General features: G+C 37.5%; 2 protein-coding genes across 5 annotated transcripts; one reads left to right on the top strand and one right to left on the bottom strand.

Annotated features, from left to right (window-relative positions):
• Positions 1 to 22416: 22416 nt before the first annotated feature.
• Positions 22417 to 52816, bottom strand: AASDHPPT (aminoadipate-semialdehyde dehydrogenase-phosphopantetheinyl transferase). Of its 3 annotated transcripts, XM_018908447.3 has the most exons (7): positions 52655 to 52816; positions 51639 to 51864; positions 38450 to 38571; positions 37574 to 37735; positions 30888 to 30965; positions 29763 to 29851; positions 22417 to 26407 (listed from the first exon to the last, which is right to left on the bottom strand). In XM_018908447.3, exons 1-7 carry the CDS (start codon positions 52796 to 52798, stop codon positions 26365 to 26367), a joined length of 864 nt encoding a protein of 287 aa, XP_018763992.1. In that variant the 5' UTR covers positions 52799 to 52816; the 3' UTR covers positions 22417 to 26364. The 3 variants fall into 3 exon arrangements, with proteins under 3 accessions (XP_018763992.1, XP_009101039.1, XP_050833066.1); XM_009102791.4 differs by lacking the exon at positions 29763 to 29851; XM_050977109.1 differs by lacking the exon at positions 29763 to 29851 and having other exon boundaries at positions 52555 to 52693.
• Positions 52817 to 52986: 170 nt separating this feature from the next.
• KBTBD3 (kelch repeat and BTB domain containing 3) lies at positions 52987 to 70381 on the top strand. Of its 2 annotated transcripts, XM_018908446.3 has the most exons (4): positions 52987 to 53194; positions 60385 to 60517; positions 61828 to 62069; positions 64863 to 70381. In XM_018908446.3, the coding sequence occupies exons 3-4, from the start codon at positions 61846 to 61848 to the stop codon at positions 66481 to 66483; spliced, it is 1845 nt and encodes a 614-aa protein (XP_018763991.1). In that variant the 5' UTR covers positions 52987 to 53194; positions 60385 to 60517; positions 61828 to 61845; the 3' UTR covers positions 66484 to 70381. The 2 variants fall into 2 exon arrangements, with proteins under 2 accessions (XP_018763991.1, XP_009101038.1); XM_009102790.4 differs by lacking the exon at positions 60385 to 60517.
• The last annotated feature ends 1708 nt before the right edge of the window (positions 70382 to 72089 follow it).

Here is a 72089-nt window from a genome sequence, read left to right as displayed (position 1 = left end):
TTTTTGACATACATTCCTAAAAGTCTAACACTTGAGCTAGCTTCACACCAAAGAAGACCAGATGCAAGTCACACTTTGCAATGGTATTTAAATGTTTGCACTCACCACAAGCAGAAAGTTACTGACAGTCATTTTGTTGGACTCATTGGAACAGAATCTGTTTTCTGAAACATTCAACCATCCTTCTCCTGTCAGAACTGAAAGTAGACCATGCTGGCAGACTAAGGCATGTCTTCACTGTTTTGGGGATCTATGAGTAAAAAGGCAGTGGCTAATCAAGGTGCGGAAGGTTAATCTGAATGTAAGCACATTAGGATGTTGTTGTAAAGATGTTGTTGACTTTCCATTTTTTTTTTCAACTATTTGTTAGGTATTGCCAAAACTGTTTGTTTTGACTAAACAGCTCTGCAGAGCTTTTTGGTTTTGTGAAATTCTGCTTTTGTTTCTCTGAAGCATCAGTGAGAAAAAGCAGGTCTGTGGATCCTGTGCAGCTCAGATAGCTCTTAGATTTGCTAAATAGCACATTAGAACATGTTTGTAGTTGTTATTTCTTCACTAAAACCTAGATGCACTGGTTATCCAAATGTTTTCCACTTCTGTCATATCCTGGAGTATGACTTACTCTACCAGAATATTCCAATGTTCAAAACCTACCAACAGAGGGGTACCAGAAAATTATTTGACTCATAGCATTTTCTTAATAGGGCAGTAACCACAGGTTGGCAAGGATCTTTGAAAGTGTCCAGGTCTCTCAAAGTTTGTAAGTTCTGTTAGCCCAGGACTTCAACTGTGTTACCCAAAGGTGAGCAGTGTCAGACTGCACTAAGAGGCTCTGCAAGTCCTTCCCCTCTCCCGTGGATTTGGCTGCCCTGATACAGCATGGCTGGGTAACCTTGGCTCAGACATGCAGCACAAGAGCTGGAAGACTTTGGGCCTTGCTTCTTCACTGTTAATAACTCAATCCTTGCCTGAGCTTCATTGCAGGGCTTCCTGCACCCAGCACTGTCCCACACTTCCCGCGCCCCAGCCTGGCAGGGAATTCAGGACCTGAATTCCTGGCTTGGTCGTGGTCCTGCCTTGCCACTGCAGACCTGTCTGGCAATCACTGGCTGTGGTTATGGACACAGCATCTGCTCTGTCCTTGCTGTCTGGGTGCCATGGGTCCTGGAACCTTGGCAGAATGGGGACAGCCATGCCACTGTAGCTGTCACCCTAGGTTCCCAAACTTCCTTCTTCCATGAAGCAGCCTGCAGCTGCTGCTCTCTGACAAGCAGATGGTCCAAACAATTTCAAAGTCTGTAGAGGATTTTTAATTTCAAGTACATAAAGCATTCAGAAATTAGTCTTTCTATTGTTCCTGCATTTTCTTTCTAAAACTGAAAAATGAGCATTATTCCATGAGCTGCCAGTATCATATTTGCCTTTCAAGATTGTTTATCAGCTTGATGCAAAGATTTGCATCAAATCCATTTTTGTCTGAATTAGGTCTAATAAGCAGACACACATTTTCTTCATGACTGTTCTACATGCCAAAACAGCTCAAGGTTTAAATCAATATTCCATTATTCTGCACCTGTGACAATATGGCTAGTAGCTTGTTTCCCTGCTTTTCCACCTGCACATGAAATCCTATTCAATCCAACACCTCTCTGGTTGGAATTTAAGCTTGTTGTTTTGGGACCTGTCAATTTAAAACATACCCATATCACTCTGTCCAAAGGTTGCTTGGCACCCAAATGACACCATGACAACCAAGGCTGCTCCTGTGTGGGAGTACCTTCCTAAGAGGAATGGCAATTCTGAGCAGTTTTGACAAACTGGAACTAAGCATTGAAATCCAGCTGTTGAAGAGTAAAATTCAACATCAGGAGATCATACTTTTTAGCATTTTCAAAACTTACTGTTAGTAATGTTAGACATTTTGTGACTCTTTTCTGAACTGGAGCTGGTAGAAAGGTCTACTGATACTTTGTGGATGTGTTTAATCCATATTTGGGAAGTCTTAGAACAGGTTCATAGACCTCTTGTTCTCAAAATTATGAACAAGTCCAGTCTTTTTTTTTCTGTTATTACTAATTTTACATGCCTATAGTAAGAGGGTAACTCTAATGTAAACACCAATTACAAATTTTTTTGATCAGTGTTAGGAAATAGCTGTTGCCCCAGATGCAATATTTCTAAGTGGTATGATTTCAGAACTCAGAAGAAAAATAAATAATGAATATCTATGTCAAAAAGTATGTCTTTATACAAATGTTAAAAAACACCTTGAACTGCTGGAGCAAAAATATTGTACTTTGCTTTTCCAAGACAGCATCACAAGAAATTTGAAAACAGAAAAAAGAGTGTTTGAATGAAAGAATATGATGAGCAAGGTCACCTTGTGGTGACTTCATGCCTAAACTGCTTGTGGTGTATAAGCATGCCTCTTAGACACTCACAGGAATCAAAATAAAGACCACCAATTTTGAATGTTTTCATCCATAATCTCAGAGGAGGTATCAGATGTCCAGCAGGCAACACATGCAGATGAGGAATGGTGAAGCCTGATGTGAGCAATGATGTGAGCAATAATGAAATCACACATACCATGAAAAATGTGATATGAACACAGCTATTAATAAGGCACATGAGAAGGTGGGGGTTTTTCCACCATTTGGGGTCCTCAGCTGAAGATTTCTACTGCCCTCAGGTGAAGATATTGATGTGTTTTGGGGAAATATGCTATAGCCAAGCAAATAATGTTTTGCTCAAATGTACAGTTATGTGATGAAAACAAGCACATTTTTTTGCCATTTTGTTACAAACCAGAGAAAATCAGACACTCAATTAGATTATAATTGGAAAATGGATGGCTATCTGTCAAACTCCTTTGTAAAAAGCCTTTTCTAAATCTGGCTGACTGGTGTTGTCATACTTGATTTTTTCCTGTAAGGAAAACAGATTGCTCGCTTCTTTATGGTAAATTGTACTCAGAACATCCCTTAATGGTGGTATAACCTAGTTAGATGCACTGTATTATCAAAATTTTCATTTCTGCATAAATTTATTGGGCGACTGGACTGTGGTAGTTTTAGAGTACCTGCCCACCTCATGTCGACTTATTATATTACAGATGCTGCTTCTTTAATTTTCTTATGTGCTTCTCTGGAGTCCATAGTGTTCCAATGAATTTGTACTTGATGTTGTAAGAGTGCAGATTGTATTAGCTGAGCAGAATGGTTGTGCATCACTCCTATTGTTTGTTTTTCAATGAAAAATGCACATCCAAGCTCTGTTTTCCAGAGAACTCAACAGTGACTGTACAGATGTGTAATGGTGTTGTACTAGGAGAGGATTCTTACTCTGACCACTGGAGTTAAAACTGAAATGTACAGAAGAAAATCTGAAGCATATCATGCTGGGATTGGGGTCTAGGCAATTACAATGGCTTCTCCTTAAAATTAAGGGCAAATTTGAGAAAGTTCCTATTAAATATAATTTTTAAATGATCACTGACTGTATTTCATGTCTGATTTAGTTATACCTACAACTCTCAGACAACAAATTGGAAGCCAGAAAGCACTATAAAAAACAAAATAATTCAGAAGTGGTAAAGCAAAGCATCACTGAAGAAATGTTTTATTTGTCACCTTCAAAACCAACAAGTTTCTTTTTAAAGTAAAACCAAAGCTTGTTTCAAAGCAGAATTGTGTCACAATTGACTACACATTTCAGCCTTACTGAGGCAGCCCTTTCCAACAGGGAACTGTTTAACCAGAAAACCCTTGAGGGTCTCTGACATCGGGAGAGTGGATCCACCTGCCCAGAGATGCTGACCTGCTTGAGCAGGACAGCAGGACATTTGTGGCTGGGATACATCAGGACCTTCCCACCTCACTGCGGCATGTTTGGAGAAGCTCTGCTCAGCTTTTGTGTCAGCTGTGCCTTTAATGCAATGCTCTCCTTTATTTTTGTGGTCTGCTTCTCCTAACTTGATGTTCCCACAGTCCCTTAACGCATAATTGTGTTCAGGGAACTGAGGCAACCTGCCCTTTCTGAGGCTATTTTCCATGATAAACAAAATAGCAACGTGTAAAAGCTGCTAATAAATAGCACATCCCTCAGGAGAGAAGGTATTACCTCAGTATTATCCCATTTTCTGCTCATTCAAAGACTCTCAAGGTCAAAGAGACCGAGCCCTCCCTCGAGGCAATGCTAATACCAGACTGGCTGTGCATGCCAAGCTGCCAGCCCAAAGGTTGTGTGCTACAGGCTTTGACTGTCAATATTACTATTCTGCTGCTTTTCTTTCCTATTTACCATTCCCCTGCACTGCACCAATTTTATGTCAGGCTTTTAAAAAGTCTCTTTTTCTCTTATCACCTGAAATTTTTGAAACAGTAGGTGAAGAGGCAGGCTATATATAAATACTTACATACATTATGCACAAAAAAAGATAGGTTGAAGGAACTATCTCAGGAGGACAAAGCACTTGAATTCTAGAATTAAGAAGAGTAGGACTATCTGTGTAGTTTTAATTTATTCTCCATCCCTCCTTATACAAAATTGAAGTGCTGAACTGAGTTATCTTATCTCAAGAGACTTGTAATTTATTCTTTTTCTTTTTTTAAGCTCAGACTGAACCACATTTCTGATAACCTAATGCAAACAAATACTCTGTGCTGCAGTGTTCCTTCCAAGAATGGGTGTGATTATGCACTGCTACAGAAACTGATAAGCAAGCAAAAATATTACAAAGAAATCAAACCTGCATGCTTTGTATGACACACTAAAAAAAAAAATCTTCAATTAAAACATGGTCTTAAAAGAAACCTGTCATCCAGGCTGCTGTGCAACACACTGACAAAAGCAAATTCAGGTTGGCAGATCCATTCCAATCTCCTTTTTAAATTTTCAACCTATTATATTCAAAAGGACTTGTGAATGTGTTTGCATTAGGAAAGGCACATATAAGGTGCTGTCATAAAAGCTGTCTGTGTTCATCAGTAGGGAGAGAATTCTTGGGACAGGGATTTTCTTTCTCATCTGTCTACCCTGCGTGTAAGGGCAGCATCAGGTTGCTAAGGGCAGAGAAAGAGGGTGTGCTACGTTCCCTGGCTGCCTGCTGGGTCCGAAGAGAAGGGGAACTGGGAGAGAAATGAAAGGAGAATTCCTGTACCTCGTGACTGGCTCGTGAATTCTGCTGTTAGTGGAATCAGAAAATCAACATTTTGCAGTGTTGCCAATGGGCTCCCTTATGGGCTGTGCCACAGCAGACAGACCCGAGGGTGAAGACCTTTCCTAGGGTGGAAAGAAGATGACAATTCAGACCCAACATGGTTTTTTTTTAACACCTACTGTACACAGTAACAGTCTCCACCCCAACTTAAAATAAAAATTTGAGTTTCAGAGAAAATATTGATAGAAGGGACTGGATGATCATTCTTCCCTTGTGAGACAAAACTAAAAGGCTTTGCATGAGGCCTTAGAACTGAGACACCATCAAACTTGTATGAGGTGCTGGAGAGGTTGTGCTCCTGAGGCTGGTACAAACAGTTTGCATCACTCCGTATCCCAGAGGGAACTGCAAGCTGGACAACCTTTCACTGACCCAGCATCTTTAAATGTGTCTTTGCAGAATTCAACTCTGTTGCAATTATATTTTTTATTCTCCCTCTGTTCAAACATTGCATATTCTGGTCACAGGGTCGGATCACTTTAAAAAAACACGATTTTCAGTCAGTGCCCAGTCCATTCAAAGAATTTCAGCTTCAAAGTTTGCACAGCTGCCTCTGCTCTAATTCTCTGAGCAAATGTTGCAGGCTGCAAATGTCGCAGGCTGCAAATGTCTGTGTTTGTGTCAGAGATGTTTACAACTCTGTACATGGAGAGAACTTCCCTAACAGGGAATTGACTGCTTTCAAGTCTAAGAAATATCTATTTCCTGTCTTTCTTGAAAATCCATTGCAAAATCTGCCCAAGTTCTTCTGTTCCGAAGAACAGAAGTTTCAATAGTTTTCAACTAAACATTGTGGAAAACTTAAGGAAACTGTTAAGATATGCATAGAACATTAACTGTAGCTCATGATTTCATAAAGAAAATTTTAAAATATTTAAACTAGGTTTGCTAAAGTGGATTTCTTCAAATTCATGGTTTTATCCCTTCTGCTAATTTTGCATGAAAATCAGCTATTTTTATAATTATATTTTGTAGTGACATTTCAGCTATTGCTTAATTACTGTTCACAGCAGCCTTGAATGGAAATGGAAATTAGAATAAACCAGTAGATATAAAAATCTTTCATACAAATAGTCACTATTTGTTCAGATTTTAATCTTCAAAAATCAGCAATTAAGGATAAGGGGATGAGACAGCACATCACATCCAACAAAGCGGACTGAAAACTAATTCTGCAGATACAGATCTCCTCAGGACTCCAGCAGACAAATATTGCCTTTCCCAAAGGATATTTGGGACTTTCACCAAATGGGTGGAAGGCTGACCACACAGCTGAGTGACTGTCACTAGTGTGACCTTAGTACAAACCAGAGACATTCCAAAACGGGGAAACTCCATGCATGGTCCCCACACCTGCAACTGCATTTAAAACTTACATCTGCAAAGTGTTGCTAGAGGGAATTGTTTGCTTGTATGTAGTTTCTGGAAGGTTTAGTTCCTGCTTTAACCAAATGGATTTCCTTGGAAATGTTAGTTGTGAGAAGAACCTGTAAGAGAATTCATAGACTGTTGAATGGAAGGTAGTTCACAAAATATCTATGATAACACACAGAGGTCGCTTCATCTATGCTATTTACTGTTATTCTAAGATATGCAATTATTTCCTCAGGGTCTTAGGAGAAAAAAAGCATATGGGCAAAACCCAAAAAATACTAATCCTTCATTCAGGCTTAAAGTCTTTGGGATTTGCTGATGTTGCCACCAAGTAGAAATCACATATTCTGATGTTAAAAACGACAATTAAAAAAAAAAAAGATACAAAGGTTTTACTTTACTCCCTTTGTTACTGCAACTGCTGCAGGTCATCCAGCCTCACTTGAAAACTTCCTCCCTGAGTTAGGCCTCTTACAGAGCATTTCTGAGGACCAGAAGCAGCTGCCTGGGAACAGTTGGTACAGATTTACTAAGGATGAACTCTGCCTGACCAGTTTGATGGCCTTTGGCTATAACATGACCAGATTTTTCAAGAGGAGAGAAGTTCAGGGTTTTTCAAGGAGAGCACCACACAGAGGTCTCCACTGGGACCTGTCTGCTTAATAACTTTGTCATAAGCTGGAGGATCTGACTGAGTGCACTCTGGTTGTGCTTGCACAAACCAGCACGGATTTATGAAGGTGAAATCCTGCCTGGCCAGACTGACTAACCATCTGCAGTGAAAAGACAGGCTTGGTAGCTATGGGGAGAGTGGTGGAGTGTTTTTTCAAGCTCTGGATAAAAGAGAACTTAACCATAACATTATCCTAGAGGTGATTGCTTGCAAATTAGGTGATTGATAACAAATTAAAATTGTTTTGCACTTATTTCCCTCATACAAATGTAAATTTTGTTCTTAAAACCAAATATTACCTCATTCTGTGCCATGGTGCTGCTTGGAATTAATTACTGTTGGGAGTATGATATTGGCAAAGGAGCTGTCAAAAAAAAAAAAAATGAAAAGGAGAGATGAGTCACTGCTAAAGACAGTGAAAGTCACAAAGACACCCTCTCCCCATTCCCATCTCTCTGTAACTGCACTGGGGCACCCTGGAGAGGGGGAAAGGTGAAGTGACATTTGTCTCAGGTGACATTGACAGCAAAAGGGAGCTTCATGAAGTGAAAAATACTTTATAGGCTGAGTCTTTGAGAATAGTGTTGCTGTCAAAATAATCTCCTTGTGGAAACAAAGAGACAGTGTCAGTGGCTGCAAGACTATCCTGTTTAAGTGGGCAGCTCCATGGGGAAAATCACTTATTCCTTTGTCCCTGCTTTCCCACCCAGTGATTCAATAAGTATTCAACCTCTTATTTCATTCTGCAGTGCTTTTCCCAGGCGGTGACTGGGGCCCCTCTCAGCAGCCAAGGGATGAGCTGGTCAGTACTGAGGAGCTGGAGCCTGGACACTAGCCCTGGGTGAAGAGCCATCAACACACAAAGGGTTCATCTTTTCTTATTTTTTCCCTTGGAAACTTCAAAGTGAGACCATGCATTTGCTGTGATGATGTTCCTATTAGAAACTGATGAATGAATTAGAAAAAAATCTTAATTTCCATCCCTTTGCCCTTTTCCACTTTCTGTGTTTGGCTCAATGCTGGATCATAGGTGTTTCTTCAGAGAGGTGGTCTTTTTTCTCTATGTGTTTATGGTATTCATTTTAATATTTACATTAATTAGTATAAACAGCCTTTTTCATGAAAAGTTGCAAAACCTTTGCAACCTGGATGCTGCCCTTGGGTCACTTGTTCACTTTCAGATGGCCCCTGAACTCAAAGCAACAGCCAGATTGCATCCTCTGGTTTGTCTTTTAAGCATCATCTCACTATTGACAGTCATTCTTCTCCAGACAGGAAAATTCACATCCAAGTGCAAAACATTTTTATACTGGGGATTTAGTTTGGATAGGTAATTTCCTTTCTTTTTTCTACAATTTTGAAATGCTGCAGAGATAATGAGCAGTCTGTCCCATTTCAGATCTGGCATGAAGTGCTGCAGAATTTCCATGCTGCTTCAAGGGGCACAGCCATTCATTGGTCAGACAGCCAGCTGGAGAAGTTGATTATAATTCAGCAAATTCAGTTGGTTTCCACCCTATGCTATTTTCCAAAAGATTTCACACCTGATTTTAATTTCTTTTTAAAATTCTCTTTTTGCAATATCTCATACTTTTTGAAGGGACCTTTTCTTGCAAAGAGGAGAGCAGTTATTTCTGAGAAACACGTTAATCTCCGGACTGTCTTCATCCTTCTTTTTTGGCTTCTGCTGCTGACTCTCTCAAAATTTTCTTTTTTGGACCACTTTTTAGAACTTGTCAATAATGTTCAAGAAATGGAAAACTCATAGTGCAAACAGTAACTGTTATATTTTTGATGGTTCCCATTGTAGCTAATAGCTTCCATATAACTACTGAGAAACAATTTTTTCAGAAGCTCTATCTTAGCAGCACATATTAACCTCTGCAATTTCACCTACAAATGCTGAATTGAAGTGGTTTACTAAAAATTCCTCCTCTTCTATCAGAAAGAAAAAATCACCCCTTATCTACTCTGTATGTTCTTATTTGGTTTTATTCAAACAGGTTTGGCTGTATAAGGCTTGAACAGCGAAAAGCAATGAGTTCCAAAGCTCTCTCTGTACATTGCATCTTGAAAATTGAAGTAATCACAGATGATTGTTTAAACATGAATGGAAAACAGCCTAAGCAAGGTTTTTAAGAAATGCTTTTTCCTCAGCAACACTTGGTCATGGGGCTTAATAGTGACTTACAGTGGCTACAGCTATTTAGTCAAGCAGCTTTGCAGGAAAAATTAGTAATTACTAGTCTCGTATTTCTCTTCTCCTGGAGAGTGCCAGTCTAAGACAAGTCAAGTTATGCTATGTTCTGCTTTCTGCCATTTTTAGATAAACTTCTGAAATAGGTTAGAGACACAAAGAAAATACTATATCTTCTATGAGGAAGACTCCTCAGTTGCAGACACCTCAGACCAGCAGTGCAGGAGGCATTCCTGCCTCCTAAAGCTATCTGCACAGGGGACAGACTGCAAAATAAACACCTGCTCCCAGCACCAGTGCTGACTCCACCTTAGGCTGGATTTAATTTGCCATTCTCACTGAAGTCAGTACACACTCGCCAAAACAATTGTCTGACACAAATGAAATTGCATTCTTCAAGTATTTCTCTCAGCTGTCACCAATGCAGCATTGTGCAAAGCACAAAGCATAATAATGCTTCTTAAAATTACAATGATGATACAGTAACCTTACATCTGTTGTGTTTCTTAGGGGGGGGTTTAATCACATATAATACAATATGATAGATTTTAATGTACTGCAAGTCACTTAAATACTTTAATTTAAAAATCATTTTGAAATTACTGTTTTCCTAATTTGTTGCTGATGTTAAGGCTTTTACACATTCCACATCTTGTGCAAGCTCTTAATCATTAACTGCTCAGAAGGCACCACCTTGTTTAGGTAAGTCACCATTAAATTTTTTAACCAGGAGGGTGCATGAAGACTCCCAAAGCCAAGAACAATAGTATTCACCTTTCACTCAGAGTAAAACTGAGAAGCAGCTAAGTACCTTCAGGAAATGAGAGAAGCCTTTGCCCAAAAAGCACATTGCACATTAATGTGGTTAGAAACTGACCTGCATGAAAGGCAGAGTAACCTGGGAGCTGGTGCTGCTGATCAACAGCTGAGTGCTGAGAGAGGAGTGTGTGATTTTTGGGGTGGGGAGTGGTAGATGGGGAATGGGAGATACTCAGAAGGAGCTCCCAAAAATTGCTTGTACCCTGAGGAAACATAACTTGGAACATCTCTTTGGGAAATGAATCAAGTCATATGATAAATTCATAGAGCCCCAAATACCAATGAATCTGGCCGAATATTTAGCCTTCTTTCACCATCTATGAGGAAAGCAGGCAGCAATTTACAGCCACTCTTCTCATGTTGGACAGCACAAATTACAGCATTTAAAGCCCAACAGAGCACTTAGGCCCCCAGTGCTGGGCACCAACAGACTCCATTTAATGATGTATGTTTGTCTCTAAAGATACTCTTGTGCTCAGCACTGCTGAAGGTGAAGGCACCTCACTGACCTTTCAAACTTTCCTCCTCTCTAGAGTCTGTGCTCCAGCACCAAATCCACTGCTAGAAAAGTACCTTGTAAAAGGTGAAGCATGGGCTTAATCCCCCAGTTGTAGCTGGCTGTTCCCTACAAGCCACAGAGCAGGCTGAGGGCACTGCAGTCACCACCCACTCCTGGGCTGAGCAGGTACACAGACTCTGCTCTCCATAAGGAGCATCCCCACACCAGAATTCAGGCAAAATTTGTCATCCATGTGGAGAGCAAGACATCAGCTCCAGCCCACCAATAATTGTGGGGCTTCAACATGAGCCCTTGGTCTCCACCAGTATTATTTTTACAACATGAAAAGATGTAAGTGCTGATGTAAGAGGCAGGGACATCTCTCCACTGTTTCACGCTGAAAAAAATGCTGACCTTTAAAAATGGGCCTTTCTGTCATTTGGAAGCCTACACAAGAAAAATGAAGAAGCAGTTGGAGACTGTGATTGAGAATGTTCCATATGCCCTGTCCTGTCCCACCCAGCCTCCCCTCCCAGGTACCAGGGCTGAAGCCATGATGGAGGGAACTGAGCTGGCTGAAAACTGTGCCCTCAGAAGTCCATGTGCTCCTCTAGAAGACACCTGCAGAACACATGCTTTGTGTTTGACTTGTGTTGCCAAGCTGCACCTTTTAGAGGTAGCATCTCATTGCACTTCAGCTCCTCAGCACTGTGACAAATTCAACCTTTTGCCTGATGGATTGCAGTAGTGAAAAGGGGACAGTAGCCTAAGCATGTGAATCACGAATCGGATGAAGGAGGTCTTTTACAGCAAAGAGAGGCAAACCGGATGAACATCTATTGATTTAGCTTTATTTATTATTTTGCAATATACCAAGGTACAGGACCTGTTCTAAACACCTAAAACAGAAAACATTTATGTAAAACTACAGCTGTTTTTTAAGGCAAAGAGTTATAATTTAAAAAAAACTCTGCATCTGTTTCTTGCACCAACCAAAGTTTTATTTTAGAAAGTTGTAAGAATTCTTTTCAGAAAGCTTATTAAAGCTCTTTTCCTGACAAACTGAGACAAAATGACTAACACAGATATGATCAGCAGTGTTCTCATTTGCATTTAGATAAACATTATAAACACAGCTTAAGTAGTAGCAATTCTGAGGATATTTAAATGGCTTCTAGCTGTAAATGCTATGCTCCACTTAGCTGAAATAGTTACTTTCTATTTATCATTAGATTTGCATTAGACACCCTGTACTTCTACATTCAAACCAAGGCCAGCCTTGAAAACATCAGGCAGGGTGTGGATTTTGAATGGGATCATTATTTCCAGAATATTGGGCCAAACTATAATCTGGTGGAAATAGGCTGGAGGATTTTGAAACAATTGTACAAAAGATGTGACTTGAAAATAAATTTGAAACAAAAAGTTAAATACAGCACACACGTAACTAGAGTGAGTGGATACAGCCCCTGCTCTTCCTAGGGACAACCCTCATCCTTTGGAAATTCAAATTTTTTTAAAATTTGTGAAATTTGAAACAAAAAAGATTCCACTGGGAGCCTTTGAGCCTGACACACCTCAGTGGCAGAGAGGTCTGCCCACATATTTGCCTTTGCTGATTCAGGGTAAATTCATCCTCAATTATATCCATCAAAAGCTGTCTGGTAACAGCACCAGAAATGTGTTCTCCTGCAATAACTTAAATAATAATTATATTATAGAAATAATTTAAAGGGAAATATAAATTGGCTGTTCAGCCAAGGCTGATTTATATGAACAGTTCTTCTTATTCCTTCATCATATTCTGTAAGTTGTTTCAAATTCAAGAATAAAATATGTGATATTGAAGTAAGAAAAGTTAGAGAAGAGACTTGGTCTGATCAAACTTATAGGACGCAATTTTTATAAACAAAAAAAAAATCCTGGATAAAAACCAAAAACCAAATTTAAAAGTTATCAGAAGCCTAGTATATGGAATAGAGAAGAGAAACCAGGAAAGGCTTTTCTCCAGAAAGCATTCCTAAACACTATTTGAACTTCTCTACATTTTTATGATTACATCTAACTTGAGGGAGAGGATAAGCCTGTGAGTTCCAACCAAAAACTAGAGCAAAAGCCTAAGTAAAATTTTGAAATGCTTTCTTCTTTTTGCAACTGCTGAGACAAGTCACAGAGAGGGTAAAGGAAAAAGCTGAGGGCTGAACTTTGCTTTTTGATTCTTTCTGGAGAATTCCAGTGCCTGGAATCAAGGAGGAGAAAGTCTCATTTGCTCCCATATGGCAGTGCAGCTCACACAGGGGTCTGACTCTCTCCTGGCCCATCTCTCAGTCCCTGCCTGCAGGAAAATCCCCCATAGGCATCAGCTGCAAACACTCTTGTTTCACATTGCTCTGCTGGCTCTAGTACTCTCCTCTGCTGCATCCAGGTAGGGCTACCTACAGGCTAAGCTGGATGCTGATCCTGTAAATGTGGGACAGAAGGGAACCTGCAGAAAAGGTCCAGCATCAATAGCCAACACAAGATTTTGATCCCATGCATCAAGTTTTCCTGGCTGCAGCACTGCTCAGTCATCACACAAGTCCCAGCTGCCTTCAGGCAGAGGCAGGAATTCAGCTGCCATTGCCAACAAAGAGGCAGGGGTAGGCACCACTTCTGTGTGACTCCATCTAAGGACCTCCACAGTCCCAGTGACAGCTGGGCCACCCTGCTGCATACCCAGCTCAGTCCTCGCCCAGTGACTGTCCATGGGCCACCCCTGAAATAGAGGGAGAATGTGGCATTTTCAGGGTCCCTGCGGCAGGAAGGAAATGATGAATCTGACTCCATGTTCTTAGAAGGCTAATTTATTATGATATGATATGATATGATATGATATGATATGATATGATATGATATGATATAAGGCTATACTAAACCTATACTAAAGAATTGAGAAAGGATACTTACAGAAGGCTTAACAGGATACTAATGAAAAGCTCGTGACTCTCCAGAGTCCTGACACAGCTGAACCACGATTGGTCATGAGGTCAAAACAATTCACATGAAACCAATCAAACAATGACCAGTTGGTAAACAATCTCCAGACCGCATTCCAAAGCAGCCAAACATGGGAGAAGCAAGTGAGATAATATTGTTTTCCTTTTTATCTGAGGCTTCTCAGCTTCCCAGGAGAAGAATCCTGGGCAAGGGGATTTTTCCAAAAAATATGACAGTGACAGGAGAAGGTCACAATAGAGGAATGTTTTTTCATTAGACATAGAGCAGAATAAATGGAGGGAAGCACAGGGTAACCACATTCTCATCATCTCATCTTCTCTGCATGGAAATGATATATTTTCTAGCCCAGCCAATGCATTCTCATTATTTTGTTTTCATCCTCTTTGTGGCAAAATTTGATTTTGCCTCCATTGCTATACAGGGCTGTACCTTGCAAGGAGTCTGAGGTCTGTTTCTCATGAGTTACCACTGTATGGCACCACCCAGCTCTTACCAGACTTCAATAAGTCAGAGCTTATTACATCTTCCTTCCCTAGTCAGACATAATATTAAGAATTTAAAAATTAGCATAATACTAAATTTACATAATACAGAATTTCAAACCCATCGTCCTGTAACCTGTAACAGTTTATCAAATTCAGTGGGTGCCCAGAGGGGCACGGGATGTTCTGTCTTGCCTCTACTGCTCTCATTTCTCAAATGGCTGTGGGCATAAAAGGTCTGGGGTCTCTATCTCTTGGGCTCTGTCACCTGCAATGATGGAATTCCATCTCATACATTGACCTGTTGTCTGTCCTCCAGGAATCAGAAGATATTGCTTCCTCTTTCACAGTTTGTATACATCTGGGTCCAAATTCAAACCTCAAAAGTATCTTTTCTAGATTGCTTCATGCTATTCCCCCAATGACAATTTTAATTTCTTATGACTTATATATGAAGAGAAGCAGCAAACTAGTTATATGTCAAGTTTAAATGCTGCTTTGATTACAGCTTTGTTCACTGTCCAACCCAAGTCAGCAGCCATAAGGAGAATGCCCAGATACACAGGTCTCTATCACAGATGACATAATGACTGATTTGGACCTCATAAGTCTGTTGGACAAAGACTGAAGAGAAGCAATGGCTCAGTTTGTATTTATTGGAAAATATATTCAAATATACTGAAATATTTATATTTCTCTCATGGGGAAACAATAGAAAACTTATTATGTACTGCAGAAAATAATAAACTCATAAGCACTTTACTTTTTATGCATAATTAAGCTAGTCACTGTTTCTCTTCCTGTGGTGTGCAACATAAATCATTGATAAGCAATTATAATATAAAACAAGCTTTTGAAAACATTAAGCTAACATAAAATTATTCACTTGTCACATTAAATGAACATTTATCCAATTCCTACAGCTTAGCTGTGTGACCTCCAGCTACATTTTGATACCTCTGAGAAATAACTTTATCCTTACAAACTTCTAAATACCCTAAGACTTAAAATGAAACTTTATATGCCCTTTATGCAAATGATCTCATCAAAGATTGCAGTTGTATTCAGACTGCTCACACAAACCACAGGAAACCAATGTTCTTTTTTGACGTGTTGCACTGTTGGGGTCCTTCTTTTTTGAAGTCTTTTGGTGAGGTTATCTGCTTTTTGCAGTCTTTTGACTAGTATCAGCCACCTCAGTGAGGAGACTTAACTATTTTGTGTGTGATTTCATCCTTTCCATCAAACCGATAATTTGAACATTTTTGGTTTAATTGACTCGATGCCAGACTGGACCAGCCTGGGAGGTGCAAAGAAGCAGCAGTGGCTCAGTGCATCTCAGAGGGCTCACAGTGGCTGTGTACTTGGCTTCTTTGGCTCTGCCTGCACTGCTAGAGGTAAGGAAAGCAGTAGGCTGCCACCTAAACCCATTCAGGTATAGTCTAAAACTTAACTCTATTCTACTGGTAGTGTGGATGCACTCAGGAGCCTTCACAGTGGATTATGCTGATTTCTGCTTGAACACAGAAAAGCCTCTAAAATCCATTGATGTCTTTCCAAAACCTATAGACCCAACCAGAATAACAATTTTTTAGGACATTTTCATCTCTTTGAAAGCTTGAATCCAAGGGCTCTGAGGCACTAAACAAATCAAACCACTGGGTAATAGAAATGTATCAGCCCATTTTATGTGTGAGGAAGCAAATGCATTGATAACTTGATGCAGGTCCCAAGTAAAGAGGAAAACAATGCCAGTGAGACCCATGTGGCACAAACCCACACACCTTCCTTGCCTCATTATAAATTCAGGTCCTGCCCCAAAAAGATAAAATAAAAAATATTAAATCAACATAACCCTAGTCTGACTGCTGCTCAAAAAGAGTAAACATCATCTATGCCAGAATCTGGAAGACTCTGCTCCTGCCTGAAAACAGTGTCACAGGGCAGATTGAGTCAGTCTAACTCAATGCACCTTCCCCACCTCTGTAGCCAGCACACAGCAGTGTGAGATCTTCAGGCTGTCAAGAGGGAGAAAACTGGGAAATAAAATGTGGATATGTTCTATGAGAAAAAATAGAAGAGGCTTTAGATTGAAGAAGAAGAAAACATATCCAGAGACAAAAAAGGAACTAAGAAAGAAAAAAGGGAAATTATGAAAGTGGGAGAGAAAATATCCAGACTCACACTGCAGGTATTCAATTTCACTTGTACAAAATGAGAGTCTATTGCTCAGAACGCCTTTGCAGTCAAGGGAAAGAAAATCTCTGCAAGGAGGGACTCAGGCGCAGTTCCCCATAGAGGGAAATTAAACTGAAATGGGTAAAAGAATAGGAGCAGGAGGAAGAGAGTGCTGGTAATGTGCTGTGATTTCTGGCTTGGGATGTAAGCAGCATCACAAAAGAGACCTTGGCCAGCAGAAGATAAAAATATCCTGTCCAAGAAGTTGTAGGTTAAGCAGGAAAGCCTGACAAGCAGAGGCCATACACCCTAAGCACAACTGAATTATCTTTTTGTTCATACATACACTCACATTTAATTAAGTTATGATATTGTCAAGCCTTTGGCATACTGCCTGCTGTATAAACATTACTGGCACAGATATTCTATAATTCCATTACAGATTTACTAATTCAAATGGAGGAGCAGGCAGGCATGAAACCAGCTGGAAATTTCATCTGAAACCCACCTCTGGTTCAGACAGAGAAATGCAATGTGCCAGGGTGGCAGCAATGTTTTCACTCACAGGAGCCACCCAAGGCTCTGCTCATCTCTTTAGTGTATTAGCAGACAAACATCAAGTCATTCTTGTATCAGCACAGCAGCTCAGGATGATCCCCACACACAAAGACATCATCTGAGCTCGAAGGAGCTGCTCTTGGATTATTAGGTTTGCTATGGGTGGGATTCAATTATTCCTGCAATATTTATGCAAGAGTAATGCAAAGGGGCTCCAGCTGGGACCAAGTCTCCATTTTACTGGGAGATGGTTTTCTTCTCAAAAGGGGCTTGCAGTTTCAGCTGATGATACACAGACAGAGGGAAAACAGAGGCAACAAGAAGAGATTTTATTATGGTTGCACAGAAATACAGGCAGCAAGCAGACACTAATTCTTAAATGACACTTTTATATTAGCAGACATCCAGTTAAAATATAACCACATACCCTTCAATAGTTAGAAGAAAGGCAATTTTAGACCAATAAAATAAACAAAAAGTCATATATCATAATAAGAAGAAAATATGTTAGACATGCAGAAATATTGCACTTTGGAAGCTAAAGGAATGGAGGAATTTTACCAGCAGAATTGGAAGACTCCTTTAAAAATATTTTATCACTGGAATTGGAAGCTCCTTAATTCTTATCTCCCTGTTGTGCTATTGTCCTGTACTATTCGTAATTGAAAGTCCATGCTTTGACATACATAAATGAAAAACTGACAGACTGGGGCTCTTATCTTAGATTCTATAAATCCTAGAACAGTAGTTTTCACCACAAATAGCACACCAGAGATTCCAGTTTTAGCTGCTTTTGTACTTACCTTAAGAATTAAAGCTTCTTCTTCCAAAGACTTATTTGATGTCAGCTCAGGTGCTAGACTGGTTTGCAGTGATTGGATTGATTAATTTTTCTCACCAAATTTCCCCACCTTATGTGAGTTCTCAGAGACCCCCCTGGGTCCAGGAGGGAAGCCCTGCAAGCTGTAATAGACAGATATCTGACTCAGTGTCCTATGGTAGAAATGGGATACTTTAGAGCTGGGGAATCATCACACATAAAAGATAACAGATGTCCATTCTCAGAAGCTCAGAATTGAAGAATTCACAAGAGTTGAGATTCAGACTTCCATTAACACTTATGCTCTTTTACCAATAACACTTACTCACTCTTTTACCAATAATGTTATTTTGCAGACACTAAGAGCATGTTTGTCTAAGTCCTAAGGATCTGTACTGAACAAAAAAATGTAGGCAGCATTTCTGATACCCTGCCTTACACCAGCACCATGAAACCATCTCTTCAAAGCAGGACACTGTAGTTATTTCACTGTGATGTGCCCACCAGTTTTTTTAATTAACAGGTGTTTTTCTACCTGCCAAGCCACCACGAGCTTCTCTTTCTCAGAAGCATTCGTTTTCTGAAACAGTTGCATCTGGTCTCTCCTTTTCAAAAATATTGCAAGCATGCACTGTAAAGGTACCATGGATTTTTCCTGTGTCCCACTGACTGTTGAACTGGGAAAGCCCTTAAAAGCAATGGACTAAAGCAAAATAAATCCAGTGCAGTTTCTTCAGTTCCAGTTGACTTCCTTCATACAAAATACCAATCATTAAATGATTAAGAAATTAGATATTTACCTACTATATTCACTCGTTTTCACAGTATTTTAACTCATGTATTTTTAATAAAAGCTTCCAACAGATATAATTTTTTTATCTTAATCTTCTATTTTTTATCTTTATCTTCTATTTGTTCCAGGCACTGTTTTTTATTTCTCAGCTGCTGGATCTTAAATTTTCTCTTGCATCAGCCCAAGTTATTTGTACCATTTGTATTACCCACTCTTGGAGCACTTCTCCGACACTTCCTGGTTACAGAGTTAATAAATCTGGGGTTGGTTTCTAGTTCTTGTAAGGCTGATTATGTCTGTCTATATATATATGCATAAGTATATGTGTGCACTCTACATATCTGTATCAATGTAGCAAACAGATATTTGCATCAACACATTTAAATTCTAATGCAATTGAATTTTCATTTGCCTTTTAAAAGCCTGTTTATACAAACTAAAGAACTCAATCCAATCAATGCTGCACTCCAACTGCTGTGGCTCAAAAATAAACCCCAACAAAACCAAACCCACAATCATTCTATTAGAAGACTTCTGAAGTCTCCAAATTGGCATAAATAAATCATATGTGTTTTAGAATTCCTACCACATTCAGGAGGTCTTCACTCTTTCAGCAGTCCTTTAGGAGAAATTATTGCCCTCATCTGACATTCCTTCCTTCCTTCTTTAACTGAAGGCTCACCTCAGAGAATAAAAGTATTTTATGATTTTTTAAAGGCATTTACACAAGCAGTGCTATATAGCCCTATGGCCAACACATCTGACTTAATCCAATCCAACTGAAACTAATGTGCTTCTACTGCAATCAGCAATCTGTTATTTTCTGGTTTTATCCCAAAAGGTGACCAAGAGATAACAATGACTTCTGCCAGTCCAACAGGAGTTGTTGGACTGGTAGAGTTGAAATGCAAATAAATATCCTACTGCACTCTAGGGAAAACATTCTAAATTAGCAAAGCAAATAATCTAAAGATCCTAACAAGCAATTAGGTAGAAACAATGATATCAGAAAGATCAGTCTCTTTGTAATACACAATTTTCACTCACATGAGAACAGTAATTGTGGTATGTGGAAATACAAAACCAGAGTACAACCTCTACCCACACAGTTTTACTACACAAAATTAATCTAATACATTTTCCTAATGTTGTACAGGCAGCTAATTAATTGTATACCACATAACCATCACAAGATTAACAAAATACTTTTATGCAGGTAGTAAACACTGCTTGCTGAGAATATTATTCTATTCAGTAAACAGTGTTTGAACTTAATAACTGTAGGAAAATTCCATTTCTCTAACAGAGACCAGTGACCCCACTGAATAAGCAGCTCACTGTGTCTTTCACAAAAGCTCTCAGCTAGGATGAGGAGCACATTGTACAACAGATATAAGGATTGAGAATCCACTCACCTGATGGCAGCTGTGATAAATTACTGAAAACTTTGCTACTGAAGCTGAGAAAACACAGTGTATTCATTTTAAAGAGAAAATATTTTCAAGGCATTTTTTATTTTTGCTCCTGTGCTGTTTTAAATGCAAACCCAAAGTAATTTCAATAGGGAATCACTTAAATATATCAAAACACCCCTATGATGAAAAATAACAAATGAGTATTTCAATTATTTATAGATAATTGTGTAGTTACTTATTTGCAGAGGAAAACAGACCTGTGCTTAATTGAAAGATAAGCACGGTGTGCATATATATATAGAAGTCCACATTTATAAATTTATAACACATTTATTAAATTATTATTGTAAATTATTACATTTACAGCTTAGTACATATAATATGCAATGATACATATAAAATCTGTAATAACTTTTTAAAGATTATTAATATTTTTGCTGTTCTTACTGCATTTCCCTTCTGCACTAGTTAATAAGATGGCTATCTATGATACCTTAAAGCCAAAACCAGCAGTTTATTGATATAAAGGCAAAACCTGAAAACAGTGGTGAAAACAGGTGGTAGCAAATTCATGGGGCAGAATGTTTAACTCCAACACTGCAAAAACAAAAAATCAAAACAGTCACGTCATGGAGATTTGATATATTACTCAGCTGAGCCAGGTAATTCCAGAAACCAGGAGGCAGCTTTAGAGCCCCTGCAGCAGGAGCACATCCTCTCCTCCTCTGAGCAAACAGTGTCACACCCAACAGCTGAGAAACCACTGCCTGCTCAAGCAGCACCAGGCTGCTGAAGCAGGGCACACCAAGCTCCTGATTTCTGTCTCTGGACAAAGATTCTCAGGGATTAAGTGGATGTGACTGCCTACTTGGGTGAACTTCAGACTATTTCATGATTAAAGGAAAGCAATTTTTTAGAGCACTGAACCAAGTCTGGAAACATTAAGCTACAGGGACAAGAGAAACTCACAATTGGGAAATCTTAACCGGGACTTTGAAGTTGTAACACAGATGCTATTTAACCTTGAGGGGGAAAAACCCCACAAACCCAAGTAATAGGATTGAAGCAAGTTCAGCTGCTTTGAGAACTTAGAACACAGCAAAACTAAGAACTTCTGTGAGTTAAAAGCTAGCATTAGTATACCTTTTATTTCAAATTTACTTTTCATTATTTGCATTACAGCATGGAAGGCTTTACATGCAATTTCTTTACTCGTATTTTCCATTATTCTACTAGAATTTGGTAATGGTACCAATACATTTTCTTCTCAACTCAAATACAACTTTGCAGCAGGAATTGTCAGCATGCTGGACTAGCCCCACTGAAAGTTGTAGCAGCAAAAGTACCTCAGGTGGGTGCAAGGGCACAGCAAGGAGGCACACCAACACACACAGAAACAGGACAGGAATGAGGCACCTACTCAGGTGTTTTAACAAAAAAGGGGCAAGTTTGCAATGAAAATCTCAGTGCTCTTGTGGAATATGACTAGACTTAAATGCCTATGTTTATGAGGTAATTACCAAGTCAAAAGCGAGACATTTATGCAACTTTAAAAGTATGAACCTGAAGGAAACTCTTATACAACTCCTTCAGAGCTTTGCCATTTATAAGTATAGCATTACCATTTACCAGAGCTCTTAAAGTCCTTCCAAGTTCTGGCACTGCCTATTGGTCTGGCATTGCATCTTGGTTATGCTGGGAATCTTGGTATTCCTGCTCCAAATGTCAAAAGGCATCACTAAATCCTTAAGACATTTCTGACAAGCATCCTGGCAAACCTTTGAAGTACTCTAAGAGGTGTTGGAAAACAAAAGATGCATTTCAACTGAAAAACCCATTTCCTTACTGTTTAACTCACTTATAAATTCAAAACAGGTTTTCACATGTTTTAGAGAAAGTCTTGTGCAAGTAAAAGAGCTTTTTTTCTGTGTGAAGAAGCTCTTACTACAGCCTAAAAAACCTTTTTGTTCCATGTCCTAATTAAAAAAAAAATCTTCAGAAATTTAATTTTAAAAGCAACACTGGGCAGCACTGTAGTCTTGTATTTGAAAATGGGCTTCTTCCTAAGAGTGTTAAACTTCACACTATGCCAGTTTCAACCACAAGATGAGAAACACTCCAGCACAGAATGCACCAATATTACACCCTATTAGTCAGAAACTGGGTTGCATGTTATAAAATTAAAACTGGAAGAAGCTAAGTAGTGGAGAACTGGTCCAGACCTTAGCTTCATGATTCTTCCAAAGGATGTCATTAAGAGTGTACAGATTCATGGCCCCATAATTTGTTTCCAAAATAGCAAAGGAGTGCTAGACAAGTGTTACAACAATCTTACCTGTCTCTATCTAAGTAATAGCAAGGTAAAATAATAACCACAAATAGACAACACAAACACAAAATAGTCCACATTTTATTGCAGTAAAGAAATTATACCTAATCTTAGAAGAAACAACATTCATAATAATAATTTGCCTGTGCACAGCAAGAAAATAACATATTGCAAAAAATGACTTTTTGAAAGAAACAAACCTTATTTCAAATGCTGTCTCCCTTGAAAATTCAGAATTTATTTTCATGCTTACATTTTCTACAAAGTAATCAAAACTAACTGAATTCTGGAGGATAATGAAGCACACCTGCAGAATTAGGCAGCAATTAAGGCTGACAGTCTCAATTGCTGTTTTAGACATGGTTTCAATTTTGCCAAGAACCACTTATCTTCTTTGTAGAATGTAGCACTGTAATCCTGTAAGGCTCCAACAAAGGGAGCTTTACAGGATTTAGTGCTGACTTGCACTACTTGCTTTTCAACTTTTTCACAAATCATCTCCTTGTTGCAGTGTCTTGGGTAAAGATGGTTGTTTAAAGTTGAGCTGTTGCCTGGATGTTTCCCAGAGCACATGTATAACAACCATATATACATTTCTTCTGTTGGTGGAGACCTCTGATTTCTTGTCTAAGATGAACATACTTGATGAACATCAGTGGGCTTGATCCCATAAGATAGTAACAATCGACATCTTGTGTAAGTTTACAGACTCTGTAAAAGGCTGACTGAACTCACATGATCCATTTTTCAGTTACAGATTTTCACATCAAATGGCACCAGTCTCTTGTCACACAGTTGCTAACTGCCTTGAACCCAGTTTTACCCCCTGAAGATCCTAATCCACTTGACCATTTTTGATGTAAAATACAAAAAAGTTTTGAAGAAGTCCAAACTAACTAGATTTTGACAATCTTTTCACTGAAGACCAAAACTTTTAAAATTTATTTTTTGGTCAGAGACTATTAAGAAATACTTCTCAGAAACACTGTGTTGATATGACACCTAGGACAACCTAGGACTGAAATCTGAGAATCTGAGAAATGGGAGGACGAGTCAATGCTGTCCCATAGGGAAAAAGTCTAGCCAGCTGCAGCCACTGCTGGAAAAGGCTCATGTGGAGCAGAGGTTGTGTTTTTACAGCTCCTTACCCTCACAGGCACGTGGTACAGTTATGTCAAGGACACTATGTAGAAAACAAAACAGATGAAGGAATGAAGCTCTGGAGAAGGAAACGAAAGGCCCTGAGGCTTTTAGATGTAAATGGGACAGAAGAATGATGGGAGACAGCAAAGGTCAGCTCACCTAGCCTGGACTGGGCTGACAACTTGACCTAGCAAGGGAAGCTGGAGCTGCTCTCAAGTGGCAGAGGGACTCTGTGGCCTGTAGGACTGTATTCTGTGGAAATGCAAGTAGGTCAGTGTTGTGGCCTTGTGTGGAGAAACGGCTCAATTATCTTTTTATCAGCAAAAAGCGTGATGGTGAAGTAAGATAGAAATTTATCTTAGAACTGAAAAATAACATTCATTTGTCTGTACACACTAACAACACTCATTTCAGTATGTGCCTCCACAGCATAGATATCCAGAAAAACTTACTTCTGATTTTAAGAAGGATCATTCACATTCCTAAGGAGGCAGAATGTCCTGCTGGCCTTTTAGCAGCATGCTTTTAGTCAAAAATTCCATAATGATCCAGCTGCTCTTTCCCACCGAGGTAAAAGCAAGTATAACAATTGTGTCCATTTGCACTGATATGAAACAACCTGACTCAAGTGGCTCTTCAAAAAGCATTACCATCACCCAACCTTATTGCTATTAAAATTGCAAACGAGATTAACATTATTTTTCAAACAATTCAGTGTAAATTAAAAGACACAGAAAAAACCCACATTATGAGAAACTGCAGTCTTCTAGAAAATTCTTTATGAGCCACTCTAAACTAAGATTTTACTTCATGGAAAAGTAACCAAAAGAAACTCTCTCTAATTAGATACAGTCTTGAAAACTATCATATTCCTTGCAAGAAAACCAAACACAATTTTCTAGTTTAACAAAATTGGCTTGTCCTCTACTTACATCCAAGCACAATATTATAAATAATTTCATTAATACTTTTAAAACTCTTTCCAATGAAAGAAAATTTCTGGTTTGAGACACTGCTTCCATGCAAAAATAACTAATCTCTAAAATGAAGTTAATTCTCTTATCCCCAGAAATCTAGATTGGAAATTTTTCTATTCAGCTCATCCCAAACGTGCAGTTTGATTTATTGGCCTAGTAAAAAAGTTGGCAACTTCAAACTGTCTGGTAAAGCTGCAATTGATGGGTCCAGTGACTGACTGGCATATACTGGACCTCTGTGGATTGCAAATTATTTACTGCAAGTTGAATTTCATTTTTCTAAAAGACAAACAATCTGGAATACATGACTTAGAATTTGTATATAAAGTATTCTGCATTTTTTAAACTTCAGATTTGAAGTTACTGAACATCTAATTTTGCCCCTGTGGAGACTGGAGGGAAGAGTCATTGCTTCACTGTTTGCAGTTTTGGAGGGTAAAAAAAGCAAAACATTAAAAACTATCATTAGCATGAAGGATGAGAGATTCATAGAAATGGAAAAAAAAATTAATCAGCACTGGAAGCAGGAGAGTTTAGCAGCATGTTTGAATTCAGAATTATTCAAAGGAGTTCAGAACTCTAAATGCTTGTATAATAGTTGAAAAAAATCAACCTCTCTCACAAAATTTTCATCATCTTTGTAATAAGGCATAGATTCAGTGGTTACACTACAAGTACATTCTCCTTCTCACACTATTCTGGTGTACACCAGAATGCAGGATGCAGCCTAGTTGTACACAACCCCAAATTCAATAAAGATCTATGTTTAACTGTAGGACAGAATGTAATTATTTTTATGCAGATCATTCTGTTCAGTATATTTTCTCAAATTCAGATGGACCACATTGTATTTATGATCTCTAGAAAGAAGAGTGAGAAGTAATGGCACAAAACAGAATTCATTTTGAAAAAGAAGACCAAATATTCTAGATGTGCACTCAAGATCTCCAAATCTCCAGAAACCTTCATTTGATGTTAGGACAGTGAAACATTCTGTCATCAAAAGTTACAAGACTATTTGAAAAAAAGGAAACAGCTTTCTTTTTTTCTTTGGGTTTCCCCCATGACTGATGCAAGTGCAAGCCTAGGAAAATTGAACTGCTGCTTGGCTTGCATCTATTGCTGAGGAAAAAAAATACAAAAAAGAACTGTTAAAAGACAAATGCTAAGTTGCACACAGGAAGCTTTAATTAACAAAGATAATTAAAGAAGTGAAAAGACTATGAAATATTTGTAAGTTAATTCCCTGTCTCAAACTATTTTTGCACACATGTAGCTCCAGGGCTACTACAGACCTTTACAGCCTGGCATTGCACAAACACCAAGTGTTGTACAGCATAAGAATTTGTAGCATTTTTTTTATTCATCCATCTGAGAATAAATGAATAATTTTTGTAAGAGAAAAAGTAATATCATAATTTAAGCTTCAGCATAAATTAGTATGGAAACCCATTTTTATATACTAAATACTTGATCACTAATAAACAACATTATTGTACAACTGTTTTCTATTCCTAGCCTGGTTAGTTACTTAAGTGTAAGAACCACAGGCAAGGAGATGCAAAAACACAGGTTGGTTTAGGCTTCTCATTCAGATTCCTTCAGCAAGGAAACATGTCTTCCTTACAATTCCAATGCAGCGGCACGAAAATCAGGTCATCAGTTAAAATAGAGATACATTTCATTTACATATGTGCACTTATTCCTATACTTCAAATTAAACAGGATTACAGCGTAAGAACTTTGTCAAGTTTCTTTTTCTTATACACAGTCTTTTCTTGAATGTGAACTCTGTTTCACTGGACCCTCCTGCTTTGAACAGAAATTGTCCCAATATGCAGAATCCTCAGGTGCAACAGGAATACCAGAAGCAACCAAATCTTCAAAAGTCAGTAATGTAAATTGTGGTTGGTTAGGCTCCATGGAATGGACCTAAAGAAAACACATATTAGCATAACATGAATCAATAAATACCAATTTTCTTCCTGTAAAATTCTCTGTCACATTTAAACTACACATTTTCTGTGTAACATGACACACAGAAAAACTGAGCTTTTTGTTGAAACACAGTTCACAAAACTGATGGAACAAGGGCTATAGAATGCTACAAGTATGAAAGAATAACTGCTTACGTTCAGTAAAGAAGAGAAACACCACTATCAAACAAATTGTACTCCATTCTTCAGCAGATAAGATTATTTGAGACAAATAATGTGAGGATTTATTCCACTAGGTATGCCTATTTGTACTCATTTTAATACCAGTAGCCACTGATGTTTTGCATGCTCCTCTCAGACTCAAGTGCTACTTAAAAACTAAAGTGGTCACAATCAACCTGCAATTCCCCATGTTAAAACCAATTAAACATGGACTGAGATATTAGAGACAATGGCGTCACAGTCTCCATGTTAGGTTCTTCACTCCAAGGAAAAAAAAAATCACATTTCAAAGAAGAAAAAGATTTGAGTTGTTTTTTTTTTTTTTGTATGTCATCTCCAAATGTAATTGTTTGCAGACAGCAGAGCAGATAGTACAGCCTGCATGAATCAAACATAAATAAAGCTGATTCTTCTAAATGGGCATTTGCTGGAGTGACCTATTCTTAATGTTTAATATTTCATAAAATTCAGTAGGGCTTCTCTGCAGTGATGTTACTCAGTACATCAGCCAAACTGACTCATTTTTGATGAGCTTGTCAAGGTCTCTCTGTGTGGCACTACAGCCCTCTGGTGTATCAGCCACTCCTCCCAGTTTGGTGTCACCAGCAAACCTGCTGAGGATGCACTGCACTGGTAACTGGCCTCCAACCAGACTTTGTACCTCTATCACCACACCCTGGGCCCAGAGGTTAAGCCAGTTTCCAATACACCTGTTTGTTTACCTAACTCAGCATTTTCTAGGAGGATTTTATAAGACACAGTGCCAGAGACAGAAGGTACTGAAATACTGGTAGAGAATAACCCACTTCTCTAATCTCATCTACCAGGCCAGTCATTTCATGGCAGAAATTTACCAAGTTGGCCAAATATGATTTTCTCTTGGCAAGGCTAGGCTGACTAGTCCTGATGATTTCTTTGTCCTTGCTGTGCCTGGAAACAGTGTTCAGAATTAGCTGTTCTACCACCTTTCCAGCAGTCATGGTGAAGCTGTCAGACCTGTAATTGCTTGGGTCCTCCTTCTTCCATGTTTTCTTCCAGTCTTTGGGCACTTGCCTCAGTCCCCATGATCAACCAAAGATTATCGAGAGGGGCCTTGCAATGCCAGCTGTATCCCATAAATATTACTGACTTATACCCATTCGGCTTGCTCAAGCATTCCCTGACCTAATCCTCTTTCTCCAAGGGTGCAGCTTCCTTGCTCCTTCCTCTTTCATTCCTGCAACCTGGGATTCCTGACATCCAGCCTTGCTAATACTGATGCACTGAGATTCAGTATCTCAGCCTCTTTCAACATTTGTCTGGCTGAGAAAAACCCTTCTCCCTTTGGCTTCTTTGCACTTATAGAAGTGCTTCTTGTTGCTTTGAACATATCTGGTCACATTAAATTCTATTTGGGCTTAAGCTTTTTAAATTTCATCCCTAGATGCTCAGATATTTCTGTATTCTTCTCATGTTACCCATTCTTGCTCCCACCCTCTGGATGCTTCCCTTTCTATGCCAAGTTTGGCTAGGAGTTCCCTGTTCCATGCAGATCTCCTAGCCTTTTTACCTGACTTCATAAGCAGTGAGATGGAACTTTCTTGAGAGGGAAGGAATACCCTTGAGTATTAAGCAGCTTTCTTAAGCTCAGCTTTCCTCTGAGGCCTTATCCCACAGAACCCCTCTTTGTCCTTCGAGGATGAGAAAGTTTCCTCTCCTCATGTTAAGGGTTGTGAGTCCTCCTTACTGCCCTAGGATCCTGAACGCTACCATCTCGTGCTGTTGGAACCCTGCAGCCACAGACAGATCTGTGACTCATCATGTTTATTCTTTATCCTGAGTGCACTGATGTACAGGCACTTCAGAGGCACTCCAGGACTTTGAATTTCAGGAGAAGATTTGGGGAATTTGTTCACAATTGTGCCCTGTAGACCCTTCCATGCTTACATCCAAGTGCTGGAGGTTGGTCAGTCCAAGGTCAATTTTGAGGATTCTGTTATCCCTTTCTGTCACATCAGTGAAGGTAGGTCAGTAAATTGGCAAAAAGCAAAAATTCTCCACTTCAGTATTTGAGCAATAGGCTACTAATAAGAGTAAATGCAGAGACAACAAAATGATTTGTTTGTAACAACACAGAAGAACTCTTAGCTGTCAATGCAGACTGAAAGTGAAAAAGACGGAGCTGCCTCTCACTTTATGTCCTTACACAAGTGACATGGTGTTGAGACATTTCTGCTCATGTGACATTTTGGAGATGAGGTAAAGCTGCAGGAATGGTGCCTAGAGCCATGCAAGCGACATTACAGATGCACAGCAAATATGAACCAAGCCTTTGAGCTAAGTAGTTGTTAACAGATGCAGTTTGAACTTCAGCATGTGCTTGTCTGAAGGAAGCGTGTCCTGACGGAATGCATCACAACTCTTGTGAAGAACAGCAAGCAATAGACAGAAGACATTTCATATCCTACACAGGATTTATAAAGAGCTTTAAACTCAGCCATCTTTTACTGAGACTAGCCTCAGATAAATGCCTACATCGAGGTGAAGAGCACAGATAAAAGTTCTGTTTCCTCAATTTAGCAGTCACTAGCATTTTGAGAAGACTCTTGACACTAGAGATTTTTAATTACAGTACATTGACATAAAAATTGGTCCTTCCTGGGAATTGTAGGCACACGCCATCATTTTGTGAAGAAAGCTTTAAAGCGATGTTCTGCAAGCAGGCTATAATGAATTATTCCTGCGATTGCAGAGAAGGTACAGACACAGACACAAACACTGACATTTACACACATGTTAAGCTAGAATGAAAAACTTTTTCTTTCAACACATCTAGCAATAAATAGAATAATTTTTATGGTTCTTTTAAAAAGAGAGAAGGTGAGGTTCATTTCCTCCATGCTCCTGTTAGAAGGAGGCCTAAAAAAGCACAATGCAACAGTACATAAATTTTCACTTAATTTCCTTACTGGGGAGTCTCAGAATGCTCTCTTGTTCTGCTGAAAATGACCTTTCTTCATTGAACTGAAATAATAAAATTGAGGCCATCATAAATTTAGTCAGCAGACAAGTAAGCCTTTGAAACTCTTGATTCAAAGACTTTTCATCATAACCTTTGATATCATGACTATTTATTTTTTCTACAGTACCTTGAAGGTAACTGACCATGATGATGAAGGTCAATACTTAAAAATCCTGGATTCCCGTAGAATATTTGGGTAATTAACTTAAGTATGTCCTGCCAAAAAAATGCACATAATTTCTTTAAAAATATTTGTTCACTGATTTATCACAGTAAATCCTCACAAGTAGTTTAACACCTCTTTTTCTCAATCTAACCAATACTAGCTAAAAGGTCTGCATCTCGTTGTTATCCATGAACATAGACTTTGTTACCATGATAGATAGTGTGCATTACCACTTCCATGCTTTTATACATTCCTATACTAATTTTTTTTTTTTTTTTAGTTCCTGGTAGAATCTTTGTATCTAAATAACAGAAAACAACTAACCAATTTTCTTGTGAGCAACTAGAAGAGCAGAGAAAAATCTGGCAATTTGTCACACTTTCATTTGCTGACTGTCTGGCTGTTTTGGCTACAACTTGCCAATCTGCCCATCCCTTAAATTTGACTTTTATTGCTATTTTCAGGACTGAGGTATTTTTTAAATTACACAGAAAATCAAGAAAAGCTTTTAAGCAGCTTTTCTCTTTCTCTCTATAGAGACACCACATGGAATGAAGACTAACACTGCTGTTCTTCCCATCTGTTGGTTGTTGCTGCTTGTCTCAAGGGTTATCTTGTCATAAAGGTGTTTGGTGATGGATCTGCTCTGGGATACATACACTGACAGTCCCCCACTACAATCAACTTGGTGAGGTGTCACACAAGTTTAGCAGTCCAGATTGGCTCACTGTTTCCACTTCCCTCTGTGAAAACCATCTTTCCCACATGAGTACTAGCAGGCCATGACAAAAATCACTTAATCTTCTCTTGAATGAACACATTAAATACATGCATTACAGACTTGACATTATCTGCTGCTGTCCTCTGAAACTATTTCTCCTTCACAGACCTTTCCTAAAATAGGCACAACAGAACTAGAGGAAACACTTCAGTAACAGCTCAGTAATACTGTTTGGTTCTGGTTAATACCATGCCTAAGATAAACCTTCTTCTTGGCCCTGTATATGAGATGACACCCTTTTAGCTACAGCCTGAGTTTATACTCAAGTGATCACCAAGAGATGAAACTACTTCACAATTCCTTACATCAGAATCCTTCTGTACAAATCCCTCCTGTTTCCCAAGCGCCACTGCAACATGATGATGGTCATCCAAGCGGGTTTCCTAGTAAAGATGAAAAATGGCAATGTAAATGCATTTTCTTTATTCTGTTTCCAGAGTATAGATTATATAAATGTTTAGAGTATGGTTCAGAACAATAGCACAAGATCATTTAAGATACTTTAAAATAATGACATTCAAAAAACAACAGAATGTTTTAGCAGCGCTGTTGGAGAGCTCAATGATGCAGACACATTAAAATGTTCACAGGACTGAGGACAAATTACTATAGGTTACCATCACCTTATCCATTTGTAGATATTTGCATTCAAGTTTGTGACCTAAGCATTCCTTTACCAGTCCCTTCTAAGTCCCAAACCATATAACCCATCTTAGCTATCCTTTTCTAGTGAGATGAACTGTGAAGTCGAGAAGGTATTCTGAAAAAAAGTAATGTCAGTGTAAACCTAAAACAATGACTCTCTCCCTCTTGGCTTCAGACAGCCTGTAAGAGCACAACTTTGAATTCCTGACATACTGAGTACTGCTATGTGTGAATAAGAATCAACATTTTTAGATGTATAACTATGTATTTAGTAATGTAGTTTTTTACCTATTTAATAGTTTGGTTTGAAAGTGTTTTCTTCTAGAAAGACTAAAAATTTATCCTAAACAATTACAGGAAAAAGAACCCCAAAGACATTTACTATTTACTGAATAATGCTTATTCTATAGTCAAGTCATAATTCCATTGACTTTAAAAAAAATATATATCTAAGGGGACAAAATAAAAATTTCCCTGCTTATTTATTCAAAATTTTTCATGTAATTTCTGCACACTTTCTAAACTAGAAATCAAGAATAACAAGAATTTTACCTAGGAAGGTGATCCGTTTCGATATTGCCATTAATCTGAAAATTAAAAAGTCATTGGGATGTTCTCCTGGAACTTAAGACTGAATCTCCAATTTTGGCTTCCTTGAGAAATATTTTAACTGCACTATATTATAATATAAAGAAAGCACCATGATTTCCTCCTATTTCCTCCGACAGGCTGTTGGTTGCCTCATTTTTCTACCCTTTTAATCTAAGCAAAATGTCTTTTAAAACAATGGTGTCAGTGTGCATCAGGCTTTTCTACAGGCTTCGGTTGCCAGGATACCATTTCTGTGATTCCAAAACAGCCCTGTGCATAGATATATAAATATATATTAAATAAATAAATAAATAAATAAATAAATAAATAAATAAATATACACACACATATAAAGCCAAACCAAGCTGCTCAGCTCAAATCTACTCAGCCCAGCTCAGCCAAGGCAGCAGCTGCTCCAGTCATGTGTAGCACAAGTACAACTGTAAGGTTGAGGGATGTGTCTGGCAAATGTGATGCCTTGGCTGAGAGGTGCTGGTGAGGAAATAGAGCTATGCTTTTATTTTGACCTCTTCAGCACCAAAACTGTGCCCATTTGACAGCTTTATCAGTGAACTGTAGAAAACTCACCTACTTAAAAAAACTCCATCAAGCTCGTGTTGTCATACCTTTCTGCAAAGTGCTAGTAAGAAAATGAGTATTTCAATTCTGTCTAGATTAAGAAAAATATTTAATATAAGAAAAATGAATAAACCTACAGAATAAGCAGTACTTTATATGACTGCAAGAGCTATAAATGCACTTCCTATGGGGTATTTTACCGGGTTTTCCACTCCTTTACTAGGATACAAAACTGAAAGTAAGTCAAACATAAAGAATGCTATCTCAGAGGTAACCACCCGTAGTCAGTGTGCACATTTCTGTAACTTCCTCAAAAATAAGAAAGACTATGAATACTAGATGCTTGATCAGGTATTGCTAAACCATTTCTATAGTTCTGGGGTGGCAGTGTTTTATGTTCTTTTAGATGGAAAAAATACTATATCCCCTTTTTAATTGCTTCATTTTCCACCCTTCTTCACTTTTTTTGCATGTCCAAGAGGTCAAAGACAGATCAGAACAGAGGGCAGAGGACAGCACATTCAGCAGCGGCTTACACCTGTAATCAGAAATCTGCAAACAGCTTTAAGCACAGAATTTTCTTTTTGTCAACTAAGAGGTCAACTTATATTACTTCTTGTTTGTTCAACTAAAAACATATTATAGATACTATTACATATATTGTTAGCAAAATAATGTTTTTTTCAGTTCAAAGCTGCATTTAAAAGGCAGTGATTGTTTAGATAGACCTTCCTTGCAGAGACCCTGCCCAATGAACAGTAAATGAAAAAGGTTCCATTTCATTTATTTCATGTATCCTCTGTGGTCACAAGAGAGTTTTCAGCATCTTGCAATAAAACACAAACTATGCCCTTCATCTATCTTTGCTGTTTCAGAGCAATGTAAATCCTGATGAAATACAGAAAGGAACATCTTTCCTGGCCTTTACTAGTGGCCAGCAAAAACCTTAAGCAATGAAATTAATGAAACCTACTGAAACTATAAACAATGGATCAGCTTGTTTCCCTGGAGGTATTGCTATACCAGCTTATAAAATTAGTATCTTAAATGGAAATAGATAATTAACAAAAAGAGGACAATCCTATAGAATTCCTTCAGGGTAGAGAGGTTGTTCTGTTAAGATTCCTCTCTATAAACCAGAAGTCATATAATGGACAAAATTTGTTTTTGTCTGCACAGAACAAAAGTGTTACTAGAGCACACAGAGATTTACAATGATCTCATTTCAAAGACTCGGCAGAATGATGTGTCTGGAATTCAAATCATTATGAATTCAGTCAACAACAGACAGCTTATGATGAATCTGTACCTTCCCAGCCAGCAGAACTAATTGATGAGGGAATCCAGTTGGATTAGCTAGTCTTAGAAATGAAAGCTTCTATTCTTATTTATTCCTGACAATGCAATAGGATTAACTTCTCTTACTGAGGGTGAAAGATGCCAACAACAGTTGCACACCAGCAATTACTAAATATGTTTCAAATTGACCCAGGTAATCTGTCTTTGAAATTCATATTCTGGAAGTAATTTATTTGCATATAAACAAATCAAGCAAATATTTGTTGTGAAAAAATGCAAAAAGTTATCTGTGCAACAGCAGTCCTGTCAGGTGATTCTAAATCCCTGAGCAAAGTTTAGGATAAATCACATGCTTCCTGTATATAATAATTGTATCCAAAGTTGAGGTAGGTACAAAACCAAATGTGTTATATCTCATTTAAGATTCTTCTTTAACATCAATTCCAGTAAGTACTATCCTGTTATTCTTCCTGATCAATTGCACACAACTGGGACTAATAAGGAAATGGTCATGAATACATTCAACATTTTGCAAATCACTAACTAGGAATTTATTATTCATAATCTCACAGAATGGCTTACATTGGAAGGGACCTCAAAGATCACTCCATTCCAACACCCCTGCCTTGGACAGGGATACTTTCCACTAGACCAGGTTGCTCAGGGCCCCATCCAATCTAGCCTTATACACTTCCAGGGATGGGACATCCATATGTTCTCTGGGAAACCTTTTCCTGTGCCAATATATTTTTCCATATTTAAGATCTGCTACAAATCTCTCTATCTTATAAACTTGCATTGATCTCTTTAAATTATGGAACTTGTCATAACTGTTTTCAATCAACTTCTTTTGTTTTTACTAGAATTAACTACTACTTTATTCTGTCATAGCAGTAGGCAGCTCATACCACACAGCAGGGTACTATGAGGAACTGGAGTCCTTGACTTTGTTTCAATGTGTTAACAGCACTACTCTCATCCTGAATTCAAAACACAGCACTATGCCAGCTACTAAGAAGAAAATTAACTGTACCAGAGATGAAACTAGGATAATTTTCCAAGTTTATTTTCTTCAAAGGAAGTAAACGGAGCATACAGAATTACCCATAATAATAATAATAATAATAATAATCATCATCATCATAATGACTCCATCCTAAATCAACACCCTGACAAAACACTGCTATCACTCTTCACTGGGCTAGCTGTCCTTTGTTTAGCAATAACTAAAATCACCTTTTTAAAATGAGGAAAGCATGTACTGTTTCTATGAATAAAGCATATTCAACATGTACAGCAGACACATCTTAAAATTAAATTGATGCTTTTAAACAAAGCTTTTTTTTCTCCAACACCTTCCAAAACAGCTGAAGGGACTCTGCATAGCAATCTCTAGAGTAATATACAAAAACAAGACCCTAAAGCTAAATCCTTCCATCTAGACCAAAAAAGAAGAGCCCGTTTCTGATCAACTGCCTTCCATTCAAGCCAAAAAATGTGGTGTGTGAATGAGGGCAAAGACACTTCAAGCAAAACTAAGTCCTTGGTAAAAGGACCACACAGAGTCAACTATGTAACACAGTAGTTAATTTGGTATTTACAATGAAATAAGAAAAACCTTTCTGCACTGTTCACAGAAAATTCTATCTCCAACTTGAATTGGCTTTGCTCTGACTGTGAACAGTTACAGGGTGCCTAAACAGAGTCAACTTTGATTTGTTCTGATTCATTAGTATTTCTCTTGACCTTTTAGTCATGACAAGTATAAGATGGAGGATCTTTTCTTGGTCTTTATGAATTTAAAGTTATCTTTTTCATATTACATGGTACTTTCTGAAGGAGATTTCAGAATATTTTGTGTAACTTAAATGGATAAAATTTCCTTTATTTCTCCCATCCATTTTTAGTAAATGAGCTTCTCTTTAAAACTGAAATGAATCAATCAAAAATATGTGATACCTGAATTTTAAACAGTCTTGCTCTCTTTGATCTTTTCCTTTCACTAAGATATAGGCAGTTCTGAAATGTAGAAGTGAGGTCATTATAATTTTTTTATTTGATAGAAAAAGCTCCCTAAAGTAAAATTGGCACAACAGGGAACCTAAGGAAAAGACTGTATCAGTAATATGTAGTCTTACAAGTGACACTTTCAGATTTCTCAAAATTAGTGTTTTCAACTGAAAAGTTTGTTCAAAAATCTGTTGAGACAAAAAAAGACTTTTCTAAGTAAGAAAACGGACACAAAATTAAAAAAAAACTTGGGAAGAGACAAAAAAGTTAAGCAATGCTTAATTTTTGGCTCTCCAGAGATTGGTATCTGAAAAAAAAAATAATTTAATTTTAATAAATATGGACGATATTTAATTGAAATTATATCCCAATTGAGCTTGTATTTAAAGGAAACTTGATATTAAGACCTTTCTTCGAAACACAAGAATCTGCCTCATTATAACACTGCACTTTTGGGAAGCAGGTGGACAAGCGTGGAAGTGGAGACTTTCCTCAGAAAAAAACTGCATAAATGTTTTAGCAGTAATTACTAAGTAAAAGGAAAAAATCCAAACAATTAGAAAGCATATAAGTATTACAGGGAGTATCTGCATCATCATCTTCAGGCTATTTCTGTCAATCAACCACAGGCACATCAAAGACAAAAACTAGGAGTACAGTGAAGACAGGCAGTTGCTCCCTTGGCCAAGGGGGACTGCAGTAACATGGAAAGCATTCTGGCTTCCCCAATAACCTCCTTTGCCAGTGTAATTCCAACAAGTGAATTTCATGACACACTGATATTGCTATACTATATAGGAATTGAGTAAGAGTATGATTTAGTATGCATAGACTTGTAACACATAGCCATAAATGGAATGCTGAATGAAGGAATGAACTGTGAAGAAAGAAACTTATACTCTGAAATTAAACATCACTGGAACATTCATTCTTTCAGGCCACATGCACAGGGTACATGTAGTTTGTATAGTAAAGAAAACAAATATGCAGCAGAAATTTGTCATTCAGACAGCTCTACTGGAACAGCTGTCTCCAACAATACAGGTATTTTCAAAATGCAAATATGTATTTGAAACTGAATAATCTTACTGAAAAGTGCACTTGACAGTTTGTTCCATTCTTTGCTTTGTTTAAAGGGATTGAACAAACATGCCTCTTGGGTGTAGAGATATGGTATTGTCATTTATTTTGTTTTTAAAGCTTGTTTTTAAGGTAATTAAATAATTTGAGATCATTATGAATCAGAATAATCTCAGCTGGAAAACACTTTTAATGCCAGCAAGTCCAACTGTTAACCCAGCACTGCCAGGTCCACCAGTAAATAGCTCCCTATCAGTTTTTCCCCTACATATCCTTTAAGCTACACGAGATGATACTGACAATTTCTTACTAAATCTGTAAAGGACGGATGTTTTAGTGATAAGCCCCAATAACTTTGAAAAAGGAAAACAAAAGCCTAAACCCTAAGACTCAGTTAGACTATTGAGACCAACAGTTCCAGACCTTCTGATGAAAAACTTTAAAATTTTAGACCCGTTCAAGAAATCAGGCCTGAATTTATTTCTGTGAACTTCCTGCATAGCAATGCTCTTCCCAAAGAGCAGGAAATATATTCCAGACACAAGAAAAAACAAAAAGACATTATGACTAATCCATCTATGGGGTGTCTTTGCAATCTTAAAAAAATCTTTAAAATGCTGCAGATTTAGAGTCTAAGTTTTGATTAATATAAGCTCAATGGGATTCCACAGAGGAAAGATGTGAAGTTGCAAAAAAAAAAAAAAAAAAAAAAAAAAAAAAAATCAAACTTGCAATGCAACAATAAGGAGTTGAGACTGCTTTTCACTAGTGAAAACATTTTCTTTACCTCAAATGTCCACTCCTCTTCTTTTTCTCCATCCAGAAGCATTTTTGTCTCCTTATACACCTTTCCTATTTCCAGTTGCAATGGAGACACATTAAATTCAATTCTTTGCAAGTTAAAGCCAATTCCAACTCCAATGGCCTTTAAGAAGCTTTCTTTTAAGGCCTAAAAGAGACAAAAATGTATTTTATTTATACTGGCTACAAACTGTTTTTTAAACTACTATTTACTGCTCTATAAACATTACTTCTGAGCACACATTGCAATAAAATAAATTTAAGACTTACACTACTGTAAATGTGAGGGTAGACTGGTAAAATTATCAAGAGAAAAAGTTATCAGCATAGTTTATACCCAGCCTAACCTGCTGCATTAAAATAAATATCCAACTGAAATTATTCAGTGGCACATACGGATATGAATGCTTTACCTTTTCCTGGCTATGTGTTTAAAACTACTAATAAATCCCATTGGAAATGTCAGCTGCACCATGGTTCTCAAAGTTATTCTGATATTAAGATAATCACTGAAATATAAAGTCCACTAATATCTTCACATGAAATGGTATCAGGTAGCACCAGGGGAGTTTAGATTGGATAACAGGAGAAACTTCTTCATCAAATGGCATTTCAAGCACTGGAACAAGCTGCCCAGAGAAGTGACTGAGTGACCCTGAAATTCTTTAAAATACGGGTAGAGGTGGTGCTTAGAGACGTAGTTTAGTGGTGGATTTAATGACCTTAGATCTTTTTCAACCTAAATCAATCTATGATTCTATGCAATTACAAAAACATTACATTTTTCCTATAATGAAAATCAAAAATTACATCAGAAAAGAATGTGAACATTTGCAGAATTTAAACAGGAAAAGAAGATTACCCAGTGCCGATAAAACATATCCAGCTGCATCCATTCATTACTCATGGACTTGATTACATCCCACTCTGTTTCAGTAAACTGTCGCTTCATTATGTGAAAGAAATTTGGAATTGAGCTACTACCTATAAATCAGACAGAGATATTTACAGAAATTTTAACAGAGTAGTAATAATAAGCAAATGAATTACCTCATATTATTACTCTAGAAAAAGCTCATAAGAAAAAAAAAATTATGAATCAACTCTGCTCCACAATTTGAATTTATACAGCCTCAAAGCAGTGAGCTGATGGTTTTTCAGGATGCAGAATTTCCAGCATTCTCTAAAAGGCAAAGTATTTAATCTATGATAATTTTATATAAACATAAAAATTTATATTCAACGACAAAAGTAGGATATACAGTCTCTGGCATCTGACAGCTTGATCTAGTAACGTTTTATAAAATAACATGCTGTTTGTCAAAATTTATCAAGCAATTCTGCCTCCCACCCTTGGATGCTGGGATCCAGAAGAAACACTTTTTTAAGCACTTGTAAAAGCAGAGTCTTCCGAATTTATCACACACATTAAGCTATTTGGATTGGATTTATTCTGGAAGAAAATGGGAATAGAGAGGTGCCCATAATAACAGTAAGAAATATACCAAAGGAAAAGAAATCCTCCAAAAAACCCAGCCTCAAACTACCAAACCTTCAAATCCTTAGATTAAATTTCAGCTTTCTCTAAAAATAATCACAGCTGTGTGGCACTGCAGCAGCTCTTTGGGGGCTATACCACTTTTCCCCACTAGTCCAAATTTATCTTATAGAAGACACTACAGTGTATAGTTATATTGATCAATGGCATTTCTATAGTACATTGAAATCTATGGACCTTGTCACAAGCTTGGCTACCCATTGGCTATGTTAATCAGTATCCCATGCAAGCATACAAGTCCAACTGGACTTACAGGTGGCTAAAGAGACAATGGCAGTAAACAATCTCTTTTCTCTAGTAGGGATAATAAAAATCTGGATAGAGACAATTCCACATATCGAGACAACTTCTTTGATAGGTTACTCAATGTTCTTACTAAAAATATAATATTAGTCATATTTAATACAAAACATTTTCCCCTTCCCAATACCACACTACTTTGAAGAACCTGCTCACTAAAAAATTGTTTGAGATGCAGATTCTAAGTAGTTGTGGCAGTAATTTCTTGTGTTGACTGGGCAAGGAACTTTCCTTTTCTATGCTCATGTTCCCCATCCTAAACCAGCGGAAAAGGCATCAAGCCTTCTCTTATACAGATATCTAAGCAGTAAATAAAAACAGGTACTGGCAGCAGTAATAACTGATCTGAACAAACCAAGGTTACACTAAAGCACACATTCAGGTTTTCTCACAATTTCCAAACCATACTGCAAAGTCTGACATATACATCCCACCAGACATGGCAGTGACATTTTAGAGATGCCCTCAATTGCATTGCAAAGTGAACACCTTTAAGACAGAATTTTGTTGACAGCTGAAGCACTAAGCTACGAATGGAATGATCCAGAAGAGTTTAAGGATAGGACTAACTTCCCACTGGAGAAAATAACAATAGAAGAAAAAAGCAACCACAACGTTAAGCGTGGCTTGATGAATTACCAAGGCAAATTCCATATCCATCTACTTACACAATCCAACTTCCCTGAAATGAAAAGAAAAAAAAAAAGCAAAAAAACTGTTGAACTTGGAGAAAGGTATTTTCTTTTTCCTTGTGTTTGTATGGCCCATTTTACACTCAAATAACTCCATTAATACCTGCTCTAGACAATCCACCTTTTTTTTGCCCCCTTCTCTCTTTTCTCAAATATTTAAGACAACAGTGGTGAGGCTCCAGCTTGTTCTTGTGATTCTAACTGCAAAACATTCCAGAATGTCCTGATGTACCCTTCCTCCCTTATTACTTTCAGAAAGTTCTCCTTTCAATAACCCAGGACTACCAGAGAAAACCACCCAAGACTATTCACACTGGACTACCTTCAGCATATAGAGGTATATAAAGGCTCCTGCTTTGTCAGTCCTGCATCCCAGCTTTGTCACATGTGGTGAATATACTTGATGCTTAAACCATTTAGTACACCAAGTGCATATCAAACCCCTATGTTACTGCTTTCTTCCTCATTGTTCACCCCTTTTCTAGCCCTAGGTTTCTTCAGCTGTTCAGCTATCCTTCTCAACACTCAAGTTCAAATTCACACAGTACTTTCCCCTCCACTCCCACCGTCTGTCACGTTCCTCCTTTGAAAAGCTTGGGCACCACTTTGTCCTTAAGTGCACTCACTCCCTGTTTCCTTAAGGCAGCACAGTTGCTTTGCTCTGAGGAGTGGATCAGAGGATTTAGGATTCCTCTTCTCCACAAGTTACTTGCAGTACCACAGCCTGCCTAGACCATTTCCCTGTATTTGCTTCAGTATCAGAGAAAGACAGATTCACAGAACCATGAGGAAAATGTAGGTTGAGAAAGACCTTTGGAGACCACCTGGTCTAACCTTCTGTTGAAAAACAGAGCCTTATGCTGGGTTACCCAGGGCTCTGTCAAGCACAGTATTTCATCCCTTCTCTGGGGAACCTAGTCCAGTGTTCTGTTCTCATGGTGCAGACTTGTTCTACAGAGACAGAACTCCCCCTGAAGCAACCTGAGCCTGCTGCCTTTTGCCCTGTTCCAGTGCACCCTCATGAAGACAACTATGAACATCCTCTCTGCAGCTACATTTCAGGGAGGCTGTGATTAGATTCCCCTCTTCAGAACTTTCACCTCTTTGGGTTCAACAAATACAGCTCCATCAGCATTTCTACATCAGTCTAGTTCCCCAACCCTTTAATCACTTGGGTGGCCCTTTGCTAAACTTCCTTCAATTTTCCCACGTCTCTCATGACATAGGAGATATGAAGGGGAAAAAACTAGAAGCAGCAGAAATTTTATGTTTAAATGCTATGTTTTTTGCTTTTAGCTTGATTTAAAAAAACAGCCTCAAGTTGTGGCCAACTACTTGCCACAATTTATAAAAAACTTCATTTGAAAGAACTGGAACAAGTCCATATAGCAATTAATTATTTGGTTTTAAATTTGCATTTCTAAAGTAGCTCCCCCTTGTCAACTTGTTTCAGAAATAAACTGACTTCTTAAGTAAGTACTTCCTACTTGCCTATGTCAGGAAATAGAGTTCTTCAAAATAACAAACTAACTCCTTTTAATGCTGAGCATTAATCATATTGCTGTCTCTGATTTTAAAATACATGCCTTGTTAATCAAATTTTAAGTACATCAGCTCCTTAAGAATATAAACTGAGTAATCTTTCAAAAAATGCATTCTAGTCATTAAAAATAAACTCTAAACCCAAAGTTAAGTTTCTTCATAAAATTAAAAGCACACAACACCCTGGAAATATCAGGAAGAGTGATGAGAGGAAATAGTGATTGACACTGGGAAAAAGACTCCAATATTAAGCCTGGAAAGTAAACATGCTATATACAGGTAAGTGTATGTGTTCCTATCTGTGCATATGTGTCTGCATTTTCCATTTTTTGCATGAGCTATTTACATTAATACATAATGCCATGTTTTCTGCTGCAGTGACAACTGAGTTTTTGTTACATTTTTTTAAAGACTAGACAAAAATATGCTTTGCATTTCCCCAGTAGAACGGAAATGGCACAGACCAGATATAAAAGACTGATTTTAAAAGGAGGCAGGAGTGAAAAATAAGAAAACAGACTATATTCTCTAGTCCTGTTTGTAAATGCACTGTAGAAATAGCACATAAATTCACTGTAATTTTCCTCCATTCTTCTGCCTGCTAAAGAATCCCAACAAGCTGCATTCGTAGGAAGATAAAGGCAATCAGAATTAAGATCTATATAAACTCTGATGCTATTAATAGTGAAAACTACTACCTATAAGGCTAATACAGAAATTTTTTACATTTTTACAAACATCAGGTTAATTTTAAGTCAGCTTTGGTAATACAGTGTATACTTCACAAAGGCAGGGTACAACCTTGTACCAAAAATTATTAAACCAGGCCATGCATTCTCAAAAACAATGAGAAGAGTAGATGACCAACCATCTTCACTTCAGGTTTTATGAGTTTACAGTCTTCAACTTGTTTGGTCAGATACAAACAAATTAGCTTATAAAGCTACTACTGCCAGCTCATTCATCAACTAATCTCCTGAAAAACACCACCAACAAAACCAAACCCAAGCAAACACTCAAAACAAAAATATGAAACATATCCCAGAATGTGAACAGGTTCCTTACCAACTTGAACTGCATAAAAGAAACAGGTCAGTGACTAAGAACTAATATCTAATCAATACAATCAGTTCACTTTCAGATGGAAAACATGTAAAGTGGCAGTGTGACATCTCATACATAGCAAAACAAACAACTGAAGTGTGAACAGTTCAATCTACCTAATAATATGAAACACAAGATAGCTATGAAGCTTCTAAACTAACCAACTGTATTGGAATGTTGAATGTTTCAAGTCCTGGACTCTTGGGCTAAAAATCCTTTTAGGGTAGGACCATAACTGATCACATTTTACCATCTCTAAAGGAAACCAAAGTAACCTGATACAGAGAAAACATTTCTGCTGCAACAGATGCCCAAGCCCTAATTGTTTATTAATACAACTAACCCTTGCACAGATGTTTAGAAACAACGCAAATAATTAGTGAGATAAATGAGTAACTTACAAGAACGAGATAGAACATTAACAATGCATGTTTTCTCAATCTAGGAGCTCACACAGCTTTTGTGTGAATTGGAAATTGGATTTACATTCCCTGACCTCCACACTTCCTGTCGGTATCCCGCAATTCTCCCAATTATATCTATGTTAAACATCTATTCTCATCATGTTAACATCAATGTGTTTTATCTTGGCATTCCCCAGAGAAGCACTAACTCTAAAATGCCTGAAAATTTGACACTGCCTCCTATGAATTACTCAACATTTTCCAGATTATAAAAATGTCAATCTGGAAAATTCAGCCATAAAGAGACTGAAATAATTTGATCATGTTTGATATTTTCTCTGCAGATAGCATCATTAAGTCTCTGCAATATTAGAGAAACTGCTAAGGTTTCAATTGCATTAATGTGGTTGGGTCTGACAGCAGTGATGAAACTTTAAGCAAGCTGCCTTGACAGTCAATGTAAAACAAAAGGATGTAAGGAGTCATAATGGCTTAGACAGCTCTAACGCTAAAACTTGACTGGAAAAACAACAGCTATGACTTGGTTAAAAAAAACCTGAAATAAAATTAAAAGCTGTTAACAACACAGCTGATCAATTTAAAGACAAGTAGCATACTGTCTGCAACAGATTCAAGCTTTTTGTCATTTATTCTGAAAATTAAAAAAAAAAAAATTCCAGATTCTCTTAAATTTTTTTCAGACTCCAGAATATTTCTACATGTTCTTACCATGCCAAACATTCAGCTGGAATATACACTTGCTATTGAAGAGCTTGCAGTCAAACACACCCGGATGCAAGCTCATGGTTTTAGCTTACTTCTGAGTGAAGAAAATAAAAGCATTTAAAATACAAAAGGTCTTAATCACTAAGACGACTCAGGGACCTCAAATTCTTTGAGAAAAATGCACTTACAACTAAATAAGTGATAGCAAATAATAAAACTAACAGTAATAAAAAATGAAGTTTCTTAACTTGTGTTTTGCCAACTCTTATACATTTTACTTGCTTAAGCTCTTCACAAAAAGTTGCATGACCACAGCTAGCAGAGCTCTAGGTAGCCATAATACTTCAGCAAAAACAAGAATTACCCCACAAGACATTTTAATCAGTTTTTCATTATAGAGCATATATCAAACAGTTACAGCAATCACTGCATTGCTTGAACAACAGGAATTCTATTTCCCTTCAACAGTTAGGAAGTTATGCTGCATCACACTAAAACAAAACCCCCAAAATCTAAATAAACATAAAAATACACTTTCCTTTATAAAGCAAGTCATGAGGACACAAATACAGATGTAAAAAAAAAAAAGTCCAGATGGTGTCTGACCACCTACAGTCTTACACTACCTAGTACTACCAAGCCACCAGATCTCTGAAAAGTTTAATTACATTTTATGAAGTAATATACTAGAAGGTCTTTCTATACATTCGGAGATATTGACTGAAATCTCTGGTAATTAATCCTTTGCTTTAAAATTAACAGTTTAAACAAAACCTACAACTGAATATCATTTACTAGTCCAGGAAAAAAAAAAAAGGAAATTTATTTAATCACAATAGCAGACCTCCCTCTCACAGTTTATCAAGCAGAAGAAGTTTGGTATTTAGTGACAGTGTAATTACAGGGAACACAGGCCCATCCTTAAGAAGCTAACACCTCTGCAGAACCTTGGGTTGCACTGGAATCCAGTTGGTACTTGGTATATAAAATACTATACTGGATAAAAGGGGCCAATTCTCAGTACCTAAGTTATCCTCATCTTCCACATGAATTTCACTACATGATTCACACTTTCTAACACCTCCTTCATCTGACTAATGCAAATTTTTCCTGGGAAGCTCTGTGACCTTAAAAAGCAGAAGCTGATTCAAACTGAGCTTGTTTCCTTGAAAGGGTCTTATGAGAGTTGCTCTTTAATGGCAGAAGTCAGGTCACTGCACTGAAGCCTGTTCCAGAAAATGAATTGCACAGCCTAATGCAGTAAAAATATCCCTTATTTTCACACTTAAAACTTTCCCACCTCTGTCTGTACACCATCCTTGCCTCCTTCATAATGAAGTCCTAAAAATCCCACATGATGACAGAAGTAGTATTAGTGTTTTAAATTTGGGAATCAATCTCTTCTACACAAGGACATTCTTTAAAAACAAATGAACAGAAATCAAAAAATCCAAAACCTTATGAAGTCATTTGTTTGGCTTGCTAGTAGATGAAAGACTGTTTGCCCCACTTGACAGCTAAAATCCAGCATGTTTTGCTTTGTTTGGTCTTCCCACAGCGAAGAGACAGTAGTCAGCTAGTCCTTGGCATGTTGTCCCCCAAATCCCTCCCCTTAACATCACACAAATTAAATTTTGCCACTACAGGAGCTGTCTTTTATCCAGCCAAAATATACAAGGAAAGATGCAAGTGGAAGACAAATATGCTGCAACATTGCAAAAGCAGATGAAAAAGCAGAGGCCCACAGATGAAAAACTGATGAACTTCAATGGTCTATTCACCTGTATCAGCTGTATCTACTCTTGTAGATATCATCTCCAAGCGTTTGCTTTGCTTTTATTAAATTTCTTTTTACTAGGAAAGAAAAAGGAAGATATACATGCTTAACACAGAACCCAACAAGTCTGATGAATAAACCAGAAAACTGTGCAGGGCAAGTAATAACTTTTCAATACACTACAAAATTGGATTTTCTATCAAAATACAACACAGAACATAATAGCTATGAATGATTAGAATTCCCAGCACCAACCCAATAAATGGCAAGAAAATATCTACCTATGGAACTAGCAAATGTCTCCCAATCCTAAACACTCCTGAAAACCTGACATAACATAAGCAACCTGTCATCTTTATTTAGGAAATATAAAAATATTTGCCTTGTTAAAAATAAGATTTTCTTTTAGAAAGGAAATAGATCAGGCAAATACAGCTGAGGCTATTTTTTCTTCTATTTATTGAGAAGAGTTGCGAAATATTTAAGATAAGTTTCATAAGTCAGTATAAAAAAAATCTGCAATCTGTCTCTAAAAGTCTGTCTCACAAGCTTGAAACAGTAAGGGCTCCAAACTGTAATACCTGCACAGTCAATATCCAAATAAGCTTAGGATAACACAAAGTAAAGTCAGCTTCTATGTTGCAGTCTTGCAACAAATCTATGTATCTGTAGAGCTGAAGCTATTGGAACTGGGCAGTGTTAGCAAGAAACTCCTCAAAAGGCAATTTTTTTAACACCTACATAGTAATTACACAACCTTAGTCCTTGGATCAGATTTTTCTTCTACACTTTCTTAATTTGGAAAGCCAAAGCTTACTGTCAAAGGCTGAGAAGCACTTTTAGTTTTGTTAAAAAAATCAGTTCTATTTAGCTGCTCACTGTGACTGTACAACTTAATTTCCCAAAACACCAATTTAGTAATAAATTGTGATTATTGTGCAGAATGAAAAAAACCCACAACACCAAAACAATCTGACAAGAATTTTTTTTATAGTTACTCTTTATTCCAACTCTTATTTTTAATAAAAGCTCCTAGTTTAGGATTTTTCTTTTCCTAATCATTAGTTTATCCCTCATTTTAAATATATATTCTTCACAGCCTAATTTTATAGTTTTGCATTTTGCCATCAGTTTATATTTTAATCCAAATGGTTTTACATTTTTCTATTAAAGAAATAGTCATAAAGGATTAAGAGCGTTTCTTTGAAAAATAAAGAAATTTTCCTTAAAAGAGGAGATTTAATCACAGTATCAACTCTCTTTCACAGTTTATCAAGCACAGGTGCTTTATCAATTACAGAATTGTGTGATTCCCAGTTAAAACTGTGTTAGAAATGTGAATAAAGCACAGCAATGAAATTGCTACATATTATACATTCTTTAAGAATATGTTTAAGATGGCTGTTTCTTCCCAGTTGCAAACTGAACAAGAACAAGGAAATGCCTCCCTGTTTACTCAGTGCAAGTGCATAACATTGTGATTCTTTAGCTCAGCAAGGATATCAGCTGTTTTAACATCCTTCATGTCTAAAAATGATGTGCTTACAGAAGTATTGATAAATTATGACTTCTTTGATCTATAAGAAATAACATTTAAATCAAACCCTTTGTTACTTTCTTCATTCTAAGCAGTGCACCTACACACCTAAAGCTGAAACATTAGTTAACAATTTGGTGATTCTCTCTAGCAGTAAAAGATTAGATACTGATTGCTGCTATAAGATTTACTGAAATACAACAATAAAAACAGAAACAGTTAAGACTTTCTTTAAGGTAAAGGTAAATCACCTTAAGGACAAAAGCACTGTAAAGAACAGTCTGATTTGGAATTTGTTTCTAGGTCAGGAAATTCTTATTGAAAAGCTGAAATGCAGCAATTAAAGAAGCATTGCAATTAAAAAAAATTGAACATGGCTGCTAGCTAAAAGACATATCAAATATCTGAACTATGATGTAGGTGAGCATAACTCAATCAGGCTTAGGAATACAACAAAGTTAACAGCACAAAGTTAAAAACTGTCTGGAGAGAGAGCTTTCCTCCTCTAGCTAGACTGATGTACGGTATTTAGCTTCTTCATTTGGGACTTATATACATGTTTGACCTGTTTCTGATGTGAAGAACTCTATCATCTCTTGCATTACTTCACCTCAATAATGTGATAATGAGAATAAAAAGAGAAAAATGAGTCAAGCTCTTTTTTTATATTTCCTTGCCTCAGAGAAAACCAGTTTCAAATAATTAGGTGTTTGCACATTATAGCCTACTTTCTTAAAAAAGCATTTATTTGAGTATTTTTAGATCAAATTAATTTTTCTGTGAAATTCACATGCAGATAACTTACCCTTTTGTGTCTTTTAGCAAGCAAGCCTAGCATAAAATCAAACTATTAATGAGAAAAGCTAATTCTACTGCATGTCAAATATTTAATTCTGGAATAAATTTGAGATTGGAGATGTCTGGATCAAAGTAAATATAGTAGGATATGTAAGAAAGATGGCAGGCTGATTTTCAAAGATATGGAATGAACTGTTAATTTTTTTATCCTTTCAAATCCATCAAAGCTAAAAAATTGCATTAGTGAAATTCACTTGCACAGCAGGAAAGCTCTTGAGCCTAAGATCTAAACTTTTTTAAAATGCTCAAGGCAATCTTTATTAAGCTATAATTATTTCCTAAGTCTCTGAAAACGTTCTACTTTGCAAAGCTTAAGTGACTGGTCAATCAACATCCCACACACCACTCAAACCAAGATGACACTTGTTGCAGAATTTCTATTCCATAAGCTAAAAACATCAAACACAAGCTCAGTTTTTTCCACAGGAGTTAACAGTACTGTGAGAATCCTTCTCATTTCTTTTTTGAAAAGCTTAAAATAAACTCATACGCATTACCTGGCCAAATAATGTCCACAGACACTTCTACAAATAAATTTACTGGGCAGTGTGCATTTTTCCAAATGACTCAAGAGTTCATCTTAAACTGATCTAAAGAGAAGAAAAATAACCATTGATCTCAGTAATTCTTCAAAAACAATTAAACTGAAAGACTTACTTAAATCTACAATAACCTGCCAGATAACCAAAAAGCAGCAACACACAATACCTGAAGAGGATATTTTCCTCTTCTACCATCACAACACTACTATCACTGCTGTAGTATTTACTACAATATCTGAATAGAGGGAAAAAGGTGATAAACCGTTGCACATCTGTGGAATTTTTATATAACTGCTGCTTTTTGCAGGGGTAAGAATAGCTTTTATTGTGGCCTGCCTTCACCTTTGAAGAAGGCTATGTCCTGTAGCAGTTCCATTTCTCAGATTTCAATAAGAAAGCACAAGTAATATGGAAAGAGACAGCTTCTTAAGAACAATAAGTAAAACAAAAATACATAGGATGGATTAAGAAGTGACATAAAATGTCTACATGAACCAGGACTCCTTGAGTAGCACACAAACAGCAGACTTCTCAAAACTTTCAGCTGCATGATACTCTCATATATCTTCACTGCAGATTTTGCATGCTCACTGGTCGAACAATAAAGCAATATAAGAGCTACAATATGACAGACCTCAATCAAGATGCTGTTGGATAACATGGCAAGATGAAGAACTTTGTCTTTAAACAAGTTTTTGAAGAAAACAAACAAACCTACAGAAATGTACTTCCTTCATAGGGAACTCTTTGTCCTTGTAGCTGTTCCAAGGAAAGAGATTTACAGTGGATCCACTTTCAGAAATAGAATGTACTTAGCAAGCGCAGAACAAGAGCACCACTCAGTGGAACTATCAGAGAAAACAACACTGGTAAAGTCAGGGCTACTTATTCATAGCCCAGTAACAAAAAAGAGTTGCAGGTGATTCTATGAAGACAAAAATCTTCCTCAGAATAATTCCAGGTGAAAAGATGGCCAGCTTTAAATTACAGTCTCTGTAATATGAAGTTCTAACCTTAATATTACTTATGTACTGGTTCACTTTTCGACATACAATTATTACATTTCCATTATTATCTTATTTCTTTTTCAAAAATACAAATTATAATTACAAAAAGGAAGACCCATGAGTCATTTTTCACTGTTCAGTTTTTGCAATCACCAGCATTTCCCAAAACCACTAAAGTCTGTCTGTATCAGATCTCCAAGTATTACTTAGTCTTTAGACTTCAGAAATAAAGTTTATCATGCTTCATAAAACTAGTCAGCTGGACATTGACAACATGCCTTTAAAATGCCAGCTACATTTACACCTGCATAAAATACCAGCAGAGGATGTAAGATATCCCTACTTCCACATATAATTTTTTTGATTTGACTGTATAAATTTGAATTTTACAGTTCCCAAGAAAAGCTTCAAATACAAGTGCTTGAATGTTTTAATTTTCAAGCATTTTTATTTTCAACTATTTACCTGCTGAAACTAGAAACTTTTTGGAATAAGGAATTAAAAATTAGTGAGTCCTGTGGTAAGGCCAGTGGCAGCCCAACCAGAGTGTTTCCAAGGGTACTGGGTCCAGTTGTTACCTTTTCCATGGCAGCCTGTGGAGTGCTGTGTTTTAGGTCTATGCCTAACCCTGTGTTGATACCACACCAGTATCAGCAGTGTTTGCATGGCATCAAGGCCTTCTCTGTAACTCTGCTCCCCCAGCAAAGAATAGATGAGGATGTGCAAGATGCTGTGAGGAGACACAGCTGGGACACCACCTTGCTTGCTTTGCCTGAGAGAGCTGTGATAAAAGCACCAGCTTCAAGCTTAGTCTGGTTATTTGGGCCCTGTGTTACTGCAGTCCTGTCAGGTGTGCCCTGTACCAAAGCAGCCTCACCCACTGGACACAACTCCTGTCACAAAACGCACAACAGCTCAGGTGGAGGGCCCTCCAAAGGCTGTCCTGTGGCTTCACATGCTGACCACTGTGTTCAGAGTGAGGGTCTACAGCAGGTGTGAGTCACAGGAATGAACTTCAGAATGCAGCAAAGCTTCTGTGCATCCTAGCTAAACGTGACAATCCAAAATGTACACTTGTAGTTGCCATTAAAAAGGTGTAAAGTGATCAGACAGAAAGTTATCCAGTCAGGGTTTACCTGAATCTCTCCCTTACAACACAACAGATTTTGCAGCATAAAATGCCAGGCAACTCCAAAAACTGTGGAGAAAGATTCTCTAAGAACACAACTACTACTGTCATATCTGGTTAAATGCTTAAGGAAGATTCTAAAAAAAGAAAAGGATTCCAGTGAATCATAAATCCCAGTATGTTTCTCCTTTAGCCCATGACTATGCACTGATGAACATTTGCAAACTAAATAATCTCCATAAAACTATATTTAAAAATACACTTTGCTACAATCCTAATTTGGATCCTGAAGTTCACTAACCTACACATTCATTTCATACTAATAAATAGGCCAACAGCTAAAGTTGGTAAAGTCTAGTCTTTTCCCAAGACCACCTCATGTGTTCCCTCCTCATGATCTCCTCTCACTGAGGATTGATTACTGCACATTCACAGCAAATCTGTGTTTCCAGTTGGCTGACATATACAATGTCCATACATATGGGACAACTGAGTAACACAGTCTATGAAGTTCTCATGGGGGTGGATCCCACTGTCCCTATTCAGAAGGATGTTCCTCCTTCTGCCTCACACAGAGCAAATCTATAATCAAAGTATCTGCAGATGCTGCCCATATGATAGAAGGATTCATGATCTTATTTTCCTACAGTTGTGTTTCTCTAAATGAGAAATATATCCGTATCTGTCCTACAATGCACACCAAAATAAACAACGAGGAGTGCATTTAACAGCTAAAAATCCCAATACGCAATACATTCACACAGTCTCTGCTAATTACACTACATTTCGAAGACACAGATTGGTTCTTTGGGAAATGTGAAAATGTTCAGTACTCAAACACTGCAGAATCTGCTTTAGTCACCATAATGAATTACCTGGTAAATCGGTCTTCATAATATCAATGCCAACTTGAAGCTCAGGCTCAGCTGCAAGGACTGCATAATCTCCTTGATGAGAGACATTGAAGTTGTAATTTGAGTTGATAGTGACTAAGTTACTGGCAAGGAAAGGCTTTCCTTTTGGGCTCCTTTGCAAGCGTACTTCATTCCAAGGTATGCACAGCTCCTCTGCAATTAATTTCCGCATCAGCAGGCGACCAGCCTATGAAATAAATTGGAAGTAATTCATACAGAACTATTGTGCTACGTGGTTGCTAGAAAACCACCCACCTAAAAAAATGTTGGTTTATTACTGTCGATATCAATTAGTGTATTTTAGTCAAATAGTTTAAGTTTCTCCCTTTTATAAAAGCTGTGTCAAGTAAGTTTAAGCAGAAGAGTCCATCAGAGCATCAAATACATGGTCACTATTAGCACAATTAACATTAAGTCCCAGCCCAGACAAATCGAAGTAGTTCCTTTCTCTACCTTACTAACTTATTTACGGTGCTTTATGGAACAAATAAACACTATTTACACCACCCAAAACAGTAAAATTATCTCAATCTTGCTTTCAGTACATGCATTTACTACCTAGGTGCTAAATTAAATACTCAACAGCTAAAAGTGACGAGTAACTCCTTTCAGACAAATTAGCAGGCGTGTATTACTATGCTATTAGGCGAGATTTAAACCCTGGATCTTGTAAAACAGCTTTATTCTCCCAGTCGTTATCCCGATGTCCTATGTAGAGTCCTTCAGGGTACGCTGATTTTGCCTCCTGACTTAGTATCGCGACTTAGAAGTTGTGAAGTCTTTCTGAGTAACTACTGACAGCAGCCTGCTGTCCCTCCTGGCTCCTCAGTGAGGCAGAGCCTCATGCTTTTATACAAGCCTTATCCTTTAGCTTTACCCTGAAACGCCCTAGCACGGCACGTTTTCCTACGACATATCAGGAATTCGGGCAACGCTGACTCTGCAGAGAGACAACCGCGCCCCGGCTCCCCATGTACCAAGGCGGCTTTGGCATCGCGGGCAAAGACAAACTGGCCGATGCGCTCCTTCTCCTCGGGCTGCACCAGCTGCGCGGCCAGCAGCCACTCGCGGCGGCGGGGTCGCCAAGCGCCGCACGGGAAGGCCCAGCGCACGCTGCCCATGGCCCGGCCCGGCCCGGCCGCGCTCCCTGCGCCCGGCCCGCGCCGCCACGCCACGCCCCGCCCCCTTGGGCCTGGCGGGAGCCTATCGGCGTGCGGGAAGCACGGAGGGCCGCGCCCCTGAGAGCAATAACCAACCCGATTTTAGAGTGACCTGTGAGTGACAGCGGAATGCGCCAGGTAGCGACCTATCAGGGAAAAGGCGGTGGCTGCGGCGGAGCGGTACCCGCGGTGTCGTCAGCGAGGACAGATAGGCGGGCTCTCACCTGGAGTGGCGGCCGGCGGAGCCATTCCGAGTGCAAGCAGTAGGAGAATGATGCCGGAAGAAGCCAATCTGCCGGCGTGGCTACTGCGGAGGGTGGGCCAGACCGGTCGGTGAGCTGCGGGTGTTGGCTGCAGGTGGGTGTGCGCTGCTCGGAGGGAGCGCTTAGGGGGGACTGGCGCCTCGCCGCCTGCGGAGAGGCGGCAGTGGCGGGGAGCGCCGCATGCCGCGGCCGGGTCGCGCTGTGAGGGAAGGGGATCCCTTTGCCCCATCCCGCCCATCCTGTCAGAATTAGTCCTCCCTTAGAATGAACGGAGCCACCGCGGGGCGCAGGCGCGGGCGGCTGAGCATGCGCAGTAGGGGCGCTGACGGCGCTGCCCTCCGCGGCGGGCGGGGCGGGGGCCATGGCGGGCGCTGCTGCGGGGCTGGGGCGGCCGATAACCCAGGCCGTGGCCCGGGGAGCGTAGTTGCCCTCTGAATTCCGGTTCCCTCGGCCCTGTGCGGCATTGGGAGGTGGTTGTGCCCTCGAAGGGGTCCAGGGGAGGTGGTTCTTAGTGGCAGCGCGCCCCATTGCGGACAGGTGATGCGCGGCCCATCTCTGCCAGCAGCGCGTCCTGCTGAGGTGTCAGCGCATCCATCCTGCTGGAGAGCCGTCCAGGCTCCTGGCAGAGCTGTCGCAGCGGGCTGGGCTCTGTGTACCTTTTATTGACTGTAAAGAGGACATGATTGTCCCGAGAGCAGATGCAGCGCGCTGCATCACCCTAGCAGGGTTCTGACTCCTAAGGATCTCTGTAAACAAAAGCCTCTTGTATCCCGTGCTTATTGTTCTGTTAAGAAATCCAGTGGTTGTCAACTGGATTCCCATTTTTCCTCAATTACAGGCCATCTGTAAATCCTCAAAACGTAATAAATTTGTTTGCCCTTTGGTTCTGGAGTTGAGCCATAGCTAAAAACCTGGGGCCTATTTGAAAATTTACAATTCGTCTTTTTTGTTGCTTACCTTTAGAAATACTTACATGTCATCCATCCTATACTGACCATGCACAAATGAGGTAAACATGCTGAAAATTGTATTATTGCAAGTATTTGTTACAATCCTCCTTTTTTGTTGTTGTTCACCGTTGCTAGCTCACTGTTAATGTGGAAAACTGCTGTTTCTACACAGGCCAGAAGGTCCTTCTGACCAGAATAAGTCTCAGTTATAGCTGAGTATAGATTGGTCTTCGCAAAATATTTTAAACACAGAAGTAACACTGAATAAAAAGATGTTTAATCAAGGAATCAATTTGGTATTTAAGTTGTTTCAAAATATTATTTCTATTTTTCTCCATGATTTAACAAAGCAAGGAATGGCATAATCTTATGAATTATCCAAACCCATAGACAAAGCTAACTGACAGCAGAGGAGGATTTAACACAGTCAAGAAAAAATCCCAGGAAAATGCTCTTCACTGATATCAAACTGTAGCTGAGGCTTACATTTCAAACATTGTATTCTGCGCACTTTGAAGAGAAAATTATGGCAGTTTGTATATTACTGATAGATTATAATACTAATGACTTGTGGATCTTTCCTAGTTCCAAAAAATCCCCTCTGGTTTGATTGATAGGTTTGGCTTGTCCATGTTCTCTGCTTAAGAGATTCAAACATGTAGCACTTTTTTTTCACTAGTGGATGAAAGTTTTATTTTTAAATGAGCTTCGTGTGTAAGTGCAATCTGAAGCTCAGTATGCATTGTATAACATGTAATATAATTATGGATGTATTCAATATAAACCCACATTTTTAAGTAAAACATGATATTATAATAAGGTATGCTACATTAACCTCTGAAGATGCTCAGTATTGCATTAGTGTTTTGAAAAAACCCACATTTTAATAACGTGCAAAAGTGACAGACTATAAAAGCCATTAAAAGCTGTCATTTTCTTTTACAGACTCTGCAGTTATTTTCAGCAGAATTAGAAGTACAGTGTGTCATTTTAATTCTATTTTTTCCTGAAAATTAAAATTACAGTTCTTGATCTTTTTTGACTAAGGAAATAATTTGCAAACTAACTTGATGAATTGTATTTAAGAGAAAATCCAGCCAGTTTTACTTCCTTTAAGGTATTACTGCTTTATCTTAATGGGTTCCTGTGTTTATCAGGGAACATGCACTTAATAATCACTGCTTGCAGAGTGGGAATCTTCCACTTTGGAAATGCCTCCAGGAATTACTGTGATTTCCTTACTTCCTACTGATACCATGCTAGGTTTTTTCCCATGCTGATTTTTTTTAAATCACTTCTAAAGAACACAAAGCTTTAAAGTCTCTGTGTCACCTTTTAATCTAAGAATACTATCCCAACATTTATTATTGATAAATGTCATTTTTGTCGATTAAATGTCTCAACAGGTCCTGTCCTTTTTTTTTTTTTTTTGCTTGCTAAAATGATTGACTGAATATTGTTTTCCTTTGAAGTTCAGTTATTTATGAAAAACCTGTGAGACTCAGTTGCATTGAAATTTCCAGGCAAGAACTTGGAATTTTCTTAGTGTTTTCAGTCTTAGACAATCAGTGACAATCAAAACATTAATGGACTATAAAAGCACAGAACTTGTACTCAGTATTTATAGTTTGATTACATTTTAAACTACTCTTGTCTTTTTAGTCAGTCCTTTTAATTCATCAGGAGTGTCACCAAATCCTACAGATATGTGTTCCACTCATACTCATCTTACTGAATATTAAATAAGATGCATAGTGTAGGGTGTGTCTTTAAAACTTATTAACAAATCATTAATTTCTCTCCTTTTGAATGGACGAGGAATGAAAATAGCAAATCATCTTGATGGGTATACAGTAGACTCAATAATATAATACTTTTAATATTAGATCTTAGAATTCTGATCTTGACCTTTCCAAAACATATATTAATGCATCATTAAATTTTGTATGGAAAAGACCCCCTGAACGTTCTCTAGAGAAATCGATACAATTACTTCATCTTCACTATGCTTAATTCTTTCATCCTAGCTACTTTAAGTGTTCTGTAAAACACCAGCTCTTAGACTTCCCTTTTTTAAAATCCTGTCCATAGCAAGACATACTATCCAAGCTGGGAGAAGGCCATGTTCCATTGAAGAACAATTTTTTTTCTCATAAGTTACCTGCTATGAAGTATGAAGATTTAATGTTTTTTTTAATTGACAAGTGCTGTAGCACAGCTGTATTATGCTTTAATATAAAAGCAGACAGATTGTTTTACAACTGGTTGTAAATAATAAAGTACCAAATCAGGGTTGAGTTTAGACTGGTTTTGCCAGCTGTGTTGGAAGAGGAGAGAACTCTTCCATGCATGTATGTCTACCTGTGCAGTGTTACTTGTAATTTATGAATGGCCACTCCCTTGTGCCGGTTACAGTCTGGAGCCTCAGTCCCATTCCAAGGCTTTGGTCCTATTTATTGTCAGGCAGACACAGCCTTAAGGGGCTTTTCCTGGCAAAGGACAAGCTGAGCTATGTGTGATATTTATGTGTGCTCTGTGCTTCCACAAAACAGATATATCCCTAGGCTATTTCGAAGTCACACTTATTTGTATGTATATTTTTATCTCACTATTATAAAGTGATCAAACAGTTTGATGTCTTTGCCACTGTCTTTCTGGACCCTCATTTGGGTGTTCATGCTCCACTGTTACTAAACATCGTCTCCCTAGTTTGATGTCTTTTCCTTGGCTATTCACCAAGAAATAATTGCACATCTTCCACCATTTTCAACTTCATTACCATATTTAAACTTTTGTAATCATTTTATTTATCAGTTGTAGCAGCTAAGGCTATTTGGACTGTTGGTTTAGCAAAATCTTTTCAACAAAAGTGTTTATTAATATATGTACATTATGTGAGTATGTTCACATCAGTGCTTTGGTAGGAACTACAACAGATTCTGCACAAACAAAAGTTCATCTCTGCTCAAAGGTCACTTCACAGTTCTGTTTGCTTTACTGTTTCTGATCTGGTGGAATGGATGTGAAAGTAATTTCTAGGACGTCTGCACAGTGGTTATGATTTTAGTGTATGTCTGAATGTTCTGAAAATGTCTATCCTGGATGTTTTTGGTCTCCTTTATGAGTATAACAGTATGCTGTGTTTATAGTCTCCCAGTACAGTATCTAGGATTCAACATATATTCAGGTTATTAAATTCATGTCTAAAGGTCATTTGAACCTCCCAAAGGAAAAGTATAAGAAAATAAATTACACATTTCAGTGTCTTTTAGGTACAGAATTATAAGAACACTTAAGAAGAATTGTTGATGGTGCTAACTAAAAGACAATTATAAATACGTTACATCCTCCATATATCTTTAGAAAGGGAGCATTAGCATTGGTGAAGTGAAAAGTTCCACTAGAAATTCAATGAAGTTTTGGCAGCTGTTTGCATGGAATCAAGGTCAGTTAAACACTTTCTTGTAGCTTTTTACAAATGCTTAGATACTAAGAGGAATGTGTGTATATCTCATATTTTGACTGTGGTCTTATCAGAGTTTTCAGTGTGGTTACCTGGCATCTGGGTCAATGAGCTCGTTATGTTCTAGACTTCTCTGTCCCTTGGTGTCCTGGGAAAAGGACAGTGTTAAAACTGGCAAATGGTTGGAACTAGGTGATCCCTAATGGCCCTTCCAACCCAAACCACTCTATGCTTCTACGACAGAGGGGTCTTATAAGTAGCATAGCTAATGAGATCTGGGCCCTTAATACTGGATTTTGTGACAGATCATAAGAATGCTCTTACACTCCGAGATCTCCGGAGGTCCCTTATTTCATCCATCATAGTGACCAAAAGTAGCTTACTATCCCCAGCCTTCTGTTCAACCGCTGGCTGCTCTGTGGCCCTACACAGACTGGACATTGCTTGCCACTTGACTGTCAGGCATGCAGAATGCCTGGGCCCTGAACTGGACACCTGTACAGACAGTTTTGAGAGGTACACATATGTGCCCTACACATGCGTTATATGGGGTTGACCTTAATAACTGTGATGTTTTTATCAGTTTTCACTGTAGCAGCCAACTGGCTTGTGATTGAGGTGTCTTACAATAAAAATAAGCCAGGACAAATGTTTAAATTTTAACTTTAGGAGAGTTTAGTTTTGGAAATGTTTTCAGTTGTCTTTGTCAACCAATTGTTGGTTTGTTGTCTTTGGGGTTTTTTTCAGAAAAGCAGGCTAATAGCTAAGGGAGTATTTGCCAGTGTAAGACTGTAAAGATCCAGTACGCGAGGGGGGCGTTTTTGTCAAGTGGTGAGAGATGGGATCACGTTCAGCAGTACGTGTGTCATGTTCCAGGAGAGGCTGCAAGCCTGGTTGCTGAACAGCACACAGACATGTGATAGATGAGTAATGGAATGATTGACTCTCACAATTAATGGACAAATATCATGTACATAGGTTAAGAAAAGTTTTATAGATTTATAGTTATGTGAACCCCCTTGCGTGGTTATCAAGGGACAGCTGGAGTTGGGACATCTGGGAGGGCTGGCTTGTCACTATGGTGACATCTGACCTCCAGTCAGGATTTGAGGAAGAGATCTCCACCACTGGACAGCGAAGAAGGGGTTGATGGAGAGAACTTTGGGAGGGGTTAAAGGGTTAAAAGCCTCCATTGTGAGAGAGAGAGCACATGGCGGGGAAAATCTTTTGCTCCTGACACCCTGACCTTTTTCCTCTATTCAGTCTTCTCTTGTATTTTTGATAAGGTTTAATAAACCTTCCTAAACTATGAAAAGTGAGTAGCTGTTTCTCACAGATGTGTCTTAAAAAGTAAGAGATCCAAGTTCTAATGAACCGTTTACTGGAGCTTGGTTCTTGGTAATCCACATGAAGACAGGCTTTGTAATTGGAATCCTGTGGGAGTTTGTGGAGCAAATAAAAAGAGGGGTGTTCCCCAGCATTCCTGAGCTGCAGACCTCTTCAACATATATCTGCACCCCCTATGTTTCTTACCCTTTTGTCAGAGTTGATCAGATATTTATAAAAACCCCTACTGATAATTAATATGGCTTTGTAGAAGAATGCATGAAATAATTATAAATGCCTTCTTTAACATACCAAGTTTTAGCTGAATTGTTAAGAGGGTTTGGAGGGCTCTAAAATCATCAACAGATTCTGTGAAGTGGTACATTAATACCAAAATTATAAAGTAAGTCATGAACTGGCTACAAGGTAGCAGAAAATTAAATTTATTAATATGTATTTTTTTAATGGAGAGAAGGGTGAATTAGGCTAAGTCATTGCACAGTGTTCATTACTATATTCCTTCATCATGGACAAAAACATTAAAGATACACTGCCGAATTTTGCTTTTAAGAAAATAATAAGATACTGCTGTTAGAGATGAGGATTAGAATGCACTAGATGACTTGGAAATTGGTGTAGTGAGACAGTGATGAGGTCTGAACCACAACGTTGTACAACAAATCTTGTATCAGTGATAGAAATTTAGGATCAAACCAGAGTAAAGAGAAAACTGCAAGCAATAATAAGGAAAACCAGAAACTCAACCTTATTAAGCAGACCTTGGAAAGTTTGACAATTATTCAGTCTAATGAAAGTTGAGAGAGGATATCAACACTTGATAATTTTAAGAATGAATAATAATAAGAATATACAAAGGAAAATTAAGTCAAATAAGAATTTTAACAGAAGAACAAATAGATGTAAGCATTAATAAATTGATGTGTAATTTAGAGGTTTACAGTCTCTACACCAATGTACTGGAATAGAGTTTTTGTGGTAATAGTATGGTAAAAGAAAACTTTCTGAAACATTGATCGCTTGTATGAAGGTGATCATATGATGTCTTGCCTAAAATGGCATAGTTCGACTTGATTACAGCAGACGTTTCCATCTTCATAATACAAATATGAATATTACTGAAATTGGTAATTTTATCATCAAAAAGCACATTGTAGGTTGGAACTTGCTATAGAAATTACATGTAAGTGGAGAAAGATGTCTAGTATCAATTGTCAGTTCCAGAATTTTCCAGAAAGGTTTATCTTTCTTTTAGAAGAAGTGTTATTTGATGTAATGCCAAATAAACCTTGAAATTCACTTACTTTTTGAAAAAGATTTCATTCGAATGTGGGAAACGAATGTTATTGAAGCAACTCTGCTTTTGCAGATTCAGCCTTTTGAGGAGCAGGCTTTTAAATTCATAAGAAAAGGGTATTCTAGAGAATTCTGACATATGAAAAAGTTTCATGATTTATGGAAGTTGGGGTTTATGAGGCCATACATTATCAGAATAAATGGTGGTCTTGTTCTTCTGTATTTTCCTAGTTCCTCAGGCTTAGAATGGAAAGAGTGAATATGTTGAGATTGTCTGGCCATGGGAAGGAGAAGATGCCTGCTCCAAGGGTGCCAGTGCTGGCAGCAAGATCACTGGATCTCTTCTCTTCCAGGAGACATGGAGGTCTATTTTGGTTGGAGCTACCTGACTAGATAAAGTATAGATCAGTCTGCTGATCAGTGTGAAAGTACCTTACATTAAGAAGACTGCCTGAGGGTTTAGTTTGCTAAATATATTGGGAATATATCGTGTCATCAGATGAGCCTTTTCAGAAAATTAAAAACCAAAACCAGTATTTTCTTGTTTCTGGGTTTTGTTTGGAATATTTTGTCCCCTGTGAATTCAGGTGGGCCATTATCTGTTGCTGATTTTAATTGGAATTGTGGAAGAAAAATCCTGGAATACAAAAAAAATTGGAATGTTTCTGTAAGCTTTAAAATAGGCAATCTTGACTCCGATTTGCAGTAAGGGCAGTTTATGCATCTGCAATATATAAATAGCTCTTTAAATAGGTATAAATAAAATATACTCATATTTAAAGTTTCTTTATATTGACAAAATGGTATAAAATATTTTAATTGTAAAAAACAGTCCAAACCAATTTACCATAGAAAAAAACACACTTCAGTGTAGGGATTAGCACCAGAAGAAAAACTTAGCTGCTGAAAGGGAGATGGTCTTAAATTTAAATGTGTTCTACAGCCAGTTAATTTACTCCACTGTAAATGAAACTTAGAGAGGGCGAACACAAAGCTTCCTAACAAGACTAGCGGTACATGACAAAATCAGTTTCAAGTGACTTAAGCACTCAAAGGTGTACTGTCACCAAACCGTCTCTAAATGACCCTCTTTGGTAAGCCCCAGCAATCCTGTTATTCCAGGCTCTTGGTGTTGTTTGTATTCCATTATTGTAGTCCAGAGTGCCTCATGGGAATCCAGTTGGGATGCAGTCTAATAGCCTGTGTCTTCCTTCCACTACAGATGTAGAGTGATCAGCCTTTAGGAATGTAGAATATGTAACAAAGTTTTTTTTTCCATCTTAATTTTACACAAAATTGTAAGAATTTGGGGTTTTTTGAGGGTAAGCCTAAGACTAGTCTTTTCTCTTAAATGACAATTAAACACATTCCTTGATGTGCTTCCTGTGAACTTTATTCAAAAAATCCTACAGGTGGGTATTATCTGTAGAATTGTTCTCTGATATATGGCAGATAAGCTACTTTACAAAATTTGCCATGTGAATATATTTTACAAAGTAGTAGTATTATCAAATTCAGTGTAAAAGTCACTTGTAACACAAATTTTTAACTGTACATATGATATACAAACTAAATTCAATGCTGGGAACTTTTTTGTTTGTTTTGTGGTGTATTGATTTTGTTTGGTTTTTTAATAATAAGAATGTAGAATCAATTATTATTTTTCCATTTCAGGAATAGATTGAAGAAAACATGGCCAATCAACGGGATTACATTAGCAGACCTATTTGCAATGGAATTTCTGTTCCTGAAAATAAAATCAGTTCCTTAGTGGCTGAAGGTCATGGACAACAAATTCTAAAAGTACTACAAAAGTTCAGAGAACAAAATATATTTTTTGATTTTAAGATTCGTGTGAAAGATGAAATAATTCCCTGTCATCGTTGTGTACTGGCAGCATGCAGTGATTTTTTCAGGTAAACCTAATTTTGGTGTGAGTTTGCAGGAAATAGATTCTAAGTTCTCCGGGAGGGAGGGAATGGAATTAAAAAAAAAAAAAAAAAAAGTTAAAAAAATTATCACAATTTACATGTCTGCAGAGTTTTGAGGACAGCATTCAAACATTGTTTTAGGGGTATGCCAGTTACAGCTCTTTGTATTTTCAGAAAGCCACTAGGACTTTATGAATCAGATTCTGACAGCATGAGAAACTGTAATACAAGTTTCAAATCATAAATGTGTGGTTCTTCTCTTCGGTTGAACTGACACAGGTTATGTATGTTTAAGAGTTACCTGTTCCTCATATCAGTACTTGAAGGTCTACAAGGATATTGTTTGACTTTTTATATGATAGTCTATGTACTTTGACACATTATATTGTGAAAGGATTGATTACAAATACATCTTGTACTGAGCAATTGTGGATAAATTGTACATAATTTTGGAACAAAACTGGTTTTCGTTTGTCCAAGAAGAGTGGTCAGTATAGTAGAAATTGTCTTCAGAGGTATTTAAACTTTTCCTAAACTACAGATTGCAGCCTTCCAGCATGAAATTGATCTTCCTTCTTGTGCTCAAAGCTATGTATTCTTAAAGGACAGACTTCATTCACATGGAGAATATTAATTTATAAATAAGCCTTGCTATCCTTTTTATTAGGTTCAAACTTGCAGTTCTACACTGAAAGTATTTTAATAGAGTTTACTAAAAACAAGGCTAAGACTCTAACAATGAAAAACTGGACTCTTGGGAATGAGTTAGTAGCCCCAATTCAGTTGCCCATACATAGGTGAGTGTTATTTTCAAATGTCCTGGAACATCCCATGGTCTAAGTGGTCTGCCATATATGACAGAAGATAGCTAGATGTGTTCTAAGAATTATTGAAAAAAAGAAGAAATGCAGATGAAATGAGCACTTTCTCCACTGTAGGAGCAGATTTGGTTTTTTTCTCTGACATACATGACTTCTTTCATTTGTCTTTAACTGCTTGACAGCACCAAGGTGATCTGGTAGAAAAAAATACTAGAATGAAATAGCTTCCAGTGTTAATTTTTAGAACTGAAATTAAACACATGGAAACACATGTGTCCTTTTTGTTACCTACAGACTCTTCAGATTAAAATCTGCCAGGAGAGATCTCTCCCTGCTCCTAATGGTTGATATACTGGATAATAGCAGCCATCAGGTTCATAAGTTGTCCTGCAATACAAGGCCCATTTTTTACCTTCAAGGAGTAAAAAGCACCTAGGTCCACTACAAACATTTTGAAATGGAACACCTTTTGTCTTCCTTGGCCTTTGGACTTCTCTTAGTTTTGGCTTCGTTTTGTAAACCGAATAATCAGCAACATTTTGATCCTCATTTGTTAGCTTTCAGAGTCAAAGCCTTTGCCTACATTGCTCTTCTTCTACTAGTATTGTTCAGTTGCTATTTTACTCCCTAATTAGAGATTTCATAGCTCATGGGTTAATGAGGAAAGGATTATAAAGGTTATGACTTAGTATGCAAAGAGGTCTTTGGGACACAAGTGTTTTATTGTAATTTTATGTTCTTGTTTGGGAAGTCAGACAAGTTCCAGATGTGGAACTTGTCTGACTTTGGGATGTGAACATCTGGCTTTACCAGATGTTCACATCCCAAAGAGTATGTGCTATACACAGGGATTTGTTTTTTTCCTCTTTGGCTTCAGAAAAGGATGAGATTTTAAAAATCCCATACCACAGAGATACTAAGTGTATAACTGAACTATGATATAATACTTTTTTTTTTTTTTTTTACTATGAATTAACTATGATGTATTAATATCCAGATTCTCTACTTTGCATTTGATGATTTATCCAACTCTTCTTCCGCTATTATCTTGTGTCATATTTGGAACCACTGCTATCCTACCTTGAGGCTTAGTCTCTGGGAGGGCAGGGCAAGGGATATTGCAGCACTGTTCTGTTGCTAGCATTTACCCACTAGTAAAACTTTAATTATTTTATCTTGCCATGTTAGATTGTGTGCAAGAGTTAAATGTTACTACATAGTTAGAATAAAGCAGTTAAAGTTGTAATAAAATTTCCACAAATCTCCTGGTCAGTAATTCATTCCACAGTTTCAACCATCTTCTTTGTTTCCAGTCACAGTCTACTTTCTGCACAGTTTCATTGTGTCATGCAGTCATATCAAAATCTCATTTTTTCACTGACATTTGCCTGTACTCATATATCTCCCTGTCAACTCTAAAGCAAGAATTAAGTTTCCTTGTGTTTTTTCTCCTCATTTACTCCTTACCTACTTTTATTTCTGAGGACTACACCCATCATCTGTCTGGCCATTTGCTCAGCCTGCAATTTGGAAGGGTTTTTTTTCCACATAATTTTATGTACTCATCCACATTGCATGACCTAACTCATGGGGCTTTTTTACTATGTATTTTTTTAAATCAGGCTTTCTTTCCCAAAGTTGAAACTGATGCTGTCCTGAAAAATTTCACCTGTTTTTTTTTAAGCTGAGAGCTGCAGACTTCATCACGGTTTGTGAAAATCCATACAAAACACAGGTGCTGCTATGATTTTGTTAAACCATCACTTTGAATATGTTCTTATCACCAGTCATTTTTTTCTTCAAACACACGAAGTAAATTCATTGTTCATATAAAAACTTCCACATTTTAGACCAGCCACATTATTACGTGCCCCTAATTGTCTCCTTCCACATCAGTGTTCACATCTGTTTGCTGAATCTTTAATTTGTGTGTATATCTTCTGTATTCTATTCACAGAGCCATGTTTGAAGTTAATATGAAAGAACGGGATGATGGCAATGTTACTATTAGTAACCTATCACCCAAGGCAGTGAAAGCTTTTCTTGATTATGCTTACACAGGAAAAACAGAGATAACAAATGATAATGTGGAAATGCTCTTCCAACTGTCGTCATTTCTTCAAGTTTCACTCCTTTCCAAAGCTTGTAGTGACTTCCTAATAAAAAGTATTGATCTTGTGAATTGCTTACAGTTGCTTTCTCTATCAGAAAGTTATGGGTCTGTCCGCTTGTTTGATCATGCACTAGATTTTGTACAACACCACTTTTCATTGCTGCTTAGATCGAGTGACTTTTTGGAGATGAACTTTGAGATATTACAGAAATGTCTCGAGGCTGATGAACTAGATGTCCCTGAGGAAGAATCAGTGTTGAAAGCTGTCCTCCAATGGACCAAACACAATTTAGAAACACGGCAGAAATACCTGCCTAATTTGATTAAAAAAGTGAGATTACACCAGTTACCTGAAAAGACTTTGCAGGACTTTCTGCATTCTGAAGAACACTTACTTAAGAGTGCGAATTGCTCAGTAATAATCGATGATGCAGTTAAAAGTGTGCAGAACTTCAGTGGATTGTTTCCAGATGCACGTCCTTCAACAACAGAAAAATATATATTTGTTCATAAAACTGATGAAGATGGAGAAAACAGACATACGTTCTGCTACAACATCAAAACAGATAAATGGAAAGAACTACCACATACGCACATGATTGATCTGCCAGGGTCAAGTTTGTCTAGCTATGGAGAAAAAATATTTATAACTGGAGGATGCAAGGGTAACTGTTATAGGACTGTCAGGCTTCATATTGCTGAACCGTTTCATGATGCCACTGACCAAACCTGGTGCTATTGTCCAGTCAGCAATGAATTCTCCATAGTGTCAGCTATGAAAAAACCGAGGACAATGCACACATCTGTTGTAACCTTAAATCAGCTCTTTGTAATAGGTGGAAAGACCAGAGGAGCTCAAGAAACTCGGAGTCTTTTGGATGTTGAATCCTATAACCCTCTTTCCAAAGACTGGAAATCTGTAAGCCAGTTACCAAGAGGTATCTACTATCCAGAAGCAAGTGCATGCCAGAATATAATTTATGTCCTTGGCTCAGAAGTAGAGATTACTGATGCCTTTAATCCATCCCTTGACTGTTTCTTTAAGTATAATGCTATGACTGATCAGTGGTCTGAGCTTGTTGCAGAATTTGGGCAGTTTTTTCATGCAACTCTAATCAAAGCTGTTCCAGTGAACTGTACATTGTACATATGTGACCTCTCCACCTACAAGGTTTATAGTTTTTGCCCAGAAACCTGTGTTTGGAAAGGGGAAGGATCTTTTGAATGTGCTGGCTTTAATGCAGGGGCAGTTGGGACAGAAGACAAAATTTATATACTAGGTGGTGATTATGCTCCAGAAGAAATCACAGATGAAGTTCAAGTCTACCACAGTAGTAGGTCGGAGTGGGAAGAAGTTTCACCAATGCCAAGAGCCTTAACTGAGTTTTACTGTCAGGTCATTCAGTTTAATAAATATAGGGACCCCTGGTCACCTGTACTGACAATTTGCTCTGGAGAATTTTGAAACTAGCAAGTCAGAAGAGTCTATTTAAATGCACAAGTTGTAGAACAGTTTTTAAGTATTAGTTTACAGATTGAGAAGTACATACTCATTTGTTTAAATTTTCAGTTTAGATTCAATGCTGTAGGATTGCTCTTGGAAGACTCCATTAAAATGTCATTCACACTAGTCGTTATACAGACAGTATTATATTCCTAATTTTATGTACAACTCTTCTCTGTAATTGTCAGAATAATTTTCAAAATAATAATTTTCCAGAAAGAATATTAATGAGGAATTAGTTGTGTAATATGTGTAATTATTTCTGTAATATTCAGAGTTGTCCCAACAGACAAATTGCTAAATGAGAAAACTGACTGTGATACTGTTTTCCCTATGTAACTGATGTTTAAAAGTCATTTTCATTAGTGTTATTTAGATTTTCTATGTTCATAATCCTGTAAGAGGAATTCATTGTCAGCTTTATCTTATCACAATGACCTTAGCAAGGACAAGAGCCAAAGTGACCTTCACAGTATTAAAACCAGGTATCTAACTTGAAGAGATTGATAATTCCTGTCATCTTACTTCAGCTCTTCAGTTTTACTAGTTTTTCTCCATCCTTGTGCCTTAGTAGTAGCTTTATTTTCTGTTTCCATGCCATTAACTGTGGCAAAGTAAACTTCAATAACATACTGCAGGGTAGGTAAGATTTCTACATGACAGATGATTCATGTGATATCTTTGCTTCAGTCATGTTGCTAACTAAACAAAAAACTTCAGGATGTTTTCTAACAGAAGTCTTCATCTCAGAACTCTTTAGTGCTACCTACTAAGCAGTCACTAGGCTGCTTATAGCAGCAAGCTGTAAACTGAATCGTAGCTGTTGCTTCCGTTAATTATGGGAAAAGTTTGTATCTTGTAATACATCAAATACAAAGTTACAAAACTATACCCCCATATTAAGAGTCAATAGTAAATAGTATTTCTGAGGTGAGAAATCATCTCTTGTGGTTTAAATTAATTAAAACACTATCTTGAACTTCATTGTATTTTAGATGTTAAAATATTACACAGTAAATATATTGCTTGATAAACTTTAAGTAGTCAGCTATGATAATGTTAAAATTGTAATGGACTTCAGTGCTAATATTAGTCTAGCCATACGTTCTGAAGTAAATTTGATCTCTTGCTTACAAAGTCAGTCTTCTTTCTGACAGGAGGACACTGAAATTAGGTAGGTTTCATAAATTAATTTGTAATCTTCCACAGCCTGAGAACTTCCTTACTTACCAGGTATTGAGATAAGACACTGAGAGCCCTTATGTTCCATATAAGCATTGTGAAAGCAGTAAGGTTGTCTTCTGCCAGACAGAATAATGGTTCTAAACATTTAATCACATATTTTCAAGCAGTTTAAATAATGAATAAAATTTAGCAAGGCATCAGAGACATTTTTCATGTGTCTTGAGACAACTGTGGTAAGTTCATTATCACATCACGCATGTACTTTTTGTAAAACCCAAGCTGAATATTAATGCTTAAAGCTTAATATTGCCTAGAACAGGCTTCTGTTTTAAACAGTAAACAATGGAAGGTTCTAATTCTGTGACTGACTCTGTAATTTGTTATCAGATATCTTTACAAATTTAGATAACATTTGTCATAACAATTTTCATATGTATGTAAAATAAAATCGTGTACATTTGGAGAAGATGTTAATAGAGAGGACCCTTCCACTCAGTAATTTCTGTATATTAATAAGTGTGTCAGTTCTGTAGAAGTAAGTAGCTTGCTACAGTATTTCACACAACTTCCACATTTATTTTGGTTTTTTTTTTTTTCATTATAAGTCTCCAAATAATATTTTAACTAAATGTAGCTAAGTGACTTCTACAATCACCTTGCAAAAATGCAAGTATTTTTATATTGGGACACAACTACTTTTTGTTAGTGCAAAGCAAATGTATTGAGTAGAGAGAGGAAGAATACTATTCCTACTTACTGAAAAAATAGGAAAAAACCAAACACATAGGAAAATGGTAGTTTTAGTTTTAATGAAGCTACTCAGGGTAGCATAGAGACTTCATTAACCATTAATTTTTGCAACTTGTCACATCATTGGAATACAAGGCCCAATTCACCTTTGCTTATGTATTTGTGTTGTGTTTTTATACCTGAGTAATATGAGTATACAATTTATGTATTGAGAAAAGTAACATTACGCCCGTAGTACATGGGTATAAATAGCTATGCAAATTGGAAGAGACTAGAGAACTGCAAGGGTGTTTTAATTGCCACTGTCATGACCAGATTGCTGGGTCACATAAACAGCAAGCGAGTCATTCAGGTGATGCTCTTTCCTCTAAGTTTTTCCCTGCAGCAGATCTTTTTGGCAGTCTTCCACCCAGCTACTTGCTATAAGACTCTGGCATCTGACATCAGACAGAGCAATGATGTATGTGAGAAATTCCTCAGTACAGAGGAATTATAGACAGTGAAAACTGACTGAAGATGAATTGGGAAAATAGACATGCTTCTTTAATATTCTACACTATACTTGTGCAGGAACTAATGTCAGTTCCCAGTCTGAAAAATCATTCATAGATTTCACAGGGAGTTGAGCTCTTATTCAGTGATCAGGAAATAATGTAGTAATGTCAGTTACTTTCTAGCATTGCTCACAGAAGAGTTACTGTGAAATGGTACTGATTTTCTACAGTTATGCAGGTAAACCTGCACTACAGCTCTCACAGAAAGAAAATGGATCATTTGCCATATTTCCACATACAAAGTATTAAATCTGGTAGAACTGAACGCAGAAGAAGCAGAAGTGTTAGAAAGTCATGTTTAAAAAAAGGCTTTATCATAGAAGAAAGGACCTATGTTCCAAACCCTGTGATTAATTGCTAAAAATGTAAGAAATCTCAGTGAACTACACAAAAAAAATGGATTACTTGCATGAGTAATTCAGTTGTACATCCAGTTGTAGTCTGGATCAAACAGATTTTTCAGTCTACAGAGCATTTATGCAATTAGAAATAAAAGTCACAAAATTAATGCAAAGTGATTTTTTTAAAATATCTTTTATGACTTTTCAAAGCTCTTTGAATCAAAGCTTTATGAAAAAGTACCTTCCTCTAAAAATAGTAACTAGATTAACGATTATGTATGTTCTCACTGAAATAGTGATGTTTAAACATACAAAATGCATGTAAAATTATAATCTACTATTTGCACTTAAATGATGTAACCAAAACATTTCTAATAGTATTCTATTTTATGTCACAAAATACATTATAAGCATGACCAGTATAATATACACGAAGATAATATATATTGTATGTGGGATTTTAATATCCAGTGATGATTATAGTGGATAATCCTAATTTTTAAAGAATGCTATCAAAACGTTATGGCACTTTGGTAATGTTATCATACTGGTTTAGTTGTTCTAATAAATATCAGTTATTCAGGTGTTTTATTGATTATGTTTGCACAGACTTAATGATTATTATTTAAGGACTAATTAATTTGATTTCTATACTCTAAATACATTTGTAGTAAGTCAATTTACTGCTGTTAAAAATTTGTTATATTCACTCCGTGAAGAAAACTGATTACCTCCTCTGGTTAGTATAGGGTAGTAGGTAAGGTATGGGCTATAGAATGTGCTGACTGCAGTTCCTAATGTGGAGATTAAATTTTAGATGCTTCTGTTTGTAGGTGACCAACAGGAGGCAGCATAAGATCTATTTTAATAAAACAGACTGGAAACAGGGATGTATTTGACCATATTTACAGTTGAAAATTATGCTCAATTTACTTTTTTCCTTCTAACACCCAGTAAAGCAGAGAGAACAGTAACATTTTGCTGCTGCCTGGGCTCTGCTGGTATGTGGAAAGTATGATACTACACATTTGCTGAGATGTTCATTCTTTTGTGAAATAAAGCACTGAGCAACTGAATCCTTCTTGGGTCTCTCTCTCTTTTTCTTTCTTTCTTTCTTTTTTTTTTTTTTTTCAGTGAGTTTTAAACTGCAGAGACTCTACAGTGTTTCTAATGCAGGTAATCTCATTTTGGGTTTTTTTTTTATTCAATTGGAGAACATTTTGAATGCCATAACCAAGAATGCAGTTAGCATGGATGAAAACTGCAGTGAGGGGGGTTATAATTATCCTTGGACCTTGTATTTGTGTTTCCTTTGCATACTGAATTACTGTTCCCATGCTAATTTTAATTGTCTGATGAAAAGTTCTTAAGTTTACCATTGTAAGGTACTAATTTAAATTGGTATAATTTTTTAAATTAGATTGATATACATGGTTTTTTAAGAGTTTAAGTATTGCAAATGATTGGGTGTTTATTGTTACTGAAATGGACCTTCCACACTAGTAGAAGGAGCTTTATCTAGGAGATAAAAGCTGGAGTCAAAAATTTTCATGCCAAAGCTTGCAGAAATGGCATCAATACAAAGCAATGGAGCCCAGTGTTGTCTTGTATCCTTACAAAACTTAAAATTCTATAACCCCGAGACTCCTCTTTAGATGGATTAGAGTTACTGCAATACAAATTAACTGTCCAGCACTCCAAGGCCTTTGCCCCAAAAGCCTTTCAGCCAGCAAAAGCCTTCCAGAGACACGTACAAAGCATTCCAGCAGCATTCACAATATTAAAAGCTTATATTGAACGAGGAAGGGATTCACAGACCAAATCTGAGAGCTTTAGTTGCATAACCCTGTGCACAATCAGAAGGAAACTGTATATGTATGTTCTACAGATCCAGGGAATTCACCAAGGACTTAAACAGTTTGCATATGAAGTAGACCATGTGCTAGGGATTTTCTTCCTGTCATCAAAAGCAAGGAAGAAAGCATCTGGATTTAATGATTAAAATACACATAAATTACACATAAAATCAAGTCAGTTCACATAAATGAAGGTGGTCCAAGGACTTTTGTTGGAGGAATCTGGTATATACCAGGATTTTTCACCAGTGATCAACAACCTCCAGAAACGTAGAGTAACAATTCTGGGAGGAAGTAGAGCTATTTAGGTTTATGTGCATAGCTAGTCTAGGATATCATATGATTCCTAGTTAAAATTATTTAGTGGATACTAATCATATTTAGTGGGTTTGTCCATCACAATAAAAGGATATTCAATGAGAATATTCAATTAGGACTAATTATTTTTGCAGACTAGTAGAGGATCAGACTGTTAATGACCCCCCCCTTTCCATCATTTGTCCACCTCCTTGCACCTGAATCTAGTTTGAACTAGCTTGCAAGACCTTTATGATGTGCTTGAATCTTATTTCTGAGCACCAGAAAATTACCAGTTAAAATACTAGTAATAATGTAAAGCCAAGTTCATGCATGGGTCTCAGTAAGAAATACCCCAGTATTATATTTGTCAGCAATGTGGCATGGTCTTGGTACACTACTCCTGACCATTTTCCTTTTCAAATGGGTTTTCAGTACACAGTGGGCAAGCATGGCAACAAAACTATCACCTACTACCATTTACCAGTTAGCAAACTGGTAAATGAATAGTCGGCTGAGACTGAAAAATACCATTTTAGGGAACTGTCATCACAGTTATGATTGCTTAAAGCTGTATTAATCAA

Source organism: Serinus canaria, chromosome 1 (assembly GCF_022539315.1).
Source record: "Serinus canaria isolate serCan28SL12 chromosome 1, serCan2020, whole genome shotgun sequence".
In the NCBI taxonomy this organism is placed as follows: Eukaryota; Metazoa; Chordata; class Aves; order Passeriformes; family Fringillidae; genus Serinus; species Serinus canaria.
This window is presented reverse-complemented; position numbering and strand designations above follow the sequence as displayed.

Coding starts and splice junctions, on each gene's coding strand:
- KBTBD3 (XM_009102790.4), top strand. CDS start 61,846: ATGGCCAATCAACGGGATTACATTAGCAGACCTATTTGCAATGGAATT. Junction 62,070..64,862: donor GCATGCAGTGATTTTTTCAG/GTAAACCTAATT, acceptor TTCTATTCACAG/AGCCATGTTTGAAGTTAATA.
- AASDHPPT (XM_009102791.4), bottom strand. CDS start 52,798: ATGGGCAGCGTGCGCTGGGCCTTCCCGTGCGGCGCTTGGCGACCCCGC. Junction 51,865..52,654: donor GCGATGCCAAAGCCGCCTTG/GTACATGGGGAG, acceptor TTTATTTCATAG/GCTGGTCGCCTGCTGATGCG. Junction 38,572..51,638: donor TATGAAGACCGATTTACCAG/GTAATTCATTAT, acceptor TCTGATTTATAG/GTAGTAGCTCAATTCCAAAT.